Source organism: Orycteropus afer, unplaced genomic scaffold (assembly GCF_000298275.1).
Source record: "Orycteropus afer afer isolate SDZICR_OR568_19922 unplaced genomic scaffold, OryAfe1.0 scaffold00036, whole genome shotgun sequence".
In the NCBI taxonomy this organism is placed as follows: domain Eukaryota; kingdom Metazoa; phylum Chordata; class Mammalia; order Tubulidentata; family Orycteropodidae; genus Orycteropus; species Orycteropus afer.
This window is the reverse complement of record NW_006921623.1, coordinates 9,518,143-9,587,105: the sequence shown is the minus strand read 5'-3', so window position 1 is coordinate 9,587,105 and position 68,963 is coordinate 9,518,143. Positions and strand designations below refer to the sequence as shown.

General features: G+C 41.1%; 1 protein-coding gene across 1 annotated transcript; it reads left to right on the top strand.

Moving 5' to 3' along the window:
* Positions 1 to 16,097: 16,097 nt before the first annotated feature.
* Positions 16,098 to 50,804, top strand: HTR3B (5-hydroxytryptamine receptor 3B). Its single transcript, XM_007936526.2, has 10 exons — positions 16,098 to 16,131; positions 16,213 to 16,269; positions 21,593 to 21,753; positions 34,446 to 34,490; positions 34,796 to 34,905; positions 35,360 to 35,529; positions 36,072 to 36,229; positions 49,317 to 49,527; positions 49,663 to 49,845; positions 50,566 to 50,804. Exons 1-10 carry the CDS (start codon positions 16,098 to 16,100, stop codon positions 50,802 to 50,804), a joined length of 1,368 nt encoding a protein of 455 aa, XP_007934717.2.
* Positions 50,805 to 68,963: the final 18,159 nt, after the last annotated feature.

Here is a 68,963-nt window from a genome sequence, read left to right as displayed (position 1 = left end):
AATTTTGGGCAATGACATGAGACAAAGTATATGTGAACTGCTGTATGAAAAGTGAATTTACTCTGTAAATCTTCACCCAAATCCTAATAAAATAAATAAATAAATATTAACTGAGAAAAAAAAAAAAAAGAAACTTAGTGCCTGAAATATTGTAGTCTGTGGAGTGGACGTCTTCAGTGCTCTTGCCAGGTTGTCTCAGATCTCTTTTTATTGTTTCTGTGCCCCTTCCCTCAGCTTCTGTGTGCTATTGCTTCAGGAACACCTTGAGGTGCTTAAGAACCAGAACTGCCTGGGACTTCACTCTCTGCCACCCCGTTCCCCAGGCCCTTAATCAATTACTGAGAGGTGTGAATGAGAGGATGGAAGCCCAACTTTCTTATTTCCCAACAACTGTATTCTTGGTATAGTTTACACTCTGGACTTTCCCTGTGGGATCAGCCAGAAGCCACCCTTTTTCCTCTCCTGTTCTCTTCACTCATTCTCTTACCGATTTCTGTTAGTACTTTATAACAAATCACTTGTATTCAAATCCTTATTCCAGGGTCAGCTTCAGGGAAATCCAATCTAAGAAAATAAACTTTATGGAGTTTTGTCACTGTTGTCTATATTAAAATTCTACATGGCTTTTAATAATACTGCTTATAGCTTTTTGGAGGTGGAGAGCTATTGGCTTACAATTCTTCTTAGGCTTTACTAATTTCCTCTTAAGAAGAGAGTACAGTGGTAGAATTCTCTCCTTCCATGCCAGGTGATCTGGGTTTGATTTCCAGCCAATGCACCTCAAGTCAGCCAACACCCATCTGTCTGTAGAGGCCTAGGGGTGGCTCTGATGCTGAACAGGTTGTAGTTGAGCTTCTATACTAAGATGGGTTAGAAAAAAGGGCTGAAAATCAACCAAGGAAAACCCTGAAAATCACAACAGTCATGTGGATGGTGTAGGACAAGAGCCATGTTTCATTCCATTGTGCGTGGAGTCACCATGAGTTGATAGCAGATAACAACAGGAAGACAATAGGGAAGTTACCCCTTAAGAAGCCATTGAGGGACAGGCTGAATGATCAGGTATGTTTAGGCAGGGGGGCAGTGTGCCCATGACCATGTACGGGGTTGGTAGATGATGTTTCTACAAGCATATTTGTATGTTCTGTAAGAACGTCCAAGTATATAGTAGAGCTGACAAGGAACAAGGTTGTGGTGACTTCTTGGCCACAGCCAGCTACACAGAGGGAGTGAGTAGTTGGACCTGTGGGCTTGGGACCATGGTCACAGGAGACATCAAACTCAATTGGCATAACGTACTACACAGAAACATTGTTCCACATCCTACTTTGGTGAGTGGTGACAGATATCTTAAAAGCTTGCAATCGGCCATCTAGATGCAACGATGGGTCTCTTCTCATCCAGAGCAAAGAAGAATGAAGAAAACCAAAGACATATGGAAAAAGTTAGTCCAAGGGTCTGGTACACCAGGCGATCCTCAGCCTCTATGAACCATGAGACCAGAAGAACTAGATGGTGCCCAGCTACAGCTGTCAACCAATTGGAGGGGGATTTGTGTAGGAGATTGTGGATAGAGTGGGAGAATAATGTGGAACAAAACTCAAAATTATTAAAAAAAAACAAAACTGGTTTGCTGGTCTGATAGAGCCTAGTGAAACCCCTGAGACTATGGCTCCTAGTTGCCCTTCAGGTCTAGAATTGAACTCACTTCTGTGGCTTCCAGCCAAATAAAAGACAGGCTGAACATTTACATCAGGTAGATATACTCCTTGGAGAGATCAGTCATGGGAAAATACAAGGGCAGTGTATGCATAGGAAACTACTCAAGGGGCAGGAGTGTATGGGAGGGAAGGACACAGGGAAGAAGTAACTATGGGGAGGAAGTAGGAAGAGAGCTGTTACATTGTGGGAAATTGCAGTCAATGTCATGAAACAATATGTGTGTAAGCTGCTGTATGGAATTGATTGTATGTATGGAAAATGAAATTGCTCTGTAAACTTTCACCCAAATCACAATAAAAATTTGAAAAAAAGCAGCCACTGAGTCAGTTGAACTGCATCCTTGTCACTTGGATAAGCTGGTAGCTCCTAGGGGCAGAGTTTGGAAGAGTGAGAGTAAGGAAGTGAACAGGGAGGAATTGGTTGGCAGTTTTAAGAAAAGCGGAAACAGGTTGGTATTGGAGAACTTGGAAGAGGGATAATAAGTGCAAAGAAATGAGTTGTCACATGAGTGGATGGATGACTCAAGTTTTAAGTCATCTAGAAGTGCACAGTATAATAAAATTTAAAATCATTTGTGGCGTTTTCTGTGGTCGCATAGAATTTGGGAGCTCTGGTAGCATAGTGGCTAAAGCACTTGACTGCTAACCAGAAGGCTGTTGGTTCAAACCCACCAGCCACTCCTCGTAAGGAAGGTTGGGCAATCCTACTTCCGTAGTGATACTGCCTCGGAAACCCAAGGAGGGGTCACTATGAGTCGGCGCCGACTCGATGGCACATAACAACAACAACAACAACCAGAAGGTTGGCAGTTCAAACCCACCAAAGACTCTGTGGGAGGAAGACTGGACAATCTATTTTCGTAAAGATTTACCACCTTGGAAACCCAAAGGGGGCTGCCAGTGAGTGGGAATCAACTCTATGGCAGTGAGTTCATTTGGTTGGTTGGTTTTTTCTTTTTTTGCATAGAATTTGTTAAGGCAGGTATGACGGTGGCCACAAGGTGGTGCTGTGACTATATCCATCATGTTAGAGCACAACCACAAACCTTTGGTTTTCACTGAGCCTTCCATTTTTCCCCTTCTCTGCTCTCAGTCTTTAAGGGCTCTAACTAGAGGTCTGTCACACTCCAGCCATAGCCAGCCAGCCTATTATTAGTGCCAAGCCTTCCTCCTGGAGCAATGACAGTGTAAATTTCAGCAATGGCAGAAAGGGGACAAATACAGCTGTTGTGCATTTTAGAATAATTGCTACAGGCCATTTGGGAGACAGCTTTGTAATAACAGCACTTATACAGACTTATACAATATTTTGCTTTCCTATTTTATTCCCTTTCAATACTTTGTTTCATGAGCTTGTTAATCCATTCAATTCATTTGAGTCTAGAATTATTGACTACATTTTACAAAGTAAGGCTTACTCCCCCTCCTGGAAGCTGCCCTGCTCTCTCATGCCACCATTCAGCCTCTTCACGTGCTATTCCTTCTTCTGGATGCTCCATTTTCCCTCTCCTCATCCGGCTATCTGTACTCTGCTCAACTGCCATTTGGAAAAAGCTTTTCCTCACCCCCATCCCAAGTCAGAGCTCCTTTTTTTATATAATTTTTTTTTTTTTAATTGTTATTTGGGTGAAAGTTTACACAGCAACTAGTTTTCCATACAACAGTTCATACACATTTACTTTCATGACATGGATTGCAAGGCCCATAGCGTAACAGCTCTGCCCACTTCTTCCCTGTGGTTACCTTTTCCCTGTGTCCTTCTTTCCTATTTCCCACTCCCTGTGCAAACACTGCCCTTTTTTCTCCCATGGTTGACTCTTCTAGGGAGTGTATCTACCTGGTGGAAATTTTTACCTTATATGCCTGTCTATTGTTTTGCTGGAAGCCATGGCAGTGAGTTCAATTCCAGGCCCAAAGAGTGTCTAGGAGTCATAGACTTGGGAGTTTCACCAGTTTCTATCAGACCAGTAAGGCTGGTCTTTTTTATGATTTTGGGTTTTGTTCCATATTTTTCTCCCACTTTATTCAGGATCTCCTGCACTGACCCTTTTCCGAGTGGTTGGCAGTGGTAGGCAGGCACTAACTAGTTCTTCTGGTCTCACAGTCATGTAGGCTGAGGTTTGCATGGTCCATTAGTCCCTTGGACCATCTGTTTCCATGCATCTTTGGTTTTCTTCATTCTTCTTAGCTCTGGACGAGGAGAGACCAATTGTTGCATCTAGATGGCTGCTTTAAGCTTTTGAGACCTCAGTAGCATAGTGCCTAAGGCACTTGGCTGCTAACCAGCAGGCTGGTGGTTTAAACCCACCAGCCATTCCTTGGAAGGAAGGTTGAGCAATCTGCTTCTGTAGTGAAACCCAAGGAGGGGTCACTATGAGTCGGGTCCGACTCGATGGCACATAACAACACCTCATCACAGTAGCATTTAGAACAGTGTTTTTGTGTAGAATGTTATGCCAATCGAGCTTGATGTCCCCTGTGACCATAGTCCCAAGCCCACTTGTCCAACAACTCGCTCCGTCAGGGTGGTTGGCTGCGGCTAAGAAGTTACCATAACTTTGCCCTATTGGCTCTATTATGTATATGAACATTCTTAGAGCTCATACAAATATATGTGTAGAAATAACATCTGCCAAACTTATATATGGTCATGAGTATATTTCCTTTTGCCTAGACATACCTGATCATTCAGCCTGCCTACCTATGTATCTACCCATAGATATGTTTGTTATCACTGGTAATGCAGTACTGTATATGTTCAAGTGTTTATTGTCTGTACCTCTTGTGCACTTCTCTGTGTCTTCCTTTTCCTTAGTGTTATTGTGTTGGTCACTGGCTTTTGGTATACTGCCTTTCCTTTCACCCAAATGAATGCCTTTCTCTTACCTATCTAACAATTTTCTCTCCCCTCCCATCCCTGGTAATCTACAAAGAAAGTTTCCTTCCATGTGTTAACCTTTCCTGGTCAGGGCTCCTTTTACTTAGCTCCATATTCTCCAGCCCATTCATCTGTTGGCATTTATCTCATTGTATTCCAAATGTTTCTTATCTATCAACTCATCCAAGTTCCTTTTTCTTATCTTTGTCCCCAGTGCCTACCATAGTGCTCCACATAGTGAGTGAATGGATGAATGAATGAATGAAACAAACTCTAAAAGATCAAAGACCTTGCCCATCCTGAGTCTACAGCAGAGCTGGGGTTATCCAGAAATTTAGATTCTTGAACCACAGTATCTTTCCAGCTCCTGTGATTGATCACATACAGGCCTCTCCACAGAAACTCCTAAGTGGGTCTGAATGGAAAAGTCCTGGACCCCTCAGTGAGCCACAGGTCAGGAGAGATTCCCTAACCAATATGGAAGGCCTGGGCAACAGGCTTACTGAGCAAGGAGACTATTTGCTTTCCAAGCAGTAGTCTGATCAGTTTCATGGATCTGATGTATTTGGGAGCACAAACAGAAGCAGCAAGCCCACAGTTCCATATTTCTCTGGCTTGGGGGACATATCACTCCTGGGGACTGTAAGACCCCTGAACTTTAGGCACCCTCTAGCAGAACCAAAACCAAAACCAAACACACTACTACTGAGTTGATTATGACTCATAGCAACACCCATTGGGTTTCCAAGGCTGTAAATCTTTACGACAGTAGATTGCCCCATCTTCCTTCCATGGAGCAGCTGGTGGGTTTGAACTGCTGACTTTGAAGTTAGCAGCCAAATGCCTTATCCACTACACCACATTTACCTGCGTCTGTTTCCAATGTTATCTTTAGCATTGCTTGTTAGTTGGCTCTGGAGCAAACCTAATAAAAGCAGTCTTGCTTTGAATCCAAGTTGTCATTCTCACCCACCCTTTGTGAGATGGGTGTTGAAAGGATAGCATGTTGAATATGGTTGTGAAAAAGCATTGTCCCTCTTAGTGTCATCATTTTTTGTATAAGCCAAAATTCTTTTCTGACCATTTGTTACTCTTCCCTCTCTTCCTTCTCGAACATTTCATGAGCACTCATCAGGTGTCAAATGCTGTGCTAGAGATATGAAGATGAACAAGATACAGTTCTCTGTCTTCCAAAATTCTCTGTTTTTCCCCTCCACAGGCAAAAGCCTCTTTATTCCCAAGGCTCTGTGGGTGCCTAGCCTAGTCAGTCACCAGCTGTGGCCGCCTGAGACCTTCCCTGCTTCATTCTGTGCCCGCACACCTGCCCATCCTTCACAGATAGCCAGGACTCCCTTCTCTCTGGGAGGAGGAAGCTACTGTAGCTCCCTCAGGGCTGTGTCCACACCACATGGGGCCTCAAGAAGACAAGGGAGTCAGGACCTGCCCTGACTCCCCACCAGGGCCTGGGCAGTATCTGATTGCACTCAAGTCAGCAAGGCCCACACTTCCTGATTTGAGTTGCCTGCATCTCTAGAGGTATCACATCTGATTGACTGGGTTCTCACCATCCAGAAGTTGTCCACAGTCTTGCCATCCTGGTCATTGGGCACCTGCTGGATATGGACGTGTGTCCTGTTGAGGATGTATAGCCCCGTGCAGCCATAATCCCTCACATGCACAGCACTCCAGGGCTGTGGGAAGATGGCAAAAGGGGTTAGCCACTCCTGGCAGCCAGCAGACCCTGTGATGGCAGGGACAGGGCCTCAAGGGTTGGAGTAGGCTGCCATTAAACATCTGGGTTGTAAATTGGCCAGAGCCATTCATATGAGTGCTCGTGAGCCCACATGAAGAGAGAAAAGTAAGCAAATACAGTTGGATGAATGTTATAATGAAAGTATGTACCAGACCCTGTAAGATCAGGGATTAGGCTGTGGTGTGCTAGTAGATGTTTAATAACAAGCTGGTGGGAGGAGCCGTGATTTGTAGTGTTTGCTGATTTCTATGTGGTAGATAGTCCTATCATTGCTGATTTCAAGCTACCTACCTGATGTCACTGAACACAGACTTGGGAAGCATTACACACAAGTCAGTACAAGCCAGGTCCACACACCACCTTGATTTGGGTCTTGTGAGACCCAGGCAGAGAATCTAGCCATGCTGAGCCTGAACTTCTGATCTAAAGAACTAAGAGCTAATAAAGGACCATTGTTTTAAGCCACTAGGTTTGTGGTTGTTTTTCACACAGCCATAGAAACCTAATACAGAGCTGATTATATATCCTTTTTACAGATAAGGAAACTAAGGCTCAGAAACAGTAAGTAATTTGACCAAGGCCATGGCATGCTTCTCTAGTAAGTGATGTTGCTGGGAGGCAAAATGAGGTGTGTTGACTCCAAGGACTAGGCCCTTAACTTTTATCCTGTCTGACTTCCTCACGTAAACCACAAAGGGCCAGAGCCAGGGGGGACTTTCTTTCTTTCTTCATCTGAAAACCTTATTTTAGGTCCCAAAACATGTGCATGGCTATCAACAATGAAGTTCTGAGCAAGAGGAAAGTCAAATGTTGAGTGTGACTTTGAACTTGAATTTGTGCTCCAATGATTACCTTGATATTTGTTTCAGAGGACAAGGCTATGGAGTAAAAGAAACTTCATATGGGACTTCACTCACTAAAAGCTTGAATTTGGCTACAGTGTCTTTTCTGCTTCTCTCCTCCAGCTTGACCAGATGTGCTTAGAAAATTTGGGTCCCCCTGAATATGTACATCTGTCAAAATTCCTGTCAATTTTAGCACGACTGCTAAGGGAGTGAACAAAGAGAGTTAGCGATTAACTTCAAAGAACTTTGTTGGAGAGGAATAAAGATATTTAAGGCCTATTTTGTGAACTAATTGCGTTTGCATATTTATGGGATTTACTGATATAGCAGTAATTAAAAACTATTTAGTAGTCTTAAAGGACACATAACTCAGTTGCTGTTTGCATAATAAACACTTCCTTATTATGTTTGCATAATAAACTCTCTCCCCCTGCTTCTTCCAAAAGACATTGGTGGATATAAGAACTGTCATATCTTACTTGGAAATGATGGAGAAACAGAATGTAAAGGTTCATGGGGATGTGGAGAAGGGGCTTCAGAAATAAATATATTTCTAGGTACTCTTTTAGTGATAGATCTGGCTTGACCTACTGTGAGAGAGTGGCAGATTCAAACCTCAGGCTAAGTCTTTGTTTCTTTTGCCCTACTAAAATTATTTAAAGATCCTGAATGCATAACCCTTAATGAATCCAATTCTTGGTTTTAATTTACTGATCTGTGTGCAAAATCTGAATGCAGTTTGCCCCCATACTCATCCTTCATAAGGAAATGTCTGAGGGGAATGAAATCCTTGACAAATTAATTATGAGAAAGAATAAGCCAGGAAAAAGCTTTCTCAGGAGAAGAAGTGCTGTGTTTAAGGAGAGAGAGAGAAGAGACAGTTTTCATGAAATATTACAGGTGGGGTGATACCAAATCTGAAAGCACTCAATGAACAAACTAAGGCAGACAGTAAGGTTAGAAAAAGAAAGATCTCAGCCATTGGATGACACAGAGTGAGAGTGACAGTGATCAAGAAAAGATTGGGAAGCATCTGCATGCAAATTACTTTGAAGACAAGTTGCTCAAAACCATTCCCATCTTCTCCAGAGTTCATCAGCCAATAAAGAGCTGTAATGGGCAAGATCAACAGACTGTTGTTAAATTAGCTAATGAAGGTCATAATGTACCTGTATTTCACATCATTAGCAATGGCCTTCCCGTAACAGATGGGTATATGACAAAGTACAAAGGAAAGGGAGGGCCAGTGTGCCTGAGTCTGACTCAGAGTCATGGCTTACCAAAATTCATGGCAAGAATACAATGTCAATCATCATCTCAATTAAGCCTCTGCATAAAGGGAAGCGTCTGTGTTTCCTTCCCATAAAAAGTGCTTCCTACATGGATATGCTGTGTGCCGCTTGCCTTTCTGGTGTCTTAATTCATCTCCTAGGTAGAAGTGACAATTTGGAGAACTGAAGGGAAGTGCTGGGACTTTGAGGGCCACATCAGTCCTTTGTGAGCCCATCTCTTGACGAAGTCCTACCCTTTCTAAAGTGCTTAGTTACCAAGTGCTGCCAGGGCAAAAAATATCACAAGTGAGTGGTTTTAAAGAATAGAAATGTATTTCCTCACAGTCCTGGAGGCAGAAAATCCAAATCAGTGTCTCAGCCATGTGGATTCCTTCTGTGGGCCTCTCTCATCATTTCTGGAGTCTGCCAGCAATCCTTGGAGTTCCTTTGATTGTAGATGGGTCCTTACGTGGCATCTGTCTTCCCACAGTGTGTGTGTGTGTGTGTGCATGTGTCTATGTCTATTCTGCTTTTCTTATAAGACACTGCTTAGAAATGATTTAGTTTGAGATTCATTCTACTCTGGTTTGACCACATTAACACAACAAAAGAAAACCCCCTATTTCCAAACAGGGTCATAGTTACTGGTAAGGAATTAGGACTTCAACACACATTTTTGGAAAATACAATTCAATCTACAATAGGGTATTTTTATTTTCTTTTTCTTTCTTTCTTCTTCTTCTTCTTCTTGTTTTAATGTATCTATCCTCTAATTAAAAGAAACTTTGGTGGTGCAGTGCCTAAGGCATTTGACTCCTAACCAGAAGTTGGCCTCTCAAACTCACCAGTCGCTCTGTAGAAGGAAGATAGGGCAATCTACTCCTATAAAGATTTACAGCCTTGGAAACCCAATGGGAATCCCTATGAGTTGGAATCAACTCGATGGCAGTGAGTTTGGATTTTTGGTTTTATCCTCTAGTTAGTGGTTTACTCTCCCTTCTCCACCCACCTCTGGTAACCTAAAAAAAATCAGGCTTTTTACTCTGAAACCCTTTTTTGATTTTTTACAATAGTGGTCTCATACAATATTTGTCCTTTTATGATTTATTAATTTCACTCAAATGGATGTCTCACTGGAGGCACTCACTCGGTTATGCCAAGAGATTTGGAAGACAGCTGCTACCTGGCCAACTGAGTGGAAGAGATCCATATTTGTACCCATTCCAAAGAAAGGTGATCCCACAGAATGTGGAAATTATTGAACAGTACCATTAATATCACATGCAAGTAAAATCTTACTGAAGAAAATTCAAAAACAGTTGCAGCAGTATATTGAAAGAGAACTTCCAGAAATGCAAGCTGGATTCAGAGGATGTGGAACAAGGAATATCATTGATGATGTTAGATGGATCTTGGCTGAAAGCAAAGAATACTAGAAAGACGTCTACTTATGTTTTAGTGACTATGCAAAAGCATTCAATTGTGTGGATCATAGCAAATTATGGATAACATTAAGAAGAATGGGAATTCCAGAACACTTAATTGTATTCATGAGGAACTTGTACATAGACCAGGAGGCTGTCATTTGAACAGAACAAGAGAATACTGCATGGTTTAAAATCAAGAAGGGAGTACATCAGGGTTGTATCCTTTCACCATACTTATTTAATTTGTATGCTAAGCCAATAATCCGAGAAGCTGGATTGGATGAAGAAGAACATGGCATCAGTACTGGAGGAAGAATCATTAACATCCTGCAATACACTGTTGACACAACTTTTCTTGCTGAAAGTGAGGATGACTTGAAGCACTTACTGATGAAGACTGAAGCCTACAGTCTGCAGTATGGATTACACCTCAATATAAAGAAAACAAAAATCCTCACAACTGGGCCAAGAAGCAGCATCATGATAAACAGAGTAAAGATTGAAGTCGTCAAGGACTTCGTATTACTTAATTCTACAATCAACACCAATGGAAGCAGCAGTCAAGATATCAGACGACGTATTGCATTGGGTAAATCTGCTGCAAAAGACCTCTTTCAAGTATTGAAGCACAAAGATGTCTCCTTGAAGACTAAGGTGCACCTAACCCAAGCCATTTTCAATCATCTCTTATGCATGTGAGAGCTGGACAGTGAAAAAGGAAGACCAAAGAAGAATTGATGCTTTTGAGTTGTGGTGTTGGTGAAGAATGCTGAAAGTAACATGGACTGCTAATGTTGTTGTTGTGTTGTTGTGTGCCATCGAGTCGGACCCGACTCATAGCGACCCCTCTTTGGGTTTCCGAGGCAGTATCATTACGGAAGTAGATTGCCCCATCTTCCTTCCGAGGAGTAGCCACCAGACTTCTGGTTAGCAGTCAAGTGCCTTAGCCACTACAGCTAAAAGAACTAACAAATCTGTTCTGGAGGAAGTGCAGCCAGAATGCTCCTTGGAAGCTAGAATGGCCAGACTTTGTCTCACCTATTTTGGACATGTAGTAAGAAGGGAGCATTCCCTGGAGAAGGATATCATGCTTGGTAAAGTGGAGAGTCAACAAAAAAGGGGAAGGCCCTCAACGAGATGGATTGACACAGTGGCTTCAACGATGGACTCAGGTATAGCAAGAATCATGAGGATGGCCCAGGACTGGGCAATGTTTCATTCTGTTGTACATAATGTTGCTGTGAGTAGAAGATGGCTTGACGACACCTAACAACAACAACAACAATTTCACTCAGCATAATAGGCTCTAAATTCATTCATGTTATGAGATATATCACAGGTTCATCACTGTTCTTTAATGTTGCATAGTATTTCATTGTGTGTATGTACCATAGTTTGTTGATCCATTGCTCCAATGATGAGCATTTAGGTTGTTTCTATCTTTTTGCTGTTGTGAACAGTGCTATGATGAGCATGGATGTGCATATATCTGTTAATGTCATGGGACTTATTTCTCTAGGATATATACCTAGTAGTAGAATTGCTGGATCATGTGGTATTTCTAATTCCAGCTTTTTAAGGAAGCACCATATCATTTTCCCCAGTGGTTGCACCATTTCACAGTCCCACCAGCAGAGTATGTGGGTTCCAGCCTCTCTACACCCTCACCAGGATTTGTTGTTTTCTGTTTTTTGAACTTTGCTCTTTGTGCTGGGGTGAGATGATACCTCATTGTTGTTTTGATTTGCATTTCTCTAATGGCTAATTGTCATGAGCTTTCTTCATGTGTTTGTTAGCTGCCTGAATGTCTTCTTTGGTGAAGTGTCTGTATAAGAGTACTTTTGAAATTTTCGTGACTTTGTATCAAAGTTTCTTTACCATGTTACATTTAATTTTTTTTCTGAAATATTTTTAAACTTTCAGCAATAAATTGGAAAAACTGCTTGCCATGCATTTAAGAGTCAGTTGTCAACATGATGCCCCTTCACCATGCAATACTTACTTAGGTGTTGTTCTTATTAACAAAGGACATTATTTTGCATCATCTCAATACAATCAAAATCAGAAAATAAACACTGATACATTACCACCATCTTATGCACAGATCTCATTTGAGTTTCACCAATTCTTCCCAAAATGTCCTTTATAACAAAAGATCTAATCCAGGATCACACATGGCATTTTGCTGTCCTATATACTTAATCTTTAGTTTCCTATGGAGACACTGGGTACGACAAGCAGTTAATGAGCTCAGCGGTTAACCAAAAGGTTGGAGGTTCAAGTCCACCTAGAAGCTTCTTGGAAAAAAGATCTGGTGATCTACTTCTAAAAACTGAGCCATTGACAACCCTGTGGAGCACAGTTCTACTCTGACACACAAGTCAGAATTGACCAGACAACAACTAGTGGTTTTTATTTAGTTTGCTACAGTTCCTCAATCTTTCCTTAACTTTCATGGTCTTGATAATTTTGAAGAGTACATACTTGACTTTATAGAATATCCCACAGTACAAAGTCTGGTGTTATCTCCTGAATAGATTCAGTTCTGAATTTTTGGCAAGACTATCACAGAAGTGGGATTCCCCGGGTGGTGCAAACAGCTAGTTACTAAACTATTAACCAAAAGGTTAGTGGTTTGAACCCATCCACAGGTACCTCTGAAGAAAGGCCTGGTGATCTGCTTTTGAAAGCCTAGGAAACTCTATGAGTGCAGTTCTACTGTGCAACAAATGGTATCACCATGAGGTGGAATGGACTCATGGGCAACTGGTTTCTTTTGACCACACAAATGCTGCAGTATCTGCTCAATTTATCCTATCTGGTGACACACAACTCCCATTACTGGTGATGGGAGTTGATTAACATCACTTGATTAACATGTTGTCTGCCAGGTTGCTTCACTAAAAAGTTTTTTTCCCCCTTTCTCTCTTTGTAATTACTAAATGTTTTATATAAATATCCCATTCTGCATCATACTTTCACTAACTACTTTTAGCATCTGTTCTGGTTACCTAGTACCACTCTGACAAGAATGTACCAGAAATGGGATGGCTGAACAAACAGGAGTTTATTCTCTTACAGTTTGGCAGCTTTATGTCCAAGTCCAAAGTGCCAGGCTCTAGGGTCTGGGTGAAAGCCCCTCAACCTTGGGCTTCAGCTCTGCCTCCTGCTCCCGGCCCACTGGAGCTACAGGCTTTTCTTCACTCAGCTGCTGGCTGCTGAGACTGACAAGCCCAAGGTTGACAAGTAAAAGGGCACAGTCCTGATGTTACCAAACCACATGGCAGGTCATTAATTCAAGTCTATTGAAAATCCCAAGGTCAGCAGAGCATGGCAAACTGCTGAACAACAACACGGCTACACGCAAGGTTCAAGCGTGCCATAAGCTAGAAACCATTCCCAAAGCTGCTTCTTATATACGGGAAGCAGACCACATCCCTAAAGCAGCTATTCAGCTGCTTTTGGTAGATACAACCATGGAGTTGACTGCTAGTCTCATCATGCAGAATAACTACCACCAGCTGCTCAGCCACTCAACCAGGCCCAGACAAGTTGACATACAACTTTAACTACCATAGCATCCATTGATGTTTCTTGGGTGAATTAATTTTTACTATGACAATTCCATAATTCCTTCTACACTTATTTCTATTTTCAGGAAAAGCTTTCTCTCCTTCCTATTCTTTTTTTTTTTTCTTTTTTCTTTTTTTAATTTAAATAAATTTGGACTTGTGGGTTATTCTTATTTAGTAGATTATAATTTATTGCCATCTGCTAAAGGGGCAAGGTGGTGGCATCTTTTGATTTCTGCTAACTAGACAAGAGGGAGACAGAATCACCATCAGCAGCTCAAGGCCTGTTCCGATGAGACCAGACATGCCACCACACTCCAGCCTTCTTACCAACTTTGAGACAAACCAACCCTCCCACAGCACCCACCACCTCTTTGCTGAGTTTGATAATGTGCTGCAGTGGCTACACAGAACTCACAGATTATAGGGTTTATTAGGGAAGCAACAGGCTATAATTCAAGTTCAGGAACACACTCAGGATACAGTTCTTTTATCAGGACAGTCTCTCCTCTGCTGTGCCCTTAGATAATGGCTCTCTGGCCCTTGGCCTTTTGGCCTGGCCTCTGCCTCTGTGGGCCAGGTAAACCTGCTGCTCTGTCTCATGCCTCTTGGTTCCACTGCTGCTGTCTCTCAGCCTGGCATCTCTCTCAGTCAGCAGTGTGATATTTCCTTCTGCCACTAGGAGGGTTCATTTTCAGCCTGGTGGAGGGGCAAAACTAACCAATCCCAACATCAGAGTTCTACACACTTGAGAGAGAGTGAACTTTCCCAGAAGATTATTTCATGCTGCTCCAACAGAAATACCCCAGGGGGATGACTTTAACAATTAGGAGTTTAAAAGCAGCTACTCAGTTGCTCAGGGTAGATTCCACCATGAAGTTAATTGCCATCTCAGTATAGGGAATAACTACTACCAGCTGCCCAGACAAGTTGAAACATCTTTGCATGGTCTCACCTGGTAATCCAGTGGAAGTTACAAAGACTATGGCTAGAAAAGCCATACCATGTAATTCAGTACATCACACCATCATTATTGATTTTGATGTCCTAGGTTTGGCCAGGGTAAGCTCATCCAAGTTCGTTCCTTTCATCACATCCTCATCATTCTTCTTCTTCTTTTTTTTTTTTTTTTTCAGCTGAGTATTTAATTTAAAAATAAATTTATTGTGGTGAAAATCTGCACAACAAAACATATGACAGTTCAACTCCCCATCACTCTTTTAGCTCTCCTTTACTTTCTGTACAGGATGTTCTAGGTTCCTTTTATACTTCACCTAAGCCAGTCCTGGAATTAGTCATTTTTCCATTTATTAATTGTAGGTAAAATACTACTTAGAAGCCAAGATCTGGGTGCTAGGTGTAGTTATTGTTAACCATGTGTCACTGCTCCTCATCCCTTTAGTAGACAAAGCTAAGGAATATATCTATAAACATGTATACACCTATTTACCACTCCCCGGAAGGAAGGTTGGGCAATCCTACTTCCGTAGCGATACTGCCTCGGAAACCCAAGGAGGGGTCGCTATGAGTCGGGGCCGACTTGACGGCACATAGCAACAACAACAACACCTATTTATATCTGTATGTCTGTGTGTGTGTGTGTATATATATATAAATATATATATAATATATATTTATATATATATATTTTTATATATATATATAAAACTGCCTTTACCAACCATAGGAAATCAAAAAAGCTGCATTTTACTGGAAGATGAAAGGAGAAAAACTCCTTGGTCTCTAAACAAAGAGATTGAATAAATAGGAGAACAGGAATAAGATATATACTACTTTTTTCTCCTTATTTTGCTCCGTGAAAACTTATCTCAAACCTATGCCTTTACAATCCCATGTATAATCAAAAGCAGACATACAGTGGAAATGGCATGAAAATGAGTTTTCATTTCTAGAGCAATCATCTAAGGGTCTACCAATGGATAATGGAATTATGAATCTTTTTCCTTAATAACAAAACATCAGTGGATACTCAATCAAAAAATCAAAAGAAACAAACATTTTAATTGAGTAATGTTAAATTTTAATAGTTCTCATCTTCAATAGGCCTAGAAGCATCCTTTCTTTGGTAGTTACTTTCTGAATTGTGGGCAGTGAAAATTTAAGGAGATCTCCTATTTATCAAAAATCAATGTTTCTTTTAATTATAGAGGCTTAGGAAACACAAAAAGCACTTTTCCCATAGTATTGTTAGCAGTTGTTCTTCATTAGACAATGCCAGGTTTCCATTAGCTTTGTGTAATTCAAGAGTCCAATAGCCATTGCAAAACGTTGAAGATGTTACTGCATAAGTCTGATTTAGAACAGCTATTTGGATCTCAATTATTAATGAAATTAGTGTCCTGAATGTCCGCAAGAGCATTGCCTTAGGTAAAGGCTATAAAGGAAATCATATTAGTGTGGAATTTCCTCTCCTTAGGGGCTCCTCTTAGATTACATTATTCACTTAGCTATCTCCTGTCAGGGAAATTGAAATGCTGGCCATGATCTGATCCAGGGGCAGAACCAAATGGAAAAGTTAAGGGGTATCGTGATGGCATTTATTCCAAAACATTTGTGTGGTGCATTTTGCCTTGGTATCATTTAGTATCTACAAAATAGCACCGGCAAGGATGCACAAACTGGAAAACAGAGAAGAGCAAAGTGGTGAGGAACCCTGTTAGGAAAATTGGCCGGCGTTCCACCTGATAAGCAACTTAGCTTTCCTTTTCTTTGGGTCCTTCCCAGGAACATTGACAAGTGTAATGGCTGCTCTGTGGACCCTCATCCTGGTCACTGCCTCAGGTAAGTCCTTTTAATGGTTTTACTAGGAATTGAATATTAATGCTTAGAAGCTCGAGACAATATTTTTATATACCATGTTATATAACTTCTCTCAAGTGTTTGTCTTGATTCATCATCTGAAAAACCCCAGTCCTGTGACAGTACATGGAGATGTGTTTATGATTTTATTCCTACAGTTACAGATACACATACATACAGAATCACACAGTAGGGCTTTTTATACATAGCTGAAAAATATGCTCTCAAATATTATAATTCTTTAATAACTCTTCTGTAGAAATCAAGATCTCTTTGCAGCAATTTACATTAAGTCATTCTTTTTCAGATTTGCTTTTATGTCTGGATAATATATTTTTATTATTCAAAATAGTCTTGTCTTCATTATAAGCTTAGAGAGGGAGTCCCTTGCATACATCATGGCTATGGACACCTGGATATCATTTTGACAGTAAAGGTTTTACACCCAGCCTTACAAAGTCTATACAAGTGATGAGTCTATCTCGAAAGACAGCTACTATAAGCTTGCAAGTTTTGAGTGTATAATTCTCCTTAAAAATACTTTGGAAACTAATACACTTTTTCTAAATTTCTGAAACTATACCTTCACACTACCATATCAACTCTACTAAATTAAACCATGTTATTTAGGATGCAATTGATTCCTAGTTGGTAACTGTCCACAAATCAAAAGGGTTATGTTTTTGCTGGTATTTCCTAATACCCTACTTCCTTAAGCTCCTACCTGAATTTTCAAGTTTTAAAAATGCAACTGGGAGTGGAATGAGCCAATTAAGGAGATGAGTAAGGAATTTGGTAGCCAAAGAGCTGGAAATGATTTTTTATTGTATATAAAAGAAAAATGGTCACTTATCATTGAACTATAAAAATCCTGGATGTTGAACTTAATGGTAAGAGCATATCTTAATTATAAAAATGAAAATAGAGGAAATTTCATTAAAAGCCAAATGGGTTTCTTAGAAGAAAATAATTGTGAACATTAAACTAAGTAAGATAAAATAGAAAAATGAAAGTCAGAAAACAGAAGAAATTCTTCTTAATGATAATTCTTTCCAATATTTTGTATTATGGTTGAGTTTTGTCTCAAAGCTTGTAGAAAATGTGTTTCAATCATATCTAGTAGTCAGTCTTGACTGTAAATCATATGGAGAAAGTTTATTGCAGAAAAACCTGAACTTTGGAATTTTACTTGTTAATCTAAAGACAGTTTGTAAATGGAAGAGCACTGAACCAATCACCAATGCATGGCTGCTACCTAGAGGGAGTGTGCTAGGGTAGGAGACCTGGATTAGGAGAAAAATTTAGCTCCTGGTCCACCACTCACCAGGCATATGACATTGAACAAGTCAATTAATCTCTTCAAGACTCAGTTTCCCTATAAATTAACTGTTTCCTTTGGATATTCAGGAAGATCAAATAAGATGGCATTGTGAAATTGTAAGGAGCAACAGAAATGGAAGATATTATTAACCTGAAACCGCCCTCCTCCCCAAAGATAACACCTGCTTGTTTCTGCCAAAAAATGTACTCCATGCAACAGGGGAAGGCCCTCAATGAGATGGACTGATCTGGCTGTGACAATGGGCTCAAGCATGGAAAAGATTGTAACCATGGAACAGGCCCGGGCAGTGTTTCGTTCTGTTGTACATAGGGTCTCTATGTGTCAGAACCAATTTGATGACACCTAACCATAATGATATCCAGCGTGTCAGTCTTCCTTTTGAAATGTGACTCATGGTTGTTCATAATATTCTCAGGGAGTCAGGTCAATGTAGTGTCATGTTTAAGAGCATGGGCTTTGTATCCAGATCAGTTGTTCTTAAATTCCAGCCCTATCACTTGCAAACTCCATGACCACTTGTGTGATTATGGGCAGTATTAACCTAAACCTGTAGTTGCTCATCTGAAGTAATAGTGCAGTCCTGATAGGGCTGTAGAGTACCTGTCTCCTAAGGTTGGTGTGAAAGTTGAATGAAATAATTTATGTAAAGAGCTTGGCCTACTTCCTGGGATACTGCAGGTGTTCATTTAGCATTAAATACTGTTACCACACACCTAAACCTCTATTTACTTATAATCTCTCAGATATATATGTTGTTGGTGGTGGTGGCACCAGTAGTTGCCATCAAGTTGATTCAGAATCATGGCAGCCTCAAGAGTGCAAAGTAGAATTGTACTCTTTAGGTTTTCAAGACTGTGACCTTTTGGAAGCAGATAGCCAGGTCTTTCTTCCAAAGTAACTCTGAGTGGACTTGAATCACCAACCTTTCTGTTAGCCATCTAATGCTTACCTAATTGTACTGCCTAGGGACTCCAATATATGCATAGTTCTCTTAGTATCCTGAAAATAGTATACTCACCAAAGAAAGAATAGCATTTTTTTTTAAAATCAGTGTTACCTGAACACTTCAAGATAGGTGTGTGAGACAGTAACTCATTGAAATAAAGAAAACAAAGTAATAATTCTATTGTATTCTTATCTCTTAAAAAAATCTCTTTTTGTCTGCATAATTACTGTAAGAATGGAATTATAGGTATAGCTGTGCTTCACAGCTCAGTCACTAACACATTCTACTTTCCAGAAATCTTACAAGTGAATTATTTGCAGCTGATTATTAGCATTCAAGGAGGTAGTGTCAGTGAGGAATCTTTTCTGGGTCTGTTGATAGCTTCCATCAGTGTCTGTTGAAACATCACTGAACTGTGAGTCATTTAGTGCTTGTGTGAATGTCACATTAGCTTTCAAGGGGCATAATTTACTGTTAATTAATGGTCACTTAAATCCTTAATCTCTCTTCTGTAATTGATCTTTCTTCTCAGGCAGATTTGCATTCATAGTAGAAATGTAATTTATTGTTTCTTCCCATTTTAAACAAAGAGCTCTTTCCCTTTTTGGTTTATTTAAGCACATTTCCATTTACTTATTATTTTTCTCCTACCATGGCTTGTTTTCCTTTTCTTCCTAGCTCTAGCTTCTAGAACTTTCTCTTTTTCACCCAGAGACTTTGACACAAACAAAGACATTGAAATGTTCTAGGAAATATGTATTTATCCATAGGGAACTTATAGATTGTTTCCTAGAAAAGACAGCAGAGGAGAATTTGAGCTTTTATAGGCAAAGGGTGCAGAGAACTCAAGATTCATTTCTCAGAATTATGTTTTAATTCTGTCTTAGGTAGTTAGTTTCCTGTATTGCAACACGCCCATTTTGGTATTTCCCCAACTGAGACTTGAATTGGGGGCTTCAAAGCGAGGTAAAAGTGAAGTTGCCCAAAGCAAAGTTAGCAGGAAAAGCACTGGACCGGCTTCGCTTTGTACTCCTGACTCTCCTCCCCTGGTGTACGCCAGGCGGGAAATGGTCTCAGGTAGAGATTCACAGCACAATTTTGACAATTGCAGCTTTAAAAGAAGAAGAAGAAAGGAAAAAAAAAACTAAAAATTATGTCTGGTGCAAGCTACCCACTCAAGCCCTATACACCTGAGTAGTTGATGCCACTTTAAGCATTTTCACGGGTGAACAGTTAGGGAGTTACAATGCTCATTAGATTCCCAGCACTAGTGATAATGGCAGTGAATATTCCACTGCCCACAAGGAGTCTGAAATTGCACCTCAAGCTACGTTGTTAACATTTTGGTCACACTGACATTGATAAATCATAGAAATTGCTGCCTGTGGCGGCAAGTGACATGACATCATTCATAAAGAAATGGGTATAAACAGGATTGTCACACAGGGAGCAGATATCTCATTTACAGTTTCCTGCTGGATCCCTCATACCTTCAGCAGCTCATCAAAATAACCATCAAAAACACTGAGCGCCCAGACGAATTCACGAGCAGGACACTACAGATTAGATTTCACTCACACACTGGGGCAGGAGGTGTGCAATTTACTTCAGTCCAATGACTTAGCGAAGCTTTGAGTTCCCTAAGGGCTGGCAAAGCTTGTGAACAAAATATCTTTTTGCAATTCAAAGAAAACCTTCACAAATTTGTCACTTCCAATTGTTGGTGCTCATTTTTCTTGCTTCCTTTTCCCCTGGCCTACCCTGCCTGAACACCAATCACTGCACTCTTACAAATCAAGATTTCTGGGTTATAAGAAGTAGTTGTTCCCTGCAACTAGAGAGTATTTTCCCAAAACAAAGATCTCATTTTCTGACAAGTGCATTTTATTGAAAAGACAGATTGAGTGAGAAAAGAGATTTTTGAGGAAAAAGTATGAACAGGAATCTCATTTATCTTATTATTTAAAAATCCACACAATCTTTGAGTTCACTGATTTGACCTTGTTTGTTTCCTATTTAATTATTGAATTACAAGTGGAAAATCAAGATAAAAAAATCAAGGGTGAACTTAAGTTTTGGCTAAGTGTATGGATGGGTTTCTTCTATGTGCCAGCAGGTAGTGATACAGGAATAGAGAAAAAATAGTCTCTTCAGGATCATAATTACTGTAAGAATGCAATTATAGGTATAGTTTACATCCTCGGAAATGGGTTGATTTATTTATCTTTACAATAAGATTTCTCTACAGGTACTAAGGCCATAAGCTCCCTTTAAAGAGGTGTCTTTGTTATCAAGTACTACGACAACAGAAATACAAGTAGGTGACTTTAACAAACAGAAGCTATCTGTCACAGTTCAGGAGGCTAGAGGTTCAGGTTCAGGGCACCAGCTCTAGGAAAAGGTTCTCTCTATTGGCTCTGGGGGAAGGTCCTTGTCTCCTTTCAATATCTGTGGGTCCAGTGTTCCTTGGAGATCTCCATTTGTCTTGGCATCAATCTTCCTCTGGGTTTACGTGGTTCTTAGCACAGGAACCTGGGTCCAAAGGACATGCTCCACTCCTAGCTCTTCTTTCTTAATGTCATTGAGGTCTCTCCTCCTATACTCACTTTTCTTTTCTTCTATCTCCTACAAGATAAAAGATGATGCAGACCAAGGAAACTCACCTTATGTTGGATCAGGACTGTAAGGGTGTTGTATGCCACCTTAATCCCCTTACAACTGATTGACTGATCACATCAGATCACATTATGGGGGATGATTACATCATTATATAATTGCCAAGCCACTGAGAATCATGGCCCAGTCAAGTTGACACATATTTTTTGGGGACACAGTTTTATCCATGGCAAGAAGTATCTGCCAAAGAACTCCATTAGCTGGCTGTGAACTTATGCAGATTGAGGGGAGCTGAAAATCATATTCTACTAAGAGCCAATGAGTCCTGAACAGTCTGCAGCATCCTAAAGATGCTAAATTCCTTTTATTTTTATCCTCACAGTGATAGGTTTCTTTTCCAGGAATCCAAGCCATAGATACATCTCATCCCAGGAATTCTGCTCAACATCATCTCATCAAGAAGCTATTACAGAAATACCACAAGGAAGTGAGACCCGTTCACAATTGGAGCAAGGCCATTACAATACACCTTGATCTATTAATCCATGCAGTATTGGATGTGGTAAGAACTATCTCACTCTTTCCTATACCTGTTACCTCTTTTAAAACTACCTGCTGTTTATGCAGGGAACTGGGAGAGGTTGTAGGTCCTTGGGTGGTGCAAAGAGTTTGTGCTCAGCTACTAACCAAAAGGTGGGTGGTTCAGACCATGGAAGAAAGGCCAAATGATCTGCTTCCATAAAGATTACACCCAAGAAAACTCTGTGGAGCAGTTCTACTCTGTCTCTCACGAGCTCACCATGGGTTAGAATCGACTCATCAGCAACAGGCTTGTTTTTTTTTTTGACTACTTCCTTCAATGGTTTCTAGATTGTGTTGACCAAACAACTGGACATCATAGCCTAGCCAAGGTGACACAAAAACTATCACAAATTGTGAATTTTTTTTTTTTTTTTTGTCTGTGGCTTATCTGTTCATTTTCTTAATGAGTTATATGATGAAATACACTTTTATCAACTGCTTTCTGAGTCCTGTCCGAGAAATTTTGGCTACTTCAGGTTCACAAAGATGTTCTCTTGTGTTTTCTGTTAGAAGCCTTGTTTTTAGCTCTTACGTTTAGCTCTACGATCTATTAAGAATTAATGTTTGTGATGGTGTGAGGTACGGGCCAAGATGTTTTTGTTTGTTTGTTTGCATTTATATAAGAGTTACTCTGTTTTTGAAAAGCCTTTCTTTTTTCATCAAATTGCTTTGGTGCCTACATAGAAAATAAAATTGACAATATACATATTGATCTGTTTCTCTTGAAATAAGGTAGTGTCCCAAATCCAAACCCACTGCCATCGAGTTGATTCCAACTCATAGCAACCCCCATTGGGTGTTCAAGGCTGTATATCTTTATGGAAGGAGATTGCCTTATCTTCCTCCTGTGGAGTAGCTTGTGGCTTTGAACCTCCAACCTTCTGGTTAGTAGCCAAATACCTTATCCACTATGTTACCAGAGCTCCTTACGATAATGTAAACTCCTCCAAATTTCTTCTTCCTTTTTAAGATTGTTTGGCTTTTTTAGATCCTGGGAATTTCCATATAAATTTTAGAGTCAGTCTGTCATTTTCTACTTTTTAAAAAAACTTATTGGGAGTTTGTTTGTAATGCTGTAGAATCTAGAGATCAATTGGATGGAGAATTGACAAAATATTGAGTTTTCAATTCTTCAGCACGGCATATCTTTCCATTTATTTAGGTCTTCAGCAGTGTTCTGTAATTTTCAACATAGAAGTTTTGTTGTTGTTGTTGTTATGTGCGGTCGAGTCAGACCCAACTCATAGCGACCCCTCCTTGGGTTTCCGAGGCAGTATCACTACAGAAGTAGATTGCACCATCTTCCTTCTGAGGAGTGGCTAGTGGATTTGAACCGCCAGCCTTCTGGTTAGCAGTCAAGTGCTTTAGGTAGAAGTTTTACACATATTTTATTAAATTTATCCTGAAGTAATTTTGATGCTATTATAGATACTATTTAAATTATTAAAATTTTCTAATGGTTTGTTGCTAGTCCATTGAAATATGATTGATTTTTGTGTATTGACCTTGTATCCTGTGACCTTGCTAAAGTTGTATACTAATTCTACCAGGCTTTTTTTTTTTTTTTTTTGATAGATTATTATTTTCTACATATATAATCAAGTCATTTGCAACTAAAGAGTTTTACTTCTTACTTTCTTATCTATATCCACTTTATTCTTTTTTTTTCCTCTTGTTTTAGTGCATTTCTGAAGACCTCGACTAAAATGATGAATGAAAGTGATGAGAGCTGACATGTTTGCTTGTTCTCATTAAGTATGATGTTAGCTATAGGTTTTTTATAGGTGTTGCTTACTGGGTTGAGGAAGTTTCCTTCTATGTCTTGTGTTGTTGTTAGGTGCCATTGAATCAGCTCTACTAGCAACCCTATGCATAACAGGATGAAATGGCACCCAGTCCTGGGCCACCCCACAATCGCTGCTGTGCTTGAGCCCATTGCTGCAGCCACTGTGTCAATCCATCTCATTGGGGGTCTGCCCATTTTTCTTTGACCCTTTACTTTACCAAGCATGTTATCTTTCTCCTAGGACTGGTCCCTTCTTACAACATGACCAGTGTAGGTGAGATGAAGTTTCGTTATTCTCACTTCCAAGGAGCATTCTGGCTGCACGTCTTCCAGGACAGATTTGTTAGTTCTTCTGTCAGTCCATGGTATTTTCATTATTCTTTGCCAACACCACAGTTCAAAGGCATCAATTTTTCTTTGGTCTTCTTTATTTATTGTCCAGCTTTCACATGCATATGTTGTTGTTGTTATGTGCCATCGAGTCGTCCCCGACTCATAGCGACCCCTCCTTGGGTTTCTGAGGCAGCATCACTACGGAAGTAGATTGCCCAACTTTCCTTTTGAGAAGTGGCTGGTGGGTTTGAACCGTCAGCCTTCTGGTTAGCAGTCAAGTGCCTTAGGCTCTATGCTACCAGAGGTCCCCACATGCATATGAAGTGACTGAAAATACCATGGCTTGGGTTAGGCTCCCCATAGGCTTCAAAATGGCATCTTTGCTTCTTAACCATTTAAAGAGATCTTTTGCAGCAGATTTTCCCAGTGCAACAAGACATCTAATTTCTTGACTGCTGCTTCCATAGGTGTTGATTATGGATCCAAGTTAAATTAAATCCTTGAGAACTTTAGTATTTTCTCCATTTATCATGATGTTGTTTATTGATCCTTTTGTGAGAATTTTCATTTTCTTTATGTTGAGGTGTAATCCATACTAAAGACTAGGTAGTCTAATCTTCATCAGTAAGTGCTTCAAATCATCTTCACTTTCAGCTAGGCCAGTTGTGTCACCTGCATATCGCAGATTGTTAATGAGTCTTCAATCCTGATGCTGCATTTTTCTTCATACAGTCTAGCTTCTTGGATTGTTTGCTCAGCACACAGATTGAATAAGTATGGGAAAAGGATACAACCCTGACACACACCCTTCCTGTTAAACCGTGCAATATCCCCTTGTTCTGTTTGAACAACAGCCTCGTGGTCTCTATACAAGTTCCTCATGAGCACAATGAGTGTTCTGGAATTACCATTCTTCACAATGTTATCTATAATTTGCTATGATCCACACAGTCAAATGTTTTTACTTAGTCAGTAAAACACAGGTAAATATCTTTCTGGTATTCTTTGCTTTTAGTCAAGATTCATCTGACATCAGCAATGATATCCCTTATTTCATGTCCTCTTCTGAATCCAGCTTGCATATCTGGAAGTTCTCTGTCAATATACTGCTGTGACCATTTCTGAATTATCTTCGGCAAAATTTTGCTTGCATGTGATATCAATATTGTTTTATAATTTCCACATTCTGTTGGATCACCTTTCTCTGGAAAGGACACAAATATCAATCTCTTCCACTCAGTTGGCCAGGTAGCTGTCATCCAAATTTCTTGGCAAAAGCAAGTGCCTCCAGCACTGCATCCATTTTTTGAAACATCTCAATGGGTATTCCATCAATTTCTGAAGACACCAATGTTTTCAGTGTAGCTTGGACTTCTTACTTCACCACCATTAGTTCTTGATCATATGTTACCTTCAAAAACTGAATTGTTCAACAAACATTATCCAATGAAAAAATCTTGGTTTGAATAAAGACACATAGTAAGAATCATGTCATGTGAAACTCTAAGCTGGTGTAATCAGCCTTGAGTAGGAGACTAAGATGAGTTTCTAGGTCACCCCTCATTCTTCTACTTTCTAATTTCATATTGACCAAAATGATATAACATTAGTAAAGTTTCCCTTTAGAGTCTTCTGTAGAGATAAATGTAGAAAAAAGAGTGAAGTCTTCCCATGTATAATTTCTTTTGGAAAATTTTTCTATCTCAATAAATGAAAATAAAATTACATCTCTTCAGTGGGCAAGGGATACTATTATGTCTTTCAAGGATAGGTTAGTGTTTAGATACACTGATTTTTTTATGAGAATATATTAGACCTATGGGAGCTCTGGTAGCATAGTGGCTAAGACACTTGCCTGCTAACCAGATGGCTGGCGGTTCAAACCCACCAGCCACTCCTCGGAAGGAAGGTTGGGCAATCCTACTTCCGTAGTGATAACTGCCTCGGAAACCCAAGGAGGGGTCGCTATGAGTCGGGGCCGACTCGACGGCACATAACAACAACAACAACAACATTATATGAGAGGATATGACATATTTACTTCAGAAATCTGAGAAATTCTTGTCTTCCATTCTCTAGGTTTTTTTTATTTCCCTGTCTACTGTCTTTATTTTATCTTTTACATGTACTCAATACTATAATCAATCTGAACCCTGTGTTGTTTCTTGTTTCTATGCAATTCATTTTGCTATTTATTCCACTGAATGTCCTCCTCTTCATTCTGCATCTGCAAAATATCCTAGTTCTTCAAATCATAGCTCCTAAAAGAAATTTTCCTCATCCCTCCAATCTGTCAATAATGTCTCCTTACTAAATTCACTTAAACCTCTGTGCATTCCTTTTTCATATAGTTGCAAAAATATAGATAACTGTAGCTGCCCCGTGGAGAAAGATGTGGCAGTCTGCTTCCATAAGATTTACAGCCTTGGAAACCCAACAGGGATTGCTGTGAGTCAGAATAGACTCGGTGGCAGTGAGTTTGGGTTTTGGTTTTGGAGTCTGTATATTTCTTAATGCACATAGTTATACAATTAAAATATATACTCTAATTTATCATAATTATTGAGGGAAGGACAAATCTTTCTATTTTCCACAATATGCAGCACAGTATATTTCACTTCAAAGATACTGGATAGATATGTGTCAAATTAACCAATTGATTAAAATATGGAAGTACCAACTTTGGGATTCTCTTTATGAATGAATGCCTTGGCTACTCTGAATATGTTTTGAGAATGTCTCTATTACATTTAGTTGGGCTAAGTCTATTACACTTTAGTAGGCTCTGGGTTAGTTTCAGAGGCAGGGACAGTTTTGAAGCACTTATTAAAATCACTCACAGATTCTGCTCATGTCAGGCCCCTCCCAATGTGAATAGATAACTTGTTGGTTGCATCTGCCAGCCACTGAACTGCTGGCAACTTTTGTTTGGAATGAAGAGTTTTCAGCCCAGCCCTCATCCCTGTACCTCGCTTCCATGATAATGTTTTGCCTCCTGTTTTGTTTATATAAAAGACTACAGTTTTGCCTTAGAATTTCTGGGTATTATGAGTACCTTAGGGAAATCTGATTATAGAGATAATCTACTCAACAGTGAGGAGTTTCAATTTGTTTCTATTGAGTTTTGTCAATTCCAAGTCCCAGATACCTTTGTATTCCAGTCCATTGACTAGAGCCTCCCAGCCAGACGACGAGGCATCTGTTTCTATAGTCTCTGGAACTGGGAAAGATAAATAAGAATGTGGGGGAATTATCTGTATATTTGCTAACCACCAATTTAGATCTAAATAGACTCCCTCTGTTAGGAAGACTAATGAATTCCAATTCTCTGAAATATCCTTTGCTTTTAACAAGCAAGATGGAAGGTATCTGGGAGAAAAAAAAAAAAAACAACACGATACACAGAGGGAAAAGCTGTGAATAATACCACCAGAGAACCAATTATGTTCACCAGCTGGCATTGAGAAACTTGTTTCCTTCAACAAAAAAGACTAGTTTTAAGACTCAAACTGCCTTTTGACATTGTATTCTTAAGGGCTGAATGACAAATCCTCCCAGTCACCCCATAAGATGTTAGAGAAAAATATCTTAACATTGTTAAGATGTAATATGACAGAGCACTGGGCAGGAAGGAGAAAAGGAGCTAAGACATCATCATGGCAGTTAATAAGAATCAACTGGATACAATGCTAGTGATAATGAAATATTAAAATATAAAGACCCTTTCCCCAGTCACACTACTGAGTCAGTGACATATATTCACAACTTGGAATGACAATGATAAAAAATGGATAAGTACATTTAATAGGTGTAAGAAGTATGATTCTTGTGAAAGAGTTGTTGTTGTAAGGTGCAGTCGAGTAGTCTCTGACTCATAGTGACCCTACATACAACAGAATAAAACACTGCCCAATGTGTGCCAGCCTCACAATCCTTGCTATGCCTGAGCCCATCCTTGTAGCCACTGTTCAATCCATCTCATTGAAGGGCTTTCCCTTTTTCACTGACTCTCTACTTTGTCAAGCATGATATCCTTTTCTAGGGAATAGTCCCTTCTGACAACATGATCAAAGTAGTTGAGACAAAGTCTGGCCATGCTCACTTCCAAGGAGCATTCTGGCTGCACTTCTTCCAGGACAGATTTGTTCATTCTTCTGGGAGTCCATGGTACTTTCAGTGTTCTTCACCAGCACCACAACTCAAAAGCATCAACTCTTCTTTGGTCTTCCTTATTCATTGTCCAACTTTCACACGCATATATCTCATATGAAAATACTGTGGCTTGGGTTAGGCGCACCTTAGTCTTCATAGACTTCTTTGCTCTTCAGCACTTGAAAGAGGTCTTTTGCAGCAGATTTTCCCAGTGCAATATGTCTGATATCTTGACTGCTGCTTCCATTGGTGTTCATTGTGGTCCAAGTAAAATTAAATCTCTGACAACTTCAATCTTTTCTCCATTTATTATTATGCTGCTTATTAGTCCAGTTGTGAGGATTTTTTTTTTCTTTATTGAGGTGTAATCCATGCTGCAAACCATAGTCTTTAATCTTCATCAGTAAGTGCTTTAAGTCATCTTCACTTTCAGCAAGCAAGGCTGTGTCATCTGCATATTGCAGGTTGTTAATGAGTCTTCCTCCAATCCTGATGCCATGTCCTTCTTTGTATAGTCCAGCTTCTTGGATTATTTGCTCAGCATACAGATTGAATAAGTATGGTAAAATAATACAGTCCTGACACACTCCCTTCCTGATTTTAAACCATGCAGTATCTCTTGGTTCTGGTTGAATAACAGCCTCCTGCTCTGTGCACAGGTTCCTCATAAGTACAATTAAGTGTTATGGAATTCCCATTCTTCTTAATGTCATCTATAATTTGTTATGATCCCCATAGTTGAATGATTTTGCATAGTCAATGAAACTCCAGAAAACATTTTTCTGGCATTCTTTGCTTTCAGCCAAGATCCATCTGACATCAGCAATGATATCTGTTGTCCCACATCTTCTGAATCCAGCTTGAATTTCTGAAAGTTCCCTGTCAATTTACTGTTGCAACCATTTCTGAATTATCTTCAGCAAGATTTTACTTGCATGTGATATTAATGGTATTGTTCAATAATTTCCACATTCTGTGGGATCACCTTCTTTTGGAATGGATACAAATATGGATCTCTTCCAGTCACTTGGCAAGGTAGCTGTTTTCCAAATTTCTTGGCATAGATGAGTAAGTGCCACCAGCATGGCATCTGTTTGTTGAAACATGTCAATGGATCTTCCATCAATTCCTGGAGTCTTGTTTTTTTGTCAATTCTTCAGTGCAGCTTTGACTTCTTCCTTCAATACCATCAGTTCTTGATCATATGCCACCTCCTGAAATGGATGAACATCAACCAAATCTTTTTGGTACTGTGACTCTGTGTATTCCTTCTATCTTCTTTTGATATTGCCTACATCATTTAATATTTTGCCCATAGAATCTTTCAATATTGCAACTCAAGGCTTGAATTTTTTCTTCAGTTCTTTCAGCTTGAGAAATGCCAAGCATGTTCTTCCCTTTTGGCTTTCCAACTCCAGGTCTTTGCATATTTCATTATAATAATTGACTTTGCCTTCTCTAGCTGCTCTTTGAAATCTTCTGTTCAGTTCTTTTATCTTTTCACTTCTTCCATTTGTTTTAGCTGCTCTCTGTTCAAGAGCAAGTTTCAGAGTCTCTTCTGACTTCCATTTTGGTCTTTTCTTCCTTTCTTGTCTTTTTAATGACTTTTTGTTTTCTTCATATATGATGTTCTTAATGTCATCCCAAAGTTTGTCTGGTTTTCAGTCGTTGGTGTTCAGCTCATCAAATCTATTCTTTAGATGGTCTCTAAATTCAGGTGAGATGTAATCAAGGTCATATTTTGGCTCTTGTGGACTTGTTTCAATTGTGTTCAACTTCAACTTGCATATGAGCAGTTGATGATCTGTTCCACAATCAGCTCCTGGCCTTGTTTTGGCTGAAGATATTGAGCTTCTCCATCACCTCTTTCCACAGATGCAGTTGATCTGTTTCCTGTGTACTCCATCTGGCAAAGTCCATGTGTATGGCCACTGTTTATATTGTTGAGAAAAGGTATTTAAAATGAATAAGTCATTGGTTTTGCAAAGGTCTATCATGCAATCTCCAGCATAATTTCTACCACCAAGGCCATATTTTGCAGCTACCAGTGATTCTTCTTTGTTTCTAATTTTTTGCATTCCAATCACAAGGAATAATCTACAAATCTTGATTGCATGTTTGGTAAATTTCAGACTGCAGAAAATTGGTAAAAATCTTTAATTTATTCTTCTTTGGCTTTGGTGATTGGTATGTAAATATGAATAATAATAGTATTAACTGGTCTTCCGTGTAGGCATATGGATATTATTCTATCACTGACAGCATTATACTTTGGGATATATCTTGAAACATTTTTTGTGAGAATGAATGCTACACCATTCCTCTTTAGTTTGTCATTCCTGGCATAGGAGATCATAAGTTTGTCTGATTCAAAATGTGAAAGAGTAGCTAACTGCTATGTTTTCCACTAACATAAACTGCATTTTGGATGTGTTTCTTTTCTATTTGTGAAGACTCCTGATTGATTGCAACTAAGACTCAAACTAAGCATTTTGTGCATTAGTGGGTGAGACATGCCTTATTTCATGGTCTCTCGGCTGGTAAAATTTGCAAAGAAGTGGTGTGACCTAATCTTGAGTGCTCAATAAACCCAGAACACAAACCCACTCCCATTGAATTGATTCCAACTCAGCAACCCTATAGAACAGAGTAGAACAGTTTCATTGGGTTTCCAAGCCTATAAATTATTATGGAAGCAGATCGCCACATCTCTCTCCTATGGATGGCTGGTGGGTTTGAACTACTGACCTTTGGGTTAGCAGCAGAGCGAGCACTCAACCCTTGTGCCACCAGGGCTCCTTTAAATATGCTTTGTCAGTAGTTGTTTGCTTTCCTGATCACAAGAAAAAGAAACTTTAATTTAAAAGTTTCTCTTTCAATTGATCCCACTCCATTGCAGAGCCATTGTGTACACCTGTGCAGTCTTTTCTACACAATTCCAAGTGCACCATTCACGTGGACTGCAACATCAATAGTGCCTCCCTACTCTATGACCAACCTGGATTCTTCAAAGTAGTGGTCTGACCCTGTGCACAAAGAATATATATTTTTAGTATGGCTGGATAATTAATTTACTACACTCAGTTCTGGGGAAGAAAACAGAGCTGTTAACTATTTTCATGTTATCAACATCTCAAACACTGTTCTTTATTGAAATTTGGTAATTGTACTACATATTACAGAAAAACAAAGGTTATCCAAATGGCTCCTTAGCCTTGAAACTAAATCAGGCAAGGGTGATGTTTTATACATTTTATTTCATATTTCTGGTTGTTGGATTTTCCACTCCTTTTATGTTCTTCTAAGGTTTTCAGTGATGGATTACCCACAAAAAGAAGTGAAGGATATGAGTATAAGATTTCTTTAATAGTTTCTATCAATCTTCTTACTTATAAATTCCCTAGAAATGTCTTAAAAATGTTTTTTTCATTAATATATCTTTTTAAATAGCCATTTCAGTGAGATATAATTCAACCACAAAATTCACCCATTTAAATGACACATTTCAATGTTTTTTAGTTTATTTGCAGAGTTATGAAACCATCACCACTAGCTAATTTTAGGATATTTTCATCACCCCCAAAAGAAACCCCAAACTCATTAGTGGTCACTTGCATCACCTCTTTTCCCTCCCTCTCCCAGTCATAGGCAATTAGTAATATATTTTCTGTTTCTATGGATTTATCTGTTCTTGAAAGTCATGAAAATGGGGTTATATAATACGTGCTCCTTTGTGACTGACTTCTCTTACTTAGCATAAGGTTCAAGGTTCATACTTCTTATAACATGCATTGATATTTTATTACTGAATAATATCCTGCTGTATGGATATACCACATTTTGTTTATCTATTCATCAGTTGTTAGACAATTAAAAAAAATTTTTATTGTGATATGTGTGCAAATTTACAAAGCAGATTCATTTTACACAGAACAGTTCATGCACATCTGATTTCAAGACCCTAATTACAAACCCCAACTATACAAAGCTCTCCTCTGACCTCCTTCCTGTGACTACACCTTCCCTGTGCCCTTCTTATCTATGCATTCCTGTTTATCCAGTTTTCCCTCTATGCAAATGCTGCCATTGTGATGTCTCATGATTGATTGATCTAGAGAATGCGTCTCCCTGGGGTAGGTTCTGCTTGTAGGTCTTTCTACTGATTGGCTAAGAGCTAATCCATGGAAGTGAGTTCAGTTCCAGGCCTGAAGGATAACCTGGGGCCATAAGTCTCGGGGGTTCCACCAGCCTCTATCTGACCAGTAATTCTGGTCATTCTTATGTTTTTGAATTTTATTCCACATTTTTCCTCCCACTCTATCCAGGATCTCCAATTTTGATCCCTTTCTGAGTGGCTGGCATTGGTAGCTGGGCATTTTTGGCTATTATGTATAATGCTGCTATGGACAGTTCTGTACAGGTTTCTGTGGACATGTCTTTTTATCTCTCTTAGGCATGTGCTTAAGAGTTGCATTGCCAGGTCATATGATAACTCTAGGGAGCTCTGGTAGCATAGTGCCTAAGGCACTTGACCGCTAACCATAAGGCTGGCGGTTCAAACCCACCAGCCACTCCTTGGAAGGAAGGTTGGGCAATCTACTTCCATAGTAATACTGCCTCGGAAACCCAAGAAGGGGTCGCTATGAGTTGGGTCTGACTGGACGGCACATAACAACAATAACATGATAACTCTGGTGGCATAGTGGGTAAGGCATTTGGATGCTAACCAGGTCAGTGGTTGAAATCCAGCAACTGTCCACATGGGGAAGATGAGGCAATCTACTTCTGTAAAGAATTACTTTGGAAACTCAATGGGGGTTGCTATGTATGAGTCGGAATCAACTTGACGATAATGTTTTATTTATTATTTTATTTTTTATGGTAACTCTTTGTTTAACATTTTGAGGAGACATCAAACTGTTTCAAAGTGGCTGCACCATTTTGTGTAGCAATGCTCGAGAGTTCCAATTTCTCTACATACTTACCAACACTTGTCATTTTCTGTCTTTTTTATTTTAGTGATCAGAGTGGGGATGAAGTGGTATCTTATTGTGGATTTGAGTTTCATTTCCTTAATGACTAATGAGAGGGATATCATGTTTGGTAAAATAGAGGGTAGTGAAAAAGCAAAGGCTCTCAACAAATAGACTGACACAGTGGCTGCAATGATAGACTCAAGTACAGCAAGGATTGTGAGGATGGTGCAGGACCAGGTAGTGTTTTGTTCTGTTGTATATAGGGTTGCAATGAGTTGAAACCGACTCAATGACACCTAACAAAAACAACAACAATGACTAATGATGTTGGGCATGTTTTCATGTGCTTATTAGTTATTTGAATATCTTTGGGAAAATGTCTATTCAAGTCCTTTGCCTATGTTTTAATTATATTATTTGTCTTTTTATTGTTGAGTTGTAAAAATTCTTTATATATTCTGGATAACAGCCCTTTGTAAGGTTTATGATTTGCAAATATTCTCTCCCATTCTGTGGGTTGTCTTTTCACTTTCTTGATGGTGTCTTTTGAAGCACTTAAGTTCTTAATTTTGATGAAGTCCCATTTATTTTGTCTTTTTTTACTCATGCTTGTGGTGTGATACCTAAGGAACCATTGCCTATTTCAAAGTCATAAAGAAGTACTCCTTTGTTTTCTTCTAAGAGTATTATAGTTTTAGCTCTTATATTTAGGTTTATGATCCATTGTGAGTGAATGAATGTATATGGTGTGAGGTATTCCTTTTCTTTTAATCCCTAAGAACATAGTACTTTAGAATGATCTTCACTAGGTTTGATATAAAAAATTTTGATAAGAAGTTTATTTATTTATTTTGTTTTGTTTTGTGTGGTTTGATTATTATTTTAGACTCATAACATTCATGGCAAACTGCATGTATTATATCATCAAAAATATACCTCATTTGCAATGTGCTCATTCTGTCTATTTGATAAGCAGAGAAATCTAAGCATGGGGTGACTTAACAGGAATGGCTGCCAATGGCAGTTGAGATAACATTCATTGAAAGATTATGAATAATATCTTGATTACAAATAAAAGCTTGGTCTCATATTTTTAGCCCAGAATTGGCTAAGACTACATATAATTTTTTAGTCTGATTAATGGCAGAGTAACTAATTAGAGTGGTAAGCGACTAGCAAATCATTCCAGATGTCAAGTGCAGTCAAAGTGCCATTTTGTCATACATAATATAGTAGAGCTCATAGCGACAGGTGTGAATAATAAATAGGAATTGAGAACACCCAGGAAAAGCCAAGGTAATGATTTTAAAATCAGGATCATTTGGTTAGGTTTTATTTTCTTCCCCTGAATTTTCATAATGTTGAATTGGCCTTTGATTTATTGACATTCTAAGATTTGGTGTGAATTTTATTTTTGCTTTGCAGGATGCACAAAATCAGAAATTGAAGACAAGTGTATGGTACCGAGAGGTAAGTAACTATGTTTCATTCATGCATGCTGGACTCCTGATCTGAATCAGTTAAAAAAATATACTATTCTAAGGAACAAATATTATCAGTATGTCTGTAGCTTCACACATTTTACATGGATTCTAAAGAATTTATTAGAATCCATGTTAATATGTGCCATTGTTTCTGGCTGGGGCTGCCATCTTTAAGAATTGGATCAGAAGGGTTCTGCCCCACCTAACATAGTACCAAATCTCTCCTCAGTTCTTTGGTGAGGTTGACACTGCTCCATTTTGATATGCTTCTTTTTTGACTGCTCCTGACAGGTTTGGGATGATGAGTTTTTGTCTTGGAACACCAGCATGTTTGATGAAATTAGAGAGCTCTCCCTACCTCTAAGTGCCATCTGGGCCCCTGATATCATTATTAATGAGTTGTAAGTATGCTGAGTGTATTTCTACGAGGTTTATACTGCTTAGAATGCCTAGAATATTCAAGTCTCCAATTGTTGTCTTCTTGCAGTCAGTGTCATTATTATTTTTTTGTTTCTGAACTTCTTTTCTGAACCATAAAAGGAGCATAATTTGGGGAATATTCAGGGATGGAATACCATGAGTCAACATCATTTGAGATGTATATTTGGTTACTAAAACTTGAAGTTACTCTTAGATTGTATCTGTGTTATAGGAATAAAAAGTGAGTAAACTTGCTGTCATTACTGAGGCCACCTTTCCCATGGCTAATCATCTCAAGGGAAATGTGATTCTATCTTTGTAGTGTTAAACTAGCCCTAGGTGTCATGGTCACTACCAACTCATAGTCAGTTCTGTTTATGTTTTGAAATGACTGAAACCCTGTCTATAACAACAAGTTTTTTATGTTTCATATAGTGTGGACATTGAAAGATCACCTGACTTTCCCTATGTTTATGTGAACTCATCTGGGACCATTAAGAACTTTAAGCTCATCCGGGTGGTGTCTGTATGCAATTTAGAGACATACGCTTTCCCATTTGATATCCAGAATTGCAGCCTAACCTTCAATAGTGTTCTGCACACAGGTAAACCATGGGAGATGCGGGCTACTAATAGGAAAACACACCTATGCAGTGTTGGTGCACATAGGTGAAATTATATTATGCCATCCATCAGGTAAATTTTATTCTTGCCCATAATTGACTTTTTAAAAAATCTAAACCCTTTTTTGCAGCTATTCTGTTCCTGCCATAAATCAGACCAAGTAGAATGTTCTGTTTAGATATATAGCCCATTACTGTTGTTGATTTGGGAACATATTAGGTTTCCACTGCCACTGAGAATGTTACAGAAGTCACAGGACCGATTCCATTATTTTATGGATAGTTGAATCCAAACTCTAAATTCAGAGTTGTTTTTATTTGTTTGTTTGTTTGTTTTTCATGGCTAGAAAGATTTTTATCCCTGCCCCTAGCTCTATTCCAAATGGTTATATTGAACTCAATCCAAGTAAGACTGCATGTAGGGCAGGAGTAAAAGCAAGAGTTCATATAGGGGAGTTGGAAAAGTGGGTTGATGTTGGAGCCTCTTTCTTTACATGGAAGTCAATCATTTCTGTTGCTTTCAGTGGAAGATGTAGACCTGGCCTTCTTGAGGAGCAGAGAAGACATTAAGCATGATAAAAAGGCATTTTTGAATGACAGTGAGTGGGAACTTCTTTCTGTGCCCTCAACATACAACATCCTGGAGAGCAGCGCTGGAAATTTTGCCCAGATTCAGTTTAATGTAGGTCCTTCTCCTTCCTGTCTCTATGGCCCACTTCTCTATAGGCTTTGGGCTGAGGAATCTCTCTCTGCTGCATCTGCACATTCATTAGTGCTCAAGGATAATTGATGCATATGGCTCTGGCCATCCACCTGCACTCCAGCACCTCAGTCACAGATCTGGCCTCCTGCGTAGATATTCCACAAGTGAACATAGAAAACATAAATGGCTGCCAGGCACCCAGAGGTCTAGAAGCCAAGACCTGGACCACTCTCCACAGCAGGAATTCTCAAACATTCTCAGTACACCCTAACATCTTCACTTTTAGTTACTGTTGAGAAAAATAAACCAACAGTAAACCCACACACCTCACTTTAAAAAAATGGGGAGAAGAGTATCTTAATAACATTACTATCACATTTTTATTATTAATTATTAATTCCAGATGCAGGTGCATAAAATTATCATAGCATTAACCTGAAAACTTTGAGGGATTAGCCGACAAACTACCTGTGAGGTCCTCAGAAACCATTGGTGGTCTCTGGATCAGAGAGGACATGAAGAGAACCCACTCTTCTCAGATATGACATTGGGAATGCTCTTGAGTGCACTGGTCATGGGGAAATGTGCCCAGCAGGGGCCTAGTGGGTAGTGGTGTGCAAGACAGTGCAGCCTAGTACTGTGCACTCCAGAGGCAATCTTTCTCCCTTCCCTGGTCCTCCTGGCAAAACTTCCTGACATGTAATCTGCAGCAAGTTCACACAACTGGTAGACCAACATTGTTAGTATTCAGCAGTGCTCTTTGCTTTTTCTACACGAAGTTATCTAGTGGTGGTAGTGGTGGAGTCCTGAATACTAGGTAATGGGTCCAATTGAAAAATAGACTTCAGGCAGATGAGATGAATTCTCCTAGAGGTCAAACCTTTTGAAAGCAAAAGAAAATTTAGACCAGATCAAGGCTCTATAGTTACTGTAGATAATTCTATTTAAGAGAGAGTGGAATAAACTATTATCAAGGGCACAGATGCCCTTCCATTGGTTAAAATGTGTTTTATACAGTTTTCCAGGCAAGCTTAGCAAAGCTCTTGTTAAATTACGGACCTCTCAGACATAGTTGTGATTTGAAGCAGACTACTGTCTAACACTGTGTACTACTAAATCATCATAACTACCTTCTAGTGGTGGGGTTTGGGTTCTTGCCTAGAATTCTGCTTGCCTTTCAGCAAAGCTTGCATTGTGGCCTGTTTGTCCACTTTTTTTTTTTTTTTTAAACTTAGGGAAAGAGAGGGAAAAAAGAAAGCTTTTTTAATTTCAATGAGTTTCTTGGCTAAGAGTAAACACCTCATTAATTTTAAAGATATCAGCCCGCAAACATTATTAATGCAGCCTGAATAATGGAAAGCATTAAAGGGAAATGTGAGGGAGTAGCACATGCAAGGTGGAACATAGTCACCTACCAAGCACTCCTGAGAATGCTGCACACACCATTACCTACACTGCACGGAGGAGACAAACAAAAGCAAGAGAAGGGGCAGGTAAACAGGAACACTCTCTCTCTTCTCTCTCTTTCTCTCATGCTCTCTGTCTCTCTCTCCATGGAAGCAGCTATTATTTGTAGTTACATGTTACCCTTCACCGCAAGAATTAATTTGTCTTCTCAACAGTTGTGAGATGTTTTCTGTGCACTACCTCTATTTTAAATATGACGAACAGAGATGGTCAAAGATTAAGGCAGAAAAGGCTTCTCTGGATCTCAGGAAGCATGGTCCAGTTCCTTTACTCTCTTTACTGTATTGCTTCCTCTCCATTTACAGGGTGTACACTGAAGGGTGCTGCAGGGAGGAGTAGATATGATTGCATGCCCTTAGAGCTTTTCTCTGGCTCCTCTTACCCTGGGGGCTAAGGTGGGCTATCCTGTAGGCTTCCATACTGGATCTCTGGAACAGAATATGGAAAGTATGCTGAGTAGAATCACAGATTGTATTTGGTAGGGCAAGGAGCAAACTCAGAAGGGATTCTGCAATTTTAGAAAGACTTCAAGAAGATTTGGTGACTGTTTTGGTTACCTAGTGCTGCTCTGACAAGAATATACCACAAATGGGATGGCTTTAACAAACAGGAGTTTATTCTCTTAAAGTTTGGAGGCTTTAAATCCAAGTTCAAAGTGTCAATCTCTAAGGGCTGGGTGAAAGCCCCTCAACCTTGGGGTTCAGCTCTGCCTCCTGCTCCCGGCTCACTGAAGTTAGAGGCATCTGTTCACTCAGACAGCTGCTGGCCACTGAGACTGACAAGCCCAAGGTTGACAAGTAAAAAGGCACAGTCCCACTATTACCAAACCACATGGCAGGCCATTAATTCAAGTCCATTGAAAGTCCCAAGGTTGGCAGAGCATGGCAGGCTGCTGAACAACAACATGGCTACATGCAGGGTTCAAGCGTGCCATAAGCTAGAGACCATTCCCAAAGCTGTTTCTTATATACAGGAAGCAGACCACATACCCAAAGCAGCTACTCAGCTGCTCCAATAGATTCCACCATGGAGTTAATTATCAATCTCACCATGGGAAATAACTACATCCAGCCACCCAGCCACTCAACAAGGCCCAGCCAAGTTGACACACAAACTTAACCACCACAGTGGCTTTCACAGTCTCTATTTCCCTCAGCCACTTTCATTCTCCATCCCTCCCCATTCCTGCTATGTGAAGCATGGTTAGGCTCATTATGTACTCTTACTCCATACCAGATATCCCACTCTGAAAAGCAACTGAGGCCATCAGGTGTCCTTCAATAGCCCTTGCCTTGGCCAGTGACATGAAATTCAGAGCTAGTCCCATGTTAACATTGGGCCTGCCAGCAAAAGGCCATCTCCCTCCTAATCTAATCACCCTCAGTGTCCCAGTCCAGGCTTCCCAGTAGGAGACTGGGAATAGGGCGGACAGGCAGGAGGAACGATGATCTATTCTAAATACATTGTTACCTTGGGCCTGATGTACCCTGCTGCCATTTCTGCTAAATTAGATGCTCCAGATGCCCCGTTAGCTCCAGCCAATGACAATCATATCTGCTGGCTCTGGAACACGTATTGTTTATCTAAGAGCTTGGCTGATGCTTTGGAACTGGGCTGCATTCCACAGGGGGCTCAGAGAACAGGCAATTCTCCCTATGAGGATGCCTGTGTGCAGACTGGGACCTGATTCAGCAGCTGTGGGAGGGGAGGTTTCCTCCAATACATTATTGGAGGTGCTGGTTCCCAGACACAGCAGGGTGAACCTTTGATTTCTGTATAGCAGTGCTTCCCCCCAACCCCCAAAAGATTGAAGTGGGAAGGGAATAGAAATAAAATTAGGAACTCATGTTGAATGGAAAAAGATGGACAATTGTGGTAACTAAACTGAGCTCAACCACAGAAATCCTCACACTGACTGAAGTGTTCAATCAGGCAGGAACTGGGATGCCTGCAGGGAACTCCTAGAAAGATGCAAAGGGGCATCCAGGAAGAAAGGCACTTCATTTATTTTCTTCTGTCATAATTTGCTTTCTAGATTAAGGTAGAGCAATTTTGTCTAGATACCCAGTGAACACAGCTCATAAACTTGATTGAGACCTTTCTGAGTATCACCAGCTTGAGAAAGTTGAGAGAGAGAAGAGAGAGAAAGGAGAGGAGAGGGGAGGGCAGAGATGAGGAAAGGGGAAAAGAGAGAGGGAGAGATCTCAAGAAATCTATCTGAGTCACTCCAGCAATCCTGGAATCATGGACTTTGTGCTAATCCAGCCCAACCCACAATCAAGATCTAAGAAGCACTCACTTGGGTACAAGGATCTTACTTAATTGGCAGCCACTTTCTCTTCCTTTCTGAATTGGGAATGTTGGGAGGGGGTTGGGTGAGGAGGAAAATGGGCTTCAATATGAAGCGTGGGTCTGGGCGTCAAAATTCCAACTATGTCATAAAGACGGTCATGCAAAATTGAGTACTGGTGGGCTCTACCATCATGGAGGCAATTAGAGGCTAACCTTGGGGCCTATTCCATCTCCCAGGAGCTCTCCACACACATATTCTGAATTAGATTGATCTCTTTCATTAACATCAATAGGCTCCAAATACCTTTGTGTACTTATTATTACCTGGCTTTAATGGATAATGAAATTGTGGCATAATATTGCTAACACCTGAAGGGTGTCTAATGGAGAACACGGACTGAAACTAAAGTGCTTTTTCTTCCTTTTCTGTGGAATTTAAAGGCACCAGCTCCTTTAGTCCATTAGAAATGATGAGCTCTAGGTAGGGGCAGTTCTGCAGAGCAGTTTCTCATTGCTCTGGTGACATCTCTTTCCCTCCAGCAAAAACAGAGGTTACAGCTCAAACATGACCTGCAGGGAGGTAGCCTTTGGAAGGACTGGACTCCATAGAGTATTCCCATTTGGGCTAACTCTACTCTCCCATCCCATTAAAACTAAAGGAAGCATTACCAACAAACTCCAACACAATTCAACCCGTGTTGGATTACCCAATAAGCATGGAAAGCATATGCTTACTTCCTTATTTACTAATCTGTAGTGAACAATTTCACATTTTTTTTCTTTACCATATCAAAGATTTTGCTTCTCAATATGGATGGCATCTGTCTTTCTCCCAACCCCACAGCACATTCCTACAGCATCAAAGCCTCTTTTTCAAATTTAAAATCTGTGATCAGTACAGATTAGTATGTAAGCATAACTAAACTCATGCTTACCTTGCTTATTGGTAATCTGCCCCTGAAGTCAAGAAACATCTTTTGAGCTTTTATCATGTGTCAGGTTCAGTGGTAAACACAGAGGACACAAAAATGAATAAGACAGGTTTCCTGATACATGTCATGGACCTCAAGATCTGCCCAGGGAGACAAAATTACAAATAAACACAAGTTTAATTAAGCACTTACTCTACTTTGGGCACCATTTTAAGAGTTTGTACATGTAATCCTCACATCCCTATGAGATGAGTGTTCTAAGTATATGTATTTTTACAAATCAAGAGAGGTACAGAGAAGTTCATTGACTTACCTGAGGTCACAGAACCAAAAACAAAACCAAACTCACTGCCATCAAGTTGGATCTGACTCACAGCAACCCCTCCTTGGGTTTCTGAGGCGGCATCACTATGGAAGTAGATTGCCCAATCTTCTTTCTGAGGAGTGGCTGGTGGTCTTGAACTGCCAGCCTTCTGGTTAGCAGTCAAATGCCTTAGGCACTACACCACCAGAGCTTCTTGAGGTCACAGGGTGACTGGTAAAAAGTGAATTTGAATCTAGGCAATTTAACTTCAGAAACCATGAATCTAAGTAATTTGTCTCCAGAATCTCATATCATGCTGACACACAACTAAAGGTAATACAGTGGATTCCACTCTGTTCTTTGCCATTCACCCACACTATGTTATTGGACAGGTCATCCAACCACTAGTCCAGTCCCTGATCCCATAAAATGGGGGCAAGTGTAGGTACCATGTCTGTCCTGTTATCAGTTCTGACTCCAGTATCTAGGATAGCACTTGATAGTTTGTTCAACTAATGCTCAATTAATGTTTGTTGAACAGTAATAAAGAATTGTGAGGATCAAACAAGACTATGAAAACAAAAACTTTCTGAAAACTCTGTGATAAAATTAGATTCTTTAGGTGGCACTAGGCTTGTGGAGGGCTTAAGTCTGTTCCATAGATAACTTAGACCCTGGGTGAGGCAATCAGTTAATGTCCTCAGTTGCTAACCAAAAGGTTGACAGTTTGAGTCCACCCAGATGTAGTGCCTAAGGCACTTGACTGCTAACCAGAAGGCTGGTGGTTCAAACCCACAAGCCACTCCTCACAAGCAAGATTGGGCAATCTACTTCTGTAGTGGTACCACCTTGGAAACCAAAGGAGGGGTAATTATGAGTCAGATCTGACTTGACGGCAGTGAGTTTGGTTTTTTGGTTAGAGGCACCTCAGAAGAAAGGCTTGACAACCTATTTCTGAAAAATCAGCCATTGAAAACCCTATAGAGCAAAACTCTACTCTGAAATACATGGGGTCACTGAATCAGTTTGACAGGTACTGATTCTTTTGTTTTATAGGTAATATTGCCTCTTAGTCAACCCAAAGAAAAAGTTGAGCATTTTGTTATTGAAGAAGCCAAAAACTATAGGTACTGTTTTGTCTAGCCTAGAATGGGGACACCCTTGCTAAGGGTAAGAGAATGGGTGAGGTAGTTTTGGAGGGCCTATCTAGCTTTATGATTGTATAAGCCAAATATAGAAAAGGGAGATTTCTTCCTTTAGTTTGAGTCAGGTCCAACTCATAGCGACCCCTCCTTGAGTTTCTGAGGCAGTATCACTATGGAAGTAGATTGCTCAACCTTCCTTCCGAGGAGTGGCTGGTGGGTGTGAACTGCCAGCCTTCTGGTTAGCAGTCAAATGCCTTAGGTACTACACCACCAGAGCTTCTCTCTCAGTTATTTGTTGTTGTTGTTGTTGTTGTTGTTGTTTGCCATCGAGTTGGACCTGACTCATAGCGACCCCTCCTTGGGTTTCTGAGGCAGTATCACTACAGAAGTAGATTGCCCCATCTTCCTTCCGAGCAGTGTCTGGTGGGTTTGAATTGTCTATTCTTGTACATGTATCCTTTCCTTCTAAATCCATCTACTACTGATATCCAGGGAGAGTAATCTCTTGATGGGACCAGCAACATAATTTGCAGGGCCTAGTCCAAAACTTAAATGCAAAACACTATGTTCAAAAAGCACTAAAAATTTCCAAATGGCATCAACAGAGCATTAAACCAAGCACAGGGCTCTTCTAAGGGCAGGACCCTGTACAACTGCATAGGTTGCAGGCTCATGAAGCTGGTTCTGCTTCCCAACCCCTTAGTTCTTCCAACACTTCTCCCCTGGCACCTTATGAAACATTTGACCTTATAAAACTGCACTTTCTCTAAAATCAGGGACCCTGAGGAGCCACACTGCCCATCTTTGGTTCTGGTCCACATTTACATTCATTCTTCCAGCTCCATGCCTCATGGGCCATGGGCTCCCTGAACACATCCCACATCAGCCTCTGAGAAGAATCATCTCAGCACAGGCTATTTACATAGGATCTTTATTTAAAGAGCACAACTAATCTCAATTGTACCCAAGATATTTGGCAAAGCAAAAGTAAACAGTTTTCAAAAAAAGAGAAAATCAAGGCATAGAGAGGTTGAGTCCCTCATACAGGCCCATTTGAACTAGATGACACAGGCACTTAGAATTGAGGGCACTAGAACTCAGTTCCCATGACTCCAATTGGACTCTTTTCATTTAACCAATATGCCTACTTGTACTTTTTTTAGGGTAGTATTCTTACACTTTTTCTTCCCTTTCATGTAATACCCACCATGAAGTCTCCAGGAGGTCTCCTGCTTCTAACTTCCAGAAATAGCAGGCTTGGCTGCCCCCATCACCCCAACTGGTCAGTTCAACTATAGCCTAGGCTGGGCATTCAACACCAACATCCCCATTGACTTTGATGATTTGGCTCTCTTCTTACCGTCCCCACCTAACCACAGTCATGTCAGCCACAGTGTGATGACAGGAGTTTGAGAGGTGCAGGTTGATAATAGCTACTTTTGTTGTTCTTCTTTTGACTGACTTTGGTAGAAATGAGTTTCAATAAAATTATTGTAAAGTAGTAAGTGTTGCTCTGGTTTAGATATCTGCAGCCAATTACGTTTAGTGTTTTATATCAGGGAAAGTGTCTATCAGAGTTGTATTCTTTCACTATACTTATTCAATCTGTATGCTGAGCAAATAATCCAAGAAGTTGACCTACACAAAGAAGAACATGGTATCAGGACTGGAGGAAGACTTGTTAACAACCAGTGGTATGCAGATGACACTACATTGCTTGCTGAAATCAAAGATGTCTTGAAGCACTTATCTATGAAAATCAAAGACTACAGGCTTCAGTTTGGATTATACCTCAATATAAAGAAAACAAAAATCTTCAGAACTGGACCAATGAGCAATATCATTATAAGCAGAGAAAAGATTGAAGTTGTCAAGGATTTCATTTTATTTGGATCCACAATCAGCATCCATGAAAGCAGCAGTCAAGAAATCACACAATGTATTGCATCGGACAAATCTTCTACAAGAAAATTCTTTAAAGTGTTAAAAAGCAAAAATGGCACTTTGAGGACTAAGGTGCATCCAACCCACACCACGGTATTCTCGGTCACTTCATATGCATGTGAAAGCTGGACAAGGAATAAGAAAGATTGAAGAAGAACTAATGCCTTTGAATTATGATATTGTTGAAGAATATTGATATACCATGGACTGTCAGAAGAGCAAACAAATATGTCTTGCAAGAAGTACAGGCAGAACACTCCTTAGAAGCAAGCATGGTGAGACTTCATCTTATGTACTTTGGACATGTCATCAGGAGGGAGAATGATATCATGTTTGGTAAAGTAGAGAGTCAAGGAAAAAGAGAAATACCCTCAGTGAGATGGATTGACACAGCGGCTGCAGCGATGTGCTCAAACACAGCAATGATTGTGAGGATGGCACAGGACTGGGCAGTGTTTTGTTCTGTTGTACACAGGGTCACTACGAGTCAGAACCAATTTGATGACACCTAACAACAACAGCATGTTTGATGGGAAAGATTACAGCTACTACAATCCACCAAACAGCACTATCCTGCCAAACTCCATTGAGTCAGGATATGCTCCCAGACCCAGTGGCTGGGAGCCCCCGCTCTCATCGGCAAGGTGATGTCTGATCTTACTCAGTCAGACTCTTCCCCACCACCTTCTGCTCCATCCTACCTCACTCTGGCCTTTGCACTTAACTCTGCCTTGCCTCCATCTCTATCTAGTTCATTCTTTTCCAGAACGGAAGGCAGAGATGAGTGAGAAGAAAATTGCACTAAATTCAGAGGCTCAATCAAGTCAAGAGTTGTAGCTATGCTGTAGTGGAAGAGAACACTAGGCTTAGAATCAGATGTGGGAGTTCATCCTAGTTCTGGTACTTATTCAACTTGCCTACTTTAGGGGGCTGAGCTTTATTTTTTTAAACTCTATAAAATGGTGCTATTATCTACCAATAAGGTTGTATGGAGGATTAAATAAATAACATCATTTGTGTAAAAGCATCTAGCACACTGCCTAACATGTAGAAAGCATTCAATTGTTTGCTGAATCAGAGAAATGGAAGTTTTCAGACATTACTTTTTTCCAAATCCTACAGCAAAGGACTCAGAACTTTCATTTGTTCAATAAACATTTATTGAACACCCACTACAAGGTAGGTGGTATTTTTGCCCTTTGTGGGGGATTTAAAAAAAGTTGCTACTCTCATGCTTAAGGAGTCCACAGTCTAGTAGGGGGAGGCAGACTTTTCATTCCTTACTTTCTTCTCTCCTAGTTTCTTCCATCACATCCCAGAGAAGCTATGTATAAAAAAGGGCAACAACAATAATTTTTTTACAATAAGTAATTTTATGAGAGTCAAAGTCCAAGCCATAAAGCTCACTCAGCAGTTCTCTATGCCCAGACATACTGGAGGGTAAGTTCAATATCTTTAGTTCTCCCCACGCCCACTGAAACCCACTTTCCACATCCTTCCTGGTCAGCAACCCGGAGACTGAACTGTATGGCCTACAGAGATGGGGTCCTAGTCATGTTTGGCTAGTGTAAGGGGTGACAATAGCAAGAGATGGGAGAGAGTGAAGAAAACAAGTGAGTATTTACTTATCTCTCCATTGCCCGTCCTGTGCCAGACTGGCTGTATCCCTGCAAGAAGGCCATAGCTCCTGTCTGTCAGCCCGCTCCTCACAGCTTTCTCTCTCCTCAGGTTCTAGAGGATATTGCATGGTTTAAAATCAGGAAAGGTGTGCATCAAGATTGTATCTTTTCACCATGCTTATTCAATCTGTATACTGAACAAATGATCTGGACTAAAAGCTGGACTCTATGAAGAAGAATACAGCATCAAGATTAGAGGAAGCCTCACTAACAACCTACAATATGCAGAAGATACAACTTGGCTTGTTAAAAGTGAAGATTTGAAAAAGATTGGAGGAAAGATTGAAGTTATCAAGGATATAATTTTACTTGGATCCACAATCAACATCCATGAAAGAGCAGTCAAGAAATCAAACGACGTATTTCATTAGGGAAACCTGCTGCAAAAGACCTCTTTAAAGTGTTGAGGAACACACATGTCACTTTTAAGCTAAGGTGCACCTGACCTAAGCCATGCTCTTTTCAATAGCCTCATGTGCATGTGAAAGCTGAACAATGAATAGTAAAGACTGCAGAAGAATTGATTCATTTGAATTGTAGTGTTGGGGAAGAATATTGAATGTTCCATGGCCTGCTAGAAGAACAAACAAATCTGTCAAATCTGTCTTGCAAGAAATATAGCCAGAATGCTCCTTAGAAGTGAGGATGACAAGACTTCACCTCTCCTAGTTTGGACATGTTATCAGGAGAGACCAGTCCTGGAGAAGGACAGCAAAGTTGATGATCATCAAAAAAGAGGAAGACCCTTGTTTGGGCTATCTAGTGCCGCTCTGACAGGAATATACCACAAATGGCATGGCTTGAACAAACAAGAGTATATCCTCTTAAAGTTTAGAGGCTTTAAGTCCGAGTTCAAAGTGCTGGGCTCTAGGGGTTGGGTGAAAGCCCCTCAACCTTGGGCTTCAGTTCTCTACCTCCTGCTCCTGGCCCACTGAAGCTAGAGGCTTTTCTTCACTCAGACAGCTGCTGGCTGCTGAGGCTGACAAGCCCAAAGTTGACAAGGAAAAAGGCACAGTCCCCATATTACCAAATCATACAGTAGGCCATTAATTCAAGTCCATTAAAAGTCCCAGGGCTGGCAGAGCATGGCAGGCTGCTAAACAACGACATGACTACATGCAGGGTTCAAGCATGCCATAAGCTAGAGATCGTTCCCCAAGGCTTCTCCTTATATACAGGAAGCGGACCACATCCCTAAGGCAGCTACTCAGCTGCTCACAGTAGATTCCACCATGGAGTTGATTACCAGTCTCATCATGGGGAATACAACATTCAGCTGCTCAGCCACTCAACCAGGCCCAGCCAAATTCACATACAAACTTAACTACCGCAACCCTCGATGAGATGTATTGACACAGTGGCTGCAACAATGGGCTCCTGCATAGCAACAATTGTGAGGATGTCGCAGGACCACACAGTGTTTCATTCTGTTATACATGAGGTCACTGTGAGTCAGAACCAACTTGACACTTAACAGCAACAGCAGGTTCTAGTAGCTGAACCCTCCTCTTGCCTATGTCAGGACTAAGGGTAGTAACAGCTCCCTCAGTCCCTTAAAAGCTCTAGGGTACTGCACTACTTCTTGCAGTTTCCCTACCTACTGCCTCAAACCAAACAAACCAAACTCATTGCCATAGAGTATATTCCAACTCATAATGACCCCCATTGGGTGCCCAAGCTGTAAATCCTTATGGAAGCAGACTGCCTCTTCTTTCTTCTTGGAGCAGCTGGTGGGTTTGAACCACCAGTCTTTTGGTTAGCAGCCAAATGCCTTAATCACTACACCACCAGAGCTCTTTACCCACTGCCTATACCTTGTAAATAGTCTTTTGAAAACTCTTCTCAAATTTCTCAATTGAACTATTACATTTGTTTCCACCTAGACCTGACAGATACGCATGTGCTAAGGAGTTCCCATTCCAAGTAAAGAGATAGACTGAGCCAATGAAATAATAAAAAACCAATATGTAGTACATCATGATGCATAAAAAGTGGTTTAAGAAGAAAAATTTTGGTGTAAGACCTGATTTTAAACCGTTTCTTACCAACTGTGTAAGAGTGGACAAGGAATTTAGCTTTTTTTTTTTTTTTTTTAATTGAGATTTGGATGAAAGTTTACAGAGCAAATTGGTTTTCCATTCAACAATCCATACACATTCTGTTTTGTGACATTTACTGTAATCTCCACACTGAAACAGTATTCTTCCAGCTTTCTCCCTATGCCCACCTCTTCCCTTTATCCTTCCTTCCCATCCCTTCCCACATTCCTAGCTCTGCCCCTGGGCAAACGCTGTTCTCTTGATCTTATGTGCTTGATTGTTGCAATGAGTACATACCCTCCTGATATTACTGTTTACCTTCTAGTCTTGCCTATCATTTGGCTGCCAGTTGAGTCACAGGGGTTAAGTTCAGTTCCTAACTTGAAGGGTGTCTAAGAACTATAGTCCCAAGGGTTCCATCTATCTTCATCAGACCAGTAAGGCTGGTTTGTATTATTTTGAGTTTTGTTGCACATTTTCCCTCATCTGTCCAAGATCTCATATTGTGATCCCTTTCAAAGCAGTCAGCAGGGGAAGACAGACACCATCTAGCTCCTCTGGTTTCTGAATTGTGGAGGCTGGGTTTCATGTTCTCCATCAGTCCTTTGGACTAATTGCCTCCTGCATCTTTAATTTTCTTACTCTTCTTTGCCCCAGATAGGAATAGACCAATTGTTGCATCTCAGATGATTGCTCACGAGCTTTTAAGACCCCAGTTGCTACTCACCAAAATAGGATGTAGAACACTGTCCTCATGGAATATGTAATGCCAAATGCCCTTAGTGTCTCCTGAGACTACTGTCCTGAGCCTCCATATCCAGCAACTCATTCCCTCAGGGTGTTTGGCTATGACTAAGGTGATTTCACAACTTTGTCCCCTGTATGCTCTACTACACTCATGGATTAATTTAACCTCTTTAAACCTAATTTCTTTGTTTATAAAATGAAATTCAAATAACCAGTCCTCAGAGTTGTGAGAATTAATAAGATAAACCATCTGAAACACTTAGTCCATTGCCTGACCCACAGCTAGTGGTGAATAGATAACAACTTGTTATTATTACAATGATTAACAGCATTATTATTAGCTCTGTGTAAATGCTTAAAGGATTTTTTTCGCCATTTTCTAAACTGCAAAATAATCTCAAACACATTTCTAAAGTAAACTACATGGGTTTTTCACATTATGCAGAAATGTGGAAGCATTGTTGGCTATTTGTTTGGCTTGATCCCTCTTTTCAACAGATTCCTTGTCTCCAACCAGGTGGTGATTCGCAGGCGCCCATTGGTCTACATAGTGAGCCTGCTGATTCCCAGCATCTTCCTAATGCTTGTGGACCTGGGAAGCTTCTACCTTCCACCCAACTGCCGTGCCAGGATTGTGTTCAAGACAAGTGTGCTCGTGGGCTATACTGTCTTCAGGGTCAACATATCTGATGAGGTGCCAAGGAGTGCAATGAGCACCCCTCTGATTGGTAAGCAGACTTAGGATCAACCAGACACCCATCTTCCATTCCTGCTGTCAAAGATCTGATGTTGCACTTCTGGTTGGAGGAGGGAGAAGCCCAGAAACTCCAGCTAACCCCCATGCTCTGTATTCCTTCTCTCAGGGATCTTCTTCACAGTCTGCATGGTGTTCTTGGTCCTCAGCTTATCTAAGTCCATCCTACTGATCAAATTCCTTCATGATGAGCAGCACAGTGGGCAGGAACGGCCCCTTTTGTGCCTTCGAGGGGACACAGATGGTGATGGGACTAGAATGGATCCCAGGACCCAGCTTGCTGGGGCAACAGGTTTGTGAGGAGCCTTGATGTCTCTACCCTGCCTTATCTTATCATCCCATGGGTAGAGCACCAGGCCATGTGTTGGTCAGTGTGAAAAATTTGAAACACTTGACTCTTAGCTGTGTGCTGAAGTTTTCATTACCTTTTTGCAACTGAAGATTATATCCTCTGGCTTTCCAGAAAGCCTAATATTGGCTTCCAGGTAAGGTCTTCAGTCACCTTTAGCTTGTTATGTTTTCCAGTTGCAATCAATTACCCAAAGTGACTGAGCCATTCATTCCAGAACAGTAGATTGATGACATAGGTAGATAGGTAGAAGATAGGTAAATAAATAGATAAATATAGAGGCATGGAGGTATAGACCTAGATATATTTGTATATATTTACATTCTAGTTGCTTATCGTAAAAAAGTATAAGAATTTATCCCAGCCCCTAAAGCTCCAACTGAGGCAAATGAGACTGGCTGTAGCTCAAAAAATCTCCTGGATGGATCGGGCCTATTTATACCCTAGTTATACAACACAGCTCTGCCATGTTCTCTGAAGCTTCCCTTGCACAGCCTTGCCTACTCTCAGCAAAGAGGGAGAGAGTCCCCAACTCAACCCCAACCCACTGACTAGTTTTCCCCACAACCTTGGTTGAAGGATAAGGTTTTCACCTTCATTGGAAAGTCCAGATGGACTTTGGTAGCCCTTGACTCACATAGGGTGTTTTCCTCCATCACACAGAGTCATCTTCCAGCTGTCAAGAGCAGCAGGTCCAGTCAGGGACCCTGAAAGAAGTCTGGTCGCAGGTGAGATTCATAAATGACTACCTCCGGGCTCAGGAGCAGGCTGACCAACAGGAAATCAAGTGGCTGGCCCTTCTATACCGCTTTGACCGACTGCTCTTTCGAAGCTACCTCATTGTACTGGGGCTCTACACCATCACCCTGTGTTCCCTCTGGTCCCTGTGGAGCGGCTTGTGAAGACTAACACTTGGTGCTGTCAGTGTGATGTCATGGCACTTGGGGAAGGCTGAAATTTTTTGTGGGGAGATGGGAGGAGAAAAAAAGGTGGGTTAAAAAGCTTTCCACCCCCAGCCCCATTGCCTCCTTTCATTAAGTCTAGGTGCTCACACCTAAAAACTACTGAATGACCCAGGAGTAATGCATGAATGATGAAAATACATAAACAGTACACAGTATAACAACGAAAAGTAAACTTTCCTCCTTATTTCAGTTTATGTCCCCAAAGTAGTCACTGTCAACAATCTCTTTTTTATAGTTTCAGAAAATGACTAGGGACTAAACCTGTTACCATTGCCATTAAGATGATTCTGATACAAGTGACCCTATAGAGTAGAATTGCCCATAGGGTTTCCAAGTCTGCAATCTTTATGGAAGCAGACTGCCACATCTATCTCCCATGGATTGGCTGGTGGGTTCAAACTGCCCACCTTTTGGTTAGCATATGAGCACTTAACAACTGTGCCTCCAGGGCTCCTGTCTAGGCACATACAAGCATTGTTGTTAGGTGCCGTCGAGTCGCCTCCAACTCATAGAGACCTCATGTACAGCAGAATGAAACACTGCCTGGTCCTGCGCCAACCCCATGATCTTTGCTATTCCTGAGCCCATCGTTGAAACCACTGTGTCAATCCATCTCTTTGAGGGCCTTCCCCTTTTTCATTGTCCTTCCACTTTACCAAGCATGGTATCATTCTCCAGGGAATGGTCCCTTCTGACAACATGACCAAAGTAGGTGAGACAAAGTCTGGCTATTCTTGCTTCCAAGGAGATTCCAGCTGCACCTCTTCCAGGACAGATTTGTTAGTTCTTTTAGCAGTCCATGGTACTTTCAGCATTCTTCACCAATACCACGACTCAAAAGCATCGACTCTTTTTCGGTCTTCCTTTTTCATTGTCCACCTCTCACATGCCTATGAGACATTTGAAAATATCATGGCCTGCATCAAACTCACCTTAGTCTTCAAGGAAATATCTTTGCTCTTCAGCACTTGAAAGAGATCCTTTGCAGCAGATTTGCCCAATGCTGTAAGACATCTGATGTCTCGAATGCTGCTCCCATTGGTGTTGATTGTAGAACCAGGTAATATGAAGTCTTTGACAACTTTAGTCTTTACTCTCTTTATTGTGATGCTGCTTATTGGTCCCGTTGTGAGGACTTTTGTTTCCTTTATATTGAGGTGTAATCTATACTGAAAACTGTAGTCTTCATTCTTCATCAATAAGTGTTTCAAGTCCTCTCACTGTCAGCAAGCAAAGTTGTGTTGTCTGCATAATGCAGGTTGTTAATGAGTTTTCCTCCAATCCTGATGCCACATTCTTCTTCATATAGTCCAGCTTCTCTGATTTTTTGCTCAGCATACAGATTGAATAAGTATGGTGAAAGGATACAACCCTGATGCACTCCCTTCTTGATTTTAAACCATGCAGTGTCCCATTGTTCTGTTTGAACAGCAGCCTCCTGGTCTATGTACAAGTTTCTCATGAGCACAATTAAGTGTTCTGGAATTCCCATTCTTCTCAATGTTGTCCATAATTTGTTATGATCCACACAATCGAATGCTTTTGCATAGTCAATAAAACACAAGTAAACATCTTTCTGGTATTCTTTGCTTTGAGCCAAGATCTGTCTGACATCAGCTATTATCTCCCTCGTTCCACGTCCTCTTCTGAATCCAGCTTGCATTACTGGAAGTTCTCTGTAGCCATTTTTTTAATTACTTTCAGTAAGATTTTATTTGGGTGTGATATTAATGATATTGTTCAATAATTTCCACATTCTTTGGGATCACTTTTTTTGGAATGGGTACAAATATGGATCTCTTCCAGTCAGTTGGCTAGATAGTTGTCTTCTAAATCTCTGCCATAACTGAGTGAGTGCCTCCAGTGTAGCATCCGTTTGTTGAAACATCTCAATGGGTATCCTGTCAATTCCTGGAGCTTTGTTTTTCACCACTTCCTTCAGTGCAGCTTCAACTTCTTCCTTCAGTACCATTGGTTCTTGATCATATGCCACCTCCTGAAATGGATGAACATCAACCAATTCTTCTTGGTACAGTGACTCTGTGTATTCTTTCCATCTTCTTTTGATGTTTCCTGCATCATTCAATTTATTGCCAATAGAATCTTTCAATATGGCAACTTGAGGCTTAAATTTCCTCTTCAGTTCTTTCAGCTTGAGAAATGCCAAGCGTGTCCTTCCCTTTTGGCTTTCCAACTCCAGGTCTTTTCACATTTCATTATACTAATTGACTTTGGCTTCTCGAGCTGTCTTTGAAATCTTCTGTTTAGCTCTTTTATCTCGTCATTTCTTCCATTTGCTTTAGGTACTCTCCATTCAAGGGCAAGTTTCAGAGTCTCTTCTGACATCCATTTTGGTCTTTTCTTCCTTTCCTGTCTTTTTAATGAACTTTTTCTTTCTTCATGCATGATGTTCTTGATGTCATCCCACAATTCCTCTGCTTTTCAGTCATTGGTGTTCAATGCATCAAATCTATTCTTTACATGGTCTCTAAATTCAGGAGGGATATGATTAAGATCATATTTTGCCTCTTTGGACTTGTTTTAATTGCTGTCAACTTCCACTTGAACTTGCATATGAGCAGTTGATGGTCTGTTCCACAATCAGCTCCTGGCCTTGTTTTGGCTGAAGATATTGAGCTTCTCCATTGCCTCTTGCCACAGATGTAGTCAATCTGATTCCTGTGTACTCCATCTGGTGAAGTCCATGTGTATAGCCACCGTTTGTGCTGTTGAAAAAAAGTGTTTGCAATGAATAAGTTGTTGGTCTTGCAAAATTCTATTATGCAAACTCCAGCATTATTTCTATTTCCAAGGCCAAATTTTCCAACTACCAGTGATTCTTCTTTGTTTCCAACTTTTACATTCCAATCACTAGTGATAATCAGCACATCTTGATTGTATGTAGCAGTCAATTTCAGATTGCAGAAGTTGATAAAAATCTTCAGTATCCTCATCTTTGGCTTTAGTGGTTGGTGTGTACATTTGAATAATAGTAGTATTAATTGGATTTCCTTGTAGGCATATGGATATTATTCTGTCACTGACAGCATTGTACTTCAGAACAGATCTTGAAATATTCTTTGTGACGATGAATGCCATGCCATTCCTATTCAATTTGTCATTCCTGACATAGTAGCATATGGTTATCTGATTCAAAATGGCCAAAACCAGTCCATTTTAGCACACTAATGCCTAGGATATCAATCTTTATGTGTTCCATATCATTTTTTACAACTTCCAATTTTCAGATTCATACTTTGTACATTCCATATTCTGATTGTTAATGGATGTTTTCAGCTGTTTCTTTTCATATTGAGTCATGCCACTTCAGCAAGTGGAGGTCCCAAAAGCTCTACTTTATCCATATCATTAAGGTAGGCTCTAGTCTGATGAAGCAGTGCTTTCCCAGTCATATTTTGAGTGCCTTCCGACCTGAGGGGCTCCTCTTCCAGCACTGTATTGAACAATGTTTCAGGGCTATTCATAAAATTTTCCAGTAATATATAAGACAGTCTTTCACTACTATTCATAAGGTTTTCACTGGCCAGTTCTTTGAGAAGTGGATGGCCTCTTCTTTCTTCCAAGTCTGTCTCAGTCTGGAAGCTCCACTGAAACTGGTCCACCATGAGTTTCCTTGCTAGCACAGCCTCCAGCCTCACAGCCATACACAAGCCACCACAGTATGACAAACCAACAGACAAGTTCTTCTCCCTTAGCTGTTCTAACCACTCCACTCAATTCCTGGGTTTCCCTTTACCTATTCTGGCCACTGGCACTGTCTGCCACTGCTTTCTGCCACCTGGGGCTGCCCTCCTGCCTTACCTGTTCTGGCCACCAGCATATTTGTATATTTAAACATATTTAAAGATATTAAGCATATTTTTATGTTAAACAGTTTTTTAAAAGTGCAAGATCACTCCATCTCCCAATCCCATTCTGATCATTTATTAATTCAGCAAGAAGGTCAGTCATTCAATAAAACCTTTATTGAGTGTAGGTTGAGTCCTAGGCATGATATTAGGCACAGTAGAGAATACAAACACAAGGCAATAATAAATCCTTCTTTGCTTGACTTGATTCCCATGGTAAACTTTGTACCACCAGAACACAAAATTCCCACCATCATTATATCCTTCTGAAGAGCTTGCCCCCTGCTATCCCAAATGAGGCAACCATCTTCATCTCACTCCCAAGCCTCCTCAGCAGGGTATTATTTTGAAGGAGATCCAGGTGCCAAGGCTTCCAGCATGCCACCCCACCCTCTCCCCCCATCCTGTTGGGGAGGTGATGTAGTTAAATTTGTGCTTCATTTGTGCTCAATCTAACACAGTGTAAGGCACTGAACTGGGCGATAGCATAACACATAGTCCTTGAGTTCAAGGAATTTAGCCTCTCCTGTTCCAATGTTTTCTTAGCTTGCCATCCATGCCCATGGTTGCTCATCCAGAACAGGTCACCTGGCACTTGAGTAAATCAACTGCAGGCCCATACTCTTCAGTAGCCAAAGTCATCTTTAAAATCTGTATTGATTAGTCTATCTTATGACAATTCCTATAAGCTTTGTTGGTATAGTGCCTAAGCATTTGACTTCTAACCAGAAGGCTGGCAGTTCAAACCCACCAGCCACTGCTCGGAAGGAAGATTGGACAGTCTGCTTCCGTAGTGATACTCCCTCAGAAACCCAAGGAGGGGTTGCTATGATTAGATCCAACTTGACGGCAGTGGGTTTGGTTTTTTTGGATGACCGGTCCTATGGCCTCATAACCTGAATCCTAAAACTAGAATTCAAGCCTGTCACAAATTTCCTTCCCCTTGTATTTGACTTTCTTCACTTCTCATCGTTTCCTAGACCAGAGTTTTCAATCGAGCCATGCCAGTGTGTTTGTCTTCCTCCTCAGGAAAGATTTGTTTCTACCTCTACTTCTATTTGACATTCTCTTCTTTTGCTTCACCAGTCTGCACACCAAGTCTTTCTCAGACACCTGCTTAAAATAGCCTTCTTCCACTCACCTTTTTCATTGATTGCTCCAGGACTCCGTCCTTCATCTCTATCTTTAACCTTATAATACCTTATATTCTCCTTGGGAATGTTCCATGGCCTTCTTTTATATATGTGTATGTGTTATTTGACTCCTCACTGTATATACCAAAACTCCTAGAATAGTAATGCTGTTTTCTAGTTGATCCTTCAGCTATGCCCAGGTCCATTCAGAGTTTTGCACATGGTGAATCTACAATAACCACTGCAGAGCAATTCATTCTAACTCACTGTTGATGGTGGACACATTCCTAGTTTTCCCTAATCTGAGGGACAAAATCTTCATGAGGCCAGACACCAGGTCCCTCTGCAGCCCTCCATCCTTAGCCCAGGGCAGCTATCAGGAGATTGGTGGTAGAAAAACACAGTAGGCTCAGTAGTAGTTGTCCGTCCTAACACTGCTGGCAAAGAACATAAGAATCCAAAGCTGTTTGCCACAAACTTTTTTCAGCTCTAAAATTACCTAAAAAAAAAAAAAAAAAAAAAAGCTGTCCCTCTCCTTCCCTCCCCAAGAAAAAGAATTTAAATTCAAACAGCCTTTACCTGCATCCTCCTTCTCTCATTACCTCCCAGTTAGTGCTCAACGTCAATTGTCCATGAAATTCCACTGCTGCTGTTAATGAAATGAGGAAAATAAGAAGTTTGTGAACAGGAAGTATCCATGCAAACCTCCACCTGTTTCGCTCCTCACTTCCTATTATCTGCTACTGGCTTCTTCTACCTTGACCTGCTCAGTTAGCTTCTAAATTGATCCTGGCTTCCTCTACTTCCCCAGTTATTAAAGGAGGAAAAGGCCTGTAGTGAACTCATTGCTATGGGTTTCCCTCCTTCCCAACCATGTCTGGGAGAAAGCACTAGATTAAGAGTCAAGAGACCTAATTTTGATCCTGGCTCCATCACTATCTAGTCTGGGGGTATTGAGCTTGACTTCTCAAATGTTCAATTTACCTTTTTGATATTGGAATTGTTTATACTTACTCTACCCATATCACAGAATTATGGGACTCAAAAGCAAGCAATGTATTTAAAAGCACTTTGGAAAGTAAACAATATATCTCATTATAAAGTTAATGCCTGCCTGTTATCTACAAATCCAATCTTAGGTCTTTGGTGTGAGGACACACATTCAGTTACTTTTCTAAAATTTAGTCGTGGGATCTGGGATCCAAGGCCTGAAGCCATCACCTGCCTCTTTGAGGGGGACTTGAGCAGCAGAGGCTGTCAGAGGGACTTCTTATTTCTCACATAATTCATTTTCCCTCCCTTCTGAGCGAAAATCTCCCAGATTCTCTGTGTCAGGCTCTAAGAAGCAATCTTTCCAAGTAAAGTCTGACCACTAAGCTGGCTCCAGCGTGGATTCCCTTCTCTCTAGTGCCAGGTGTCTTTGATTTCAACATGACAATCAGGAACTCATCCTAAGGCCCAGTGTCAGGTCTGCATCTTGAAGCAATGGCATTATGAGAGAATAGCACTGCAGACCTCCTCCTGGAACAGTGTCCCTCTGTGGTGGGAAGAATATTGGGATGCCAGAAGCCCTTATTTCACAGAGCAGCTTTAGCTCAGCCCCTCCACATGCTTATAAATGTCATTATTCCTGTTCCATAGAGGAAAGAAACTGAGGAACAGAGCAAAAATGAGATTTTCCCAGCTGTGAATGCTCCTACCATCTGCTGTTTCCCAGAACCTGAGGTAGATTCAGCACTCATCAAGAAATCACAACTCCACTTCCAGAGACTTCTAGAATAGAGTCAGTTAAGCACAGCCCCAGGCTTGCCAGACAGCCCTCACCTCATCACTATATCTTAGGATATTTTGAGAGTACTGTAGGATGAACTCCCGTAACATCTTCAGCCTTTTGTATTGCCAGTAATTAGGTGGAAGAGAGTCTTCTCCTTCTTCTCCCAAGATGTTCCCACCACCTTCTCCAGTTGCATTAGAGGAACAAGGGCCACAATGAAGGGTGAAGCTGAACTTCTCACCACTTAAATCTCCATGACACAGCAAGTCACCCATGGTTGGGTGAGTCAGAACCAGGAAGCAGACCACAGAGTTGCCAGGAAAGGAGCCAGAGAGAAATGTGTCCCTGATAGAATTAGTCCTCTCTCAGCCCCCCTGAAGGGTTCACCAGATCCTTTCACGACTCCAGGATCTAAATTACATAGCTAGGAGTCCCTGGGTGGTGCAGATAGTTAACATACTCGCTCAGCTGCTAACTGAAAGATTGGAAGTTCAAGTCCAACCAAAGTTGTCTTAGAAGAAAGGCCTGGTAAATCAGCCATTAAAACCCTATGGAGCACAGTTCTTCTCTGAGACACATGGAATCACCAGGAGTTGAAATTGATTCAATAGCAACTGTTATTGTTGTTGCTTTAATTTTTAATGTGATTTGGGTGAAAGTTTATAGAACAAATTCACTTTCCATACAGCAGCTCACATACACTTTGTCCCATGACATTGACGGCAATTTCCCAAGCAGCTGTTTTTAAGTACACATCTGCAGGTGAGGTTAGTAGAAGGGGGTGGGGTTTAAAACTTCATCCTATCCTGTGGCTATGAGGCTTCCAGAACATTTCAGAATTTGGGTTTTAAAGGTGAGGAGTTCCTCTGCCAATCTCCTACAGATGATCATGCCAAGGCATAGACTCTACTTCCCAAGTTTCCTCCAGGAAGACAATGCCCCTGGCTGCAGCTTTATCTGCCCGACCCCCAAAGCCCCACCTCTGTCACCTCTTGATCAGGCTCAGTCTACCCTGTCCTGTTCCTAGCTCAGACTCCATCTCAGCAGCCAGAACCTCTCAGTCCTGAGTTATTTACCTGCCGAGACAGTGAGAGATTCATAATTAGCTGAGCAACAGCATGGAAGCTTTTATGAACAGCCGCTCTCCCACCACACTCTGGTGTCCATAATTGAAATGACCCACACCAGTGATTAGATTAGGGGCTGAAGCAGCCCAGCATGCCACCCCACTCTCTCCCCCCATCCTGTCGGGGAGGTGATGTAGTTAAGTTTGTGCTTCATTTGGCAGAGGCCATAAAGTAGGAATTGCAGTGGTGCTGTCTGCAGGAGCTGGAAAGGACTGCTGGGCCTGGGTGGGCTCCAGGAGGGCAAAAGACTCCAGATCTGGGGAGAAGGGAGGCCCACCCTCCCTCCCCTCTTCACCATGTCCTCTCCTTCAGCTCAGTGTAAGCTCCAAAGAACTAAGGCCTGAGTGGGCCTACTGGGATTATTAACCCTACTGGGTACCACATGGTCAGGGCTGCATGCAGACAGCCAGTCCTTGATGGGACCTGGCTCCCTGTCATCCTTCTTTAGAGAACTCCAGGCTGAGAGCAAAAGAGTCAGGGTAATGTTGGCAGTCCCTCTTCTCTCCACCTCCCTGCCCAAGCTCGGCTTTTCAACTCTTCCCCATATAGGCCTCCTTTTCCATCCCAATTCCACCCTCCTGCTGCCTTCTCCTGCTAGCCGGTCCTTTGAGCAGCCAGATTGAATTTGCTCATGTTGTAGAATGTTGACGTTTGTCTAAGTTTCTTCTTGCTCCTTCCTCTCCCCCACCATCACCTACCCAGGGTCCTATGCCCTCACCCTGCCCCAAGACCCCTCACTGTTGTGTTCCTCCCCAGTCTATGTTCTAGAACACCATGCATGAAGCCAATCAGGATCCCTTCACTGGTGCTCATTCCTGGACTGTCATTTACAACAAATCCATCCTCAAGTATGAATTATGGAAATAGGTTAATGCTAAATTCTCAAACTGGGATTCATATATTCCTATGGGAGTTCAGTAAGTGCCTGAGATGCTCAAAGCCACAGAATGAGCATGAATCATTTAGAGTGTCAGTTTTACTCAATAATGTGTTATTAGGAACATTATGTACTTCCCCATGAAAACAAACACTGATATATTGTGGGGAAGAAACAAAAAATAAGAACTAAAATAAAACTTTCAATTTCAAAGAAATTTCATCTGGAAAGAGATTCTCTTTGGCTATGCCTCCTCTGAGAATCCCAGCAGTGTGATTTCCTTTCTTCTGTTTATTCGGGGTACTTAAGTGGAAATAAGGAGCTCTGGTGGCATTCGACTGCTAACCAGAAGGTTGTCAGTTCAAACCCACCAACTGCTCCTCGGAAGGAAGATGAGGCAATCTACTTCTGTAAAGATTTACTGCCTTAGAAACCCAGTGAGGCAGGGGGCTGGAGAGAAGAAGGACTGCCAACATTACCCTGACTCCTTTGCTCTCAGCCTGGAGCTCTCTAAAGAAGGATGACAGGGAGCCAGGTCCCATCAAGGACTGGCTGTCTGCATGCAGCCCTGACCATGTGGCACCCAGTTGGGTTAATAATCCCAGTAGGCCCAGTCAGGCCTTAGTTCTTTGGAGCCTACACTGAGGTGAAGGAGAAGCAATACCCAGTCAGAATCGACTCAATAGCAGTGGGTTTGGTTTTGATTTTGTAAGTGGAAAAGGGCAACATAACTCCAAAGACTGACTCTAAAAGTTGGGTTGTTGGATATTGTGGCAAGCCTGTAAGAAAAGATATTTCAAGTGGGAAAAACCTGGGCAGACAATGACTAGGACAAACCTAGTCATTACTGCATTTTTTCACTTTCCCACTCATTCGGAGTAGGAACTTGAACATCTTCTCCATGTCAGGAGTTTTGTTGGGTGCTGGAATACTGTTTTGAATAGGACACTCAGCCTCTGGCCTCAAAGAACTTTTAACCCAACAGAAGTGGTAGACCAGAAGGAGCACAGGCTTTCACATCAGACACATGTGCTTGATTTCCACTAAAATCTAAACCAAGGTCACTTCCATCGAGTCAATTCCTATTCATAGGGATCCCCATTGGGTTTTCAAGGCTGAAATCCCTATGGAAGCAGTCTCCTTCATCTTTCTTCCATGGAATGGCTGGTGGGTTTGAACCACTGACCTTTTGATTAGCAGCCAAATGCCTTAACCACTACACCACCAGAGTTCCACTACAGGACAGTTACTCAGAGCTGACAGATTTTGTCTCAGTGTAAACCTAATGGTTTGACAGAGGCTGCCTGGAGGACTGTATTGAAATAGATTTTCGAACCACAGATGGGCTTTGTGGGGAAGAATACAGTGATCAATTAGTAATGTCTGCCACTGGTAAGAGAAGGGTACCAGTACCAGTTGCCATGAAGTCTATCTCAACTCATGGTGACCCCATACAGGTCAGAGTAGAACTGCATTCCATAGGGTTTTCAGTGGCTGATTTTTCAGAAGTAGATTGCCAGATCTTTCTTCCAAGGTGCCTTTGGGTAGACTCAAACTACCAACCCTTCAGTGAGTAGCCAATATGTTAACCATTTACACCACCAATGGACTTTGAGAGACATGTAAGGGAGGTCAATCAGAGCTAACACTTTGTGAGGGTTTTGCCATCTGCCAAGCAGTGTGCCGAGTGCTTTGGGTGGTAAAAGTCTAGGACCACTAGAGGGGCAGCTCCAGGACAGCAGGAGTTTGTTTTGCTTACTGCTGTATTTTCAGTGCTCACCACAGTGCTAGGCACATAGTAAGCACTTAGTCAATATGCCAATATGTGTTGGATGAACTGGACTAGCTGGGTTCAAATTCAAGTTCCACCATTTAATAGTTGTGTGACTTTGAGTAAGTCGCTTGAGCTCTCTGAGCCTCAGTTTTCTCATATAAAAAATGATAAATATTAAATCTAACTTCTGAGGTTATTATGAGAAATAAGAGTCATTACACGTAAAATGCTTAGAAAAATGGTTGGCACATATTCACAAGTTGAGTAAATGTTAGTTATAAGGCACCCTGGTAGTGCAAACGGTTGTGTTTGGCTGCTAACTGAAAGGTTAGTGGCTTGAACCTATGTAGTGACTTCGCCAGAGAAAGACCTAATGATCTGCTTCCATGAAGATTATATGGGTTAGTTCTACTCTATCTCATGATGTCACCATGAGTCTGAATCAACTTGATGGCACACAACAACAACAACATTATTATTATGAGTATCAGCATCCCTATTTCACAGATAATAATCAATATCATTTATATCTGTGACAGGCACTTTTCTAAGTGCTTCATGCATACAATCTCATTTATCTCACTATTTTTATTCCCTTTTCACAGTTGAAGAAACTGAAGCACAGAGAGGTTAAGCAAATGGCCCAAGATCATTGAGCTAACAAGTGCCAATTTTAAGATTCCAATCCAAGAGGTCTAGGTCTAGCCTGACTCCATGCTCTCAAACCCTCTATTGTACTCAGGTACATTCTGACTCCAGAGCTCATGCCCTTGACCATTACTTGTAAGAAGAGTCTCCTACTTGCCAAGTAGGGGCTAGAGTTAGAATTGGATTCAAATTCCAACTCCACCACTCATTAGGCTTGTGGTGTTGGGCAGGTAACTTAATTATCTCAGAACCTTAGTTTTTTTCCATCTGTAAATTGTAAGAAAGAGCTTGAGAGGTGTTGTGAGAATTAATTAAGATAAGACTTATGAAGTGCCTAGCACAGTGTTTTGCATTAGAGGCATTGAGAATAATAGCAGTTAAACACTTGGCTACTAATCAAAAGGTTGGCAGTTCAAATTCACCCAGAGGCACCTTGGAAGAAAGATCTGGTGATCTACTTCTGGAAGATCACAGCCATTGAAAACTCTATGGAGCACAGTTCCACTATGACATACATGGGTTCACCGTGAGTCAGAATTGATTCAACAGCAGTGGGGTTGGTGTTACAAGAGCCCAGGTAGCTCACAATTATGAAAGAGCTTTGGAGCTCTGGTGACATAGTGCCTAAGGCATTTGACTGCTAACTAGAAGTCTGGTGGTTCAAACCCACCAGCCATTCCTCAGAAGGAAGATTGGGCAATCCTCTTCCATAGTGATACCACCTCGGAAAACCGAGAAGGTGTTGCTATGAGTAGGATCTGACTCAATGGCAGTGAATTTGGGGTTTTTTTTGTTGCAAACTTTAGAGAATTGCTACTCAAAGTGAGCCCTGGATCAGAAGCATCAACATCTACTAGGAGCTTGTCAGAAATTCAGAATCTCAGGCCCATCTTGCCTGAGACAGAATCTGAATTCAAATCAGATCCCATGCATTCATTACCACATTACAGTTGGAGAAGCATGGATCTAAAGAAATGTGAAGGTAAAGGGTGACTTCAGGAGTCTGGGGAGGGGGCCATATGGTGAGGGCTTAGTTCAGAGTCAGCACAGAGTCATGTGGGGCCCTCCTCTGCTCCCAGGGCAGCTGGGCCCTGCCGGGCACCTGCCAATCACAGCACTCCACTCCCACTCAACAATCTCCCCTCACAACAATCAGGGCAGTTAAACCCTCAGTGCAGCTGGGCGGCTGAATTATAGGCTGTGGGCAGATGGCGGAGATGGCTCTGTGTACGCCATCCAAGGAGAAAGGGAGTGAAGGGAGAGGAAGGCCCTTCATCGCTCTCCTTCAGCCCTGACAGCAAACATCCTTTGTTCTAGAGAACCAGGCTGCCAGCACCAGCAGTCAGGCCCCCTCCCTGTAGAGCCCACTTCCTGCCTAGGGCAAACCCCTGAGCTCTCTTGCCCATTTGTCCTGACCATAGCATCTGCAAGCACCCTCTGACATGTGAATCCTTCTCACTATAGGAGCTTCTGCCAGATACAGCTCTTTTGTTCACCTATTCCTCCCTCCTTCCAGAGCTTCAAACAGTAGGACTTCAGGCAGGGGTAGATCTGAGACCACAGGGACCAAATCTTTGTCATTCTTCCCTTATCTCTGGCATCTAATACAAAGCTTAGCCAAGAACAGGGACACAGAAAGTTCTTGCTTAAAGGCAGCCAGCTAAGCTGCAATGGGTGAAGTGCTTGGTTGCCATCTCACATCAACACATGGGTAGGGAGGGGAGGGGGTAAGGAGAGGGACTTCAGGTGCCAAGTAAGCTGTCTGCTCTCATTGCTCACTCTCTGACTTCCCAGAGGAGCCAGGGATGTGAGGAGACGCCACCCAAATGGAGCCGACTCTCTGTCTTCTTCAAGTCCCCAAGGCTGTTGAGTGATCTCTTGCCCGCCACCAAGTCTCAGCCAAATGCCCTAGAAGAATGAAAGCTCTTTCCACCTCCCATGCCTTCCCCTGCTGGTGATATTTCAAACACCAATTAGGCTTTATGGGCGCTGCTGCTTCTGGGGCCACCACAGATGACTCTGAGGCCGCACTGCCAGCACTTAGGTCTCCCCACTACCTATTGGCCTTTCTTACCACTCAACCCCTCTTCCTTTCACTCCCTGTCACCTTGCCCCTTAGCAATCATATCCCTCTCCTTGCCACACTGAGCTGGACACTGAGGGCACCTGGGAAAAGACTAGACTAGACCTTTCACTGTGGCTTTATAGGCCTAGGTGACTGGGAGGGGGTTATCATGCATTCATCTGGGGACCCCTGCTCTGCCTGTTTGGGCAGTGGTGTGTGTGTATTAGTGTGTGTATGTAAAATGCAGGAACTCAAAGCTGAAGGAGAATCTAGACCAGTTCTTCCAGCTCTTCTTTTGTAGATGAGGAAACTGAGGCTGGGAGAGGATAACAATATATCCAAGATAATGATGTTGATCACTGATAGCCGCTATCTATGGAAGATTTACTAGGTGCCATGCATTATATGGGGAGCTCTTATAGCATAGTGGCTAAGACAGTTGACTGCTAACCCGAAGGCTGGTGGTTCAAACCCACCAGCCACTCCTTGGAAGGAAGATGGGGCAATCTACTTCTGTAGTGATACTGCCTCAGCAACCCAAGGAGGGGTCGCTATAAGTCAGGTCCAACAACAACAATATGCATTATATCAAGACTTTCCATACATGGTTCAGTAATTTACAGATATAAAAACCTGAGGTCAAGAGAGGTTAGGTTGCCTAACATCACACAATGAATAAGACATAACTGTTGCTCAAAAATTTGGTCCCCACCTCTTCCCATTCCAATACCCTGTCACTTACTTCTAAATAGGTGACTCTTGGCAATTTGCTTAATTACTTTTATAAAAATAATAGTAATAACAATACAAGTAACTACAACTTCCATTCACTGAGCACTTACTGTGTGACAGGCGCAATACAGTATCTCATAAAATCCTCTCCCAAACCCTTTGTTAGATGTCATCCATCCATCCTACCAAGCCCCAGAGAGACTGATAGATTCATCCAAAGCCACACAGCTAGGAAGTAGCAGAGCTGACAACTGAGCCAGGTTAGTCAGGAAAAGCTGGGTAGGTTATGTTGTGGTAACACATGATCCCCATACACCACAGGTCAGCTCCAGCCCTAGTCCATGACCTCCCTCTGGACCCCAGGCTGACAGAGCAGCCTCTTTCTGGAACATTGCTGATCACCATGGCAGAAAGAAAGAGACCTTGCAAGAGTCTTACTTGGCCTGAAAGACACACCAGTCCTTTTCACTCAGAACTCATTGTCTCATTGTCCTGATCAAGCAACTCACCACAGGACCAGAAGAAGTGCAATCCTTCCATGTGCCACGAAAAGAGGAGAAGTGGAATATTTGACGAATGGCTCCAATACTCAATTTTTAATCACCGTGCTCTATTGAGTCCCACAGGACACTGAGCCTCAGTTTCTTCATATGCAAGGTGGAAATAATAATTCTATCTTTTATGATTGTTGTGGTGATTAAGTGACCTAGTATACAAAAAGCCCAAGCCTGGGAACAATGAATTATAGCAATCTGTGTTTCATGGCCCAAGGTAGAATGACAAACCCAACTATGGATTTCAGAAGCTACCAGTGAAACAAGAGGACACGAAAGTGGGGAGTGTTGCTGTTCTTGGGACTCATGAAACAAACTTTATGGGAGCCAGAGGGGAAGAAAATTCCAAGAGGACAATCAGTAGCAACAACAAATGTGTGAATGTGATTATGTCAGCAAATATGCAAAGTGTTATCCACTTTTGAAGGGCTCTTCATTTAGGACTAATTAAAGGCTTGGAACAAGGAAGCTTGAGAGGATCCTCTCAGGGAAACTATTCTGGGCCAGTGAGACACTTCAGGGTCAATCTATAAGGGTGGGAAGCTTCAGAGCAAAGAAGGAAGAGGGTGGCTCCATTTGGAAGAACACTCCAAAGGAGGAACATGAGGTTTAGGGCTGAAATCATGTGAGACAATGCAAGGTTCATCTCCCCATCCTTAATCTCTAAGGATCTGAGGGCTTAGTAGTTTGGTTTTGTACAAGATGAAAAAACAGAACTATAATTTGTGCCGATGGTGAAAAAGTGGGCTGCATCTGTGGAATGGAGTTTATCAGTTTCCTACTGCTGCTGTAACAAATTACCACAAATTTCATGGCTTAAAACAAAACAAATTTATTCTCTTACCGTTCTGGAGATCAGAAATCCAAAGTCAGTTTCACTGAGTTAAAGCCAAGATGTCAGCAGGGCTGGTTCCTTCTAGAGACTCTGAGGGAAGAACCTGTTTCCTTGCCCTTTCCAGCTTCTAGAGGTCATTCACCTGGATTCCTTGGTTTGTGGCACTTTCTTCTATTCCCAGTCTCTGGTTCTGTCATCACATGGCCTTCTCCTGCTCCTCTTCTGTTGTCAAATCTCCCTCTGCCTCCCTCTTAGAAGGATACTTGTGATTATATTTGGGGCCCACTCGGATAATTTGGGGTAATTTTCCCATGTCAAGACCATTAACTTAATCACATCTGCAAATTCCCTTTTTTTCATAGAAGGTGAAATTTACAGGTTCCACAGATTAGGACTTGAGTGTCTTTGGAACCATTTTCAGATTGTCACATAGGGAACAGCCTGGCACCTAAGATGTGTTAGATAGCAAAAGGGACAAACATGAACCCAGTGCCACTCTGGAGACCTCCCACTGAAGTCTATGGTAGGTGGCACCCTCTGGACCATAGCTATAGCTAGGTCCTCTGATGTGACCCTAGAGGAATCTATGGACATGTTTCTCCCTTCAGCCCTATGACCAGTGTCCAGAACACAGTGCTACAGAACAGCAAAGATGTGCCATGGATCAGCCAATCTATTAATAAATATGCATGCAGCTCTATTGTACCCTGTGGGAGATGATTCAGACCTAGGGGCCTGCTGGGCTTTCTGAGTTGGAGGTTCATCTTAGAAATATTTATTGAGTCCCTACTATGTGCAGAAGCCATTCTAGGCACATGGGATACTTCTGAATAAAACACACAAAGACTTTGTCCTTGTGGAACTAACATTCTATTAGTGGAGACAGACAAAAAGGAATCAACACAAATAAAAAATAAGTCAATCATGTATTACAGAAAGATAATGTGGCTATGGAAAAATGAAAAGTAGGGCAGGACCATTGCTTACAGGGATTGAGCTTTTGTTAAAGGTGATGGAAAATTTTGGAAACATAATGGCAATGGTTGAGCAACATGTGAATACAATTAATTTCAAAGAATGATTCATGTAAAAAGTTAAAATGCAAATGTTCTGTTACAAATATTTATCACAATTTAAAAAAAAGAGTAGAGCAGATAAGAGGATCAGGTGTGCCAGGGATGACACAGGGCCAGTTAGGAGATTTAAGAGAGCAATCAGGTAGGGAAAACAAACAAACAAACAAAAAAGCCTCTAAACACTTTGGAGGAGCTCTGGTGGCCTAATGCCTAAGGCATTTGACTGCTAACCAAAAGGCTGGCAGTTCAAACCCAGCAGCCAACTCGACAGCATTGCATTGCAAACATTTTGGTGTGGGACTCTAGAAGGATCCTGGAACTAGGAGCTAGTTCCAGTGTTAGGGACTATATAACCTTTGCTTAAGTCAGGGAGCTCTGGTGCCGTAGTACCTAAAGCATTTGACTGCTAACTAGAAAACTGGAGGTTCAAACTCACCAGCCACTCCTCTGAAGGAAGACTGGGCAATCTACTTCTGTAGCGATACTGCCTTGGAAACCCAAGGAGGGGTCACTATGGGTAGACATGGACTCAGTGACGGTGAGGTTTTTATTTTATTTTATTTTTTCCTTTCACTTATGTCACTTTTCCACTCTGAGGTTCCCTTTCCTAACTTATAAATTGAGAAAATTTCATCTGATTTTTTCATTCATTCATTCATCCAATGGACTCCATCAAGGACCCACGAAGCACCAGGTCTAGTGCAGCACTGAAGACCTCAAAGGAAAAGACACACAGTTTCTGCCCTTTCAGCACAAGCTCCTTCCAGCTCTAATACCAGGGCCTTCATCCTTCCTACCTGTGTTGACAGGACTCCTGAGGAGGCCAGGATAGCCAGAGCACCTGGATTTTCCTAGACACCTCCACTTATATCCTCTTCTGCTGATGCTTTTCATTCATTAATACATTCAACAAATATTTACGAGCAACTACTTGTGATGATTATCCAAACCCACTCAGCAGCACCAGAGAAGAAAGGCCTGGCTATCTGTTTCCATAAAGATCAAAAAAACAAAAAACACCTTTTGCCATCAAATCAATTTTGACTCATAGAAACCCTATAGGGCAGAGTAGAAGTGCCCCATAGGATTTTCTTGGCTGTAATCTTTACCAAAGCAAACTGCCACATCTTTCTCCTATGGAACAGCTGGTGGGTTCAAATCACCAACGTTTCCATTAGTATCCAAGTGCTTATTCACTTTGCCATGAGGCTTCCTTTTCCATTAAGATTAAAGCCAAGAAAATCGTATGGAGAAGCCCTGCTCTATAACACATGAGGTTGCCATGAGTTGCAATTGACTTCATGGCAATGTGTTGAGTTCGTTTTACTTTGTGATAGGCACTCTTCTTGGTTCTGGAGATTCAACAATCAACAAAACAGAAAATACCCCTGCCCTTGTGGATCTTACATTCGGTAGAGGAAGACAGACAATAAACAAAGTAAATAACCAAAATACTAGTATATTAGATGATATCCTAGGTTCTTAGTGCTGATATTATAGAAACACCACAAATGGGTAGGTTTTTTTTTTCCCCCCCCTTTAAATTGTGATTTGGGTGAAAGTTTACAGAGCAAATTCACTTTCCATACAGCAGTTCACATACACTTTGTCTCATGACATTGACTACACTTT

Bases quoted from the DNA above. Each gene is read 5' to 3' on its own strand.
- HTR3B (XM_007936526.2), top strand. From the start codon at position 16,098: ATGCACAAACTGGAAAACAGAGAAGAGCAAAGTG. The intron at 16,270-21,592 runs GTAAGTCCTTTT...TTTCTTTTCCAG, and splicing joins CATCCTGGTCACTGCCTCAG to GAATCCAAGCCATAGATACA. The intron at 49,846-50,565 runs GTTTGTGAGGAG...TCCATCACACAG, and splicing joins CCAGCTTGCTGGGGCAACAG to AGTCATCTTCCAGCTGTCAA.